The 69,484-nt window shown below is 38.0% G+C and overlaps 1 protein-coding gene across 1 annotated transcript; it reads left to right on the top strand.

Moving 5' to 3' along the window:
• The first annotated feature begins 9,658 nt into the window (after positions 1-9,658).
• On the top strand, positions 9,659-61,595 carry stim2b (stromal interaction molecule 2b). Its single transcript, XM_084403983.1, has 12 exons — positions 9,659-10,916; positions 37,895-38,025; positions 41,021-41,132; positions 48,713-48,824; positions 49,780-49,895; positions 51,482-51,659; positions 53,392-53,569; positions 54,504-54,665; positions 55,105-55,205; positions 55,317-55,555; positions 60,057-60,237; positions 60,913-61,595. Exons 1-12 carry the CDS (start codon positions 10,781-10,783, stop codon positions 61,442-61,444), a joined length of 2,178 nt encoding a protein of 725 aa, XP_084260109.1. The 5' UTR covers positions 9,659-10,780; the 3' UTR covers positions 61,445-61,595.
• Positions 61,596-69,484: the final 7,889 nt, after the last annotated feature.

Below are 69,484 nucleotides of genomic sequence, written 5' to 3'. Positions count from 1 at the left end.
CCTTTATTAATATTCTACAGCCCCTACTTCATTGTACTCAAGAAAACCGGTGGGTTATGGCCAATCCTGGACCTGCGCGTCTTGAACCGATCCCTTCACAGGCTTCCGTTCAAGATGTTGACAGCGAAACACATTGGTTTGCAGCGAACGACCTGAAGGATGCCTACTTTCATGTCTCCATTCTTCCTCGACACAGACCGTTTGGCTGATTCTAACTCACTCTTGAAACCAGGTTTGCGAAAACAGGGACCTGGTGCTCCGGCACCTCGTCCGTCTGGGCCTTTGGGTCAACTGGGAAAAGAACAAACAAGAGAGGATCTCTTTTCTCCGTATGGAAATCAACTCGGTCGCCATGTGCGTGCAGCTTATGAGCGAGTGAGCGCGCGCAGTCACTGCTAACTTGCCTGAGACAGTTCGAGGGCAAGAGTGTGGTTCCACCGAAGTTATTTCAGAGGCTCCTGGGGCATGTGGCGTCCGCAGCAGGAGCTACGCCGCTCGGACTGCTTCATATGAGGCCGCTTCAGCACTGGCTTCGCGATCGAGTCCCGAGGTGGGCATGGCAACCAGGCACGCTCCGAGTACCAGTTACTCCGGCCTGCCGTCAGACCTTCACCCCGTGGATGAACCTCAGCTTTCTACGGGGCGGAGTGCCCTTAAAACGGGTTTCCAGGCATGTTGTTGTGTCAACAGATGCCTCCACCATGGGCTGAGGTGCCATGTGCAATGGACATGCTGTCGCGGGCTCCTGGACATGACCCTAGTGCCTTTGGCATGTCAATTGCCTCGAGTTGCTGGTGGTACGTTTGGCTCTGCACCGCTTCCATGCGTTGCTCAAGGACCAACATGTACTAGTCTGCTCAGACAATACCGCGACAGTAGCGTACATCAACCGACAAGGTGGTCTGCGTTCCAGCCGTATGTCGCAACTCGTCCGCCACCTCCTCCTATGGAGTCAGAAGGATCTGAGGTCGCTTCGAGCCATTCACATGCCGGGAGAGCTGAACCATGCAGCCAACGAGCTCTCACGGTTTCAGCCACTTCAGACGGTTCAGCTGATTTGGGAACAGTTCGGCGACGCACAGGTAGATCTGTTTGCCTCCCAAGACTCTTCCCATTGCAGCCTGTTTTATTCCCAGACCGAGGGGACCCTCGGCACGGATGCACTGGCGCACAGCTGGCCGCGGGGCCTCCGCAAGTATGCGTTTCCCCCAGAGATCCCCACAGCTCCTGTGCAAGATCAGGGAGGATGAGAAGCAGGTCCTTTTGGTCCTCATTGGCCCAACCGGACTTGGTTCTCCGAACTCGTGCTCCTCGCGACAGCACCTCCCTGGCCAATTCCTCTGAGGAAGGACCTCCTTTCTCAGAGACAGGGCACCCGCTGGCACCCACGTCCTGATCTATGGAACCTGCATGTGTGGGTCCTGGACGGGACGCGGCAGGTTTGAGTACCCTACCACCTCTGGTGGTGGCTACCATCACTTCCGCTAGAGCCTTGTCCACGAGACACACCTATTCGTTGAAGTGGAACCTCTTCATCACCTGGTGCTCTTCTCGCCGAGAAGACCCCAGAAAATTCATGATCAGTGTCGTGCTTTCCTTCCTGCAAGATGGATTGGAGCAAAGGCTGTCTCCCTCCACCCTCAAAAAGTATGTTGCCACTATCGCCGCACATCACGATGCAGTTGAAGGTAAGTCTTTGGGGAAGCATGACCTGGTCGTCAGGTTCCTTAGAGGAGTGAGGAGACTAAATCCTCCTCACTCTCCTCTTGGGACCTCTCAGTGGTGCTATCTGCCCTGCAGAGAGCTCCATTTGAGCCATTGCGGTCAGTGGAGCTTAAGTTCCTGTCCATGAAGACATCAGAGATCAGGTGGTGAACCTGCGAGCGCTGCCCTCGGAGGAGGCAGACCCAGCCTTGGTACTGCTCTGTCCAGTACGCGCCCTCTGTGCTTACGTAGACAGAAAGCAGTGTTTCAGGACCTCAGACCAGCTCTTTGTCTGTTATGGTGGGAAGCTGAAAGGAAAGGCTCTCTCCAAGCAAAGGTTGTCTCACTGGATAGTGGACGCCATTGTCTTGGCTTACCAGACGCAGGGCCGACCATGCCCCCTTGGCGTGAAAGCACACTCCACCTGTAACGCATGGCGCCTTGCTGACAGACATTTGCAGAGCTGCAGGCTGGACGACACCCAACACATTCACGAGTTTCTATAATCTCAGAGTGGAGCCAGTGTCCTCCTATGTACTCGCCCCCAGTGGCCGGTAATAGGACCCACTCGGTGTCATCGCTTGCTGCGCAATTCCACCCCACGGACTGGATACGTGCGCTATTTCACTCAGATGAGTTCTTCCTTCCAAGATCCTGAGTTCCTCCTCCACTGATGATGCCATCCCTGGAGTGCTGCCCGGTTGCTCAGCCCTTGTGATTGGCTAGGTGTTCCATGTGCATGGTTCCCCCGTTGGGTGACCCCCACATGTGTATTTCCACGGTAAGTCTCCTTCGAGCTCGTGTTTTCCCTCTCTCTTGAGGTTGAAACATTCCACCCCATGGGCTGGATACCTCTGAGACCCCGTATGCAGGTCATATGCATATTTTAAGTCCTCCCTACGGGTAGGCATTGTGTTACATGTTCCTCCTGGGATATGTTACCCAGTGTACCTTGGTATTCTTGCGTTAAGCCTCACGAAAGGGAGCTCTGTCTTGCACAGGGCACTGGAAGACAGCCGATGTGGCGTGATTATACTGGGACCCCCAATTTCGTCAGTCACTGAAGTAACTCGTAGTGACCGTACGAAAGGGAACGTCTCGGTTACGTATGTAACACTCGTTCCCTGAGTAGGGAATGGAAACGTCCTCTGCCACAACCGCTGTACCACTGGATTAGCCTGTAGTTCTGTCTCGGCTCCTCAGCGAGGAAACATAATGCGAGATTGCCAGCCCTCCTCCTTTTAAACCCACGCGGTAGGGCGGAGTCACGGCATGCAGATTCCGCAGACCCAAGGCATTTTCATGCCATTGGCTCATTTTCTAAAACTCGAAGGTGATAGGCTTCTAAGCGAAACCCCAATTTCGTCAGTCACTGATGTAACGTCTCCGTTCCCTACTCAGGGAACGAGGGTTACATGCGTAACCGAGATGTGTTGAAAAGTCACAAAAAAAAAATGCATCCTTATGACAGAAGAAAAAGCATATAAAAAAAATACTGGATTTTTGCCCATAATATGCTATTTTAAAGGTTCCTCGTTTTGTTTCGGAGGTCTCCTACAATAAGTATTGATGCATCCAAGGTAAAAAAAAACACTTAAACGTGTTCTCATAATATACATTGCACATCACCACATTTCTCACAGTCTTAAAATGGTTTGTTTGTATTCAGTCTCTCTAAACCACCTCCTCTGCTCTGATTGGTCAGCTGACCTGTCAGATGTGATTGGTCCACAGCGATCGTCGGAAATGAAACACTCATTACCATATCTGAATTTGAGCTCCAGAGGCTTCCTCAGCTTTTGTATACACAGTGGTTTTATAATGTTTGTCGTACAGTATCAGTTCGAGCCCGAGTCCTTTGGAAGTGAAGTGGATTCTCAGCACAGAAAACAGCATCTTCTCGACATGGCGACAACACAAACCAAACTCTTCTAGACCTCAGCTACAACTACAGTGTTTAAAGGCCGGTCAAAGTAGACGTTGTTTGCAGGCTGCCAATGAAAAACAGGCTGGCATTATGCAAATTTGCTACAAACCTACATGGTTTGTGCAAGAAGTGAGACTGGAATTACTGACGACTTGTTTCGGCAGTTAAGAATCTATCCCTTTTTTTTGGAAACACCTTTATTAATCGTGCACTTTGATATTTTTTTAACTTTGAAGACCTTTTACATTCACAAACAGCTATACAGACTGCATGAAAGCAAGGTAACATTTGAAAAAAGCATAATATGGGCACTTTACTTTAGAAAAAAGTTGACATCAGCAATACAATGGTAAAATCATGTGTTTATTTTGTAAAAGCTGTACAGTGAACTCAGCTCCATGAATGTCAGCATCATGCATGACTCTACAAGCTGACCCCAGCTAAGCAAACTCCGGCGAATCTCTGACATCTGCTCCATCTATCCGCCTGCCCCTCTCATTCCCTCTGCGCCTCGTATCAAATTATGCCACTCGTCCAGTTTCTGCCCTGGTTTTCGCTCCCCATTGCCTCACGCTGGTCTCGGTACATCTGCCACCTGTTTACACAGCTTCCCACGCCCTGTCCCATTATTCCCAGACTTTCAGTGCACCCCTAGCGGTCCCTCAGTGAGTCACCACAGCATTGCTTCTCGCTGAAACATTTCTTGTAGACAGGCACTATCACATTTCCACTGCGGGCACCTTTATATATTTAGACCCATGTAATAACTGCCCTCCTATCCTACTAATACAGTTGAAACCTTTATGCAGGAAGTTAAAGGAGCTCTTGTTGAGAGAATTCATTTTATATGTGTTCATTTGCAGTCCAACATGTCATCAATAAAAAGACAAATTCATTATTTATGTCAAATGAAGACTTTAATATATTAGTACAATGATAAATTATATGAAAGTATTTGACTTTGTTTTGCAAGCACAATGTGTGATATTTACCATACAGCTACACTCATTCATGTTTTGTTAGTGTTTAGTTAAGTCTTGGTCCAGTGGTATCAAACTTTATACTGACAACTGCCTGGATGCATGAAGGTCAACTAATTGCTTCCTTTACAATAAATCTGTTTGTTTGTCTTTTGTTTTGTTCCTCTTTCTTTGTCTTTTACAACATGAATTCATATGAAAGACATTCTTGGATTCATTCCTACAAATATTTGTGCATTGTTGATTTGGTTCATGCTGCTAATTGGCTGGGTTGTCATTTGTTTCATCCTTCCAGCAGATACTGCTTGTCTTGACATAACATTTTTTACAATTGATTCGGTTTAGGCCATGTCCACACTCCACACTAATACGTTTTAGTTTGGAAACGCATCTTTTTCTCTCCGTTTTGGCCTTCCGTCCACACTGAGACACCGTTTTTAGCAACGAAAACAAAGCTTTTTGAAAAACGTGGGTACATTTGAAAACGCTATTTTCGCAGTGTGTGGACTGTGAAAACGGGGGTATTTAAAACGATGATGTAAGTTTAGTCATATTGAACCCATAGATATTCATGTTTACACAGGTATTTGTGCCTGTTATGTGCTATTCACTTTCACACAGTTGCTAAAATATGTTACTTTGCACACTCTTCATATCACAGTCCTGCAAAGATGACAGAAAATTTACTCACATTTGCTGTCCTGCGGCAAAACATGAGAGCATTTGCGTTTTCTTTTAGACCAAACATATAATGGTGACTGAGTGCGACTTGGACGCATCAGTTAATGGTGAGATATTTTGCTAAATAAAATGACTGTCAAATGAAACAGGAAAAATTTGATGAGGGGTTTACGCATGTGCTGTAAGATGAATTTAGCATTTTCTGACATTTCAGTGTGGATAAGAAACTTTTGGAAACCGTTAGTGTGGTCAGAGAGCGTTTTGAAACGAAAACAAGCTTTAGATTGATGGATGGCAGACATGTACCAGCATGCCATCATTATGGACTAATACTAATACTAATACTTGAAACATCATTTTATGTTGATTTTATTATGCCACTCTTTTTTTTTTTGTGCAAAAAAAAAAAACCTTCCAGATCTGTTCAATTGTGAGGCAATCTCCTGTGCATGGCCTACTTCAGGTAACTCCAGTTAACTCGCAGACATCTCACCCTGCAAAAATTTAATTCAGGGAGGTAACAATAGCCTAATTCATGTGACGAAACAAAAGGGAAGGGTCTCAATGAAATCCGAATGCAAGTGATCACAGGAGACACATTTGAAATGCATGATGATACCAGGTGTAAACGACAGGGTTTAGCCAACAGATGGGCCTGACAGGCAGGTCCGCCAAATATCATGATATGGCCCCCTAGTTATTGTGCAAATATTATATTTATTAAAGAATAAAATAAATAAAATGTGTTTTTGTATAATGCTTGAGTTTGATTGACATCTTTGTAAGGCAATTAGGTGTTATCCAGGCTGTACGTCTCAGGCATTTTGCGCCTGTTCGTGTGTTATAATTCAGTTATAATTTGCAGTTGTGTGTTAGAAAATGTTAGAAAAACAGCAGTGATGTTTAAACAAAATTCTATAAAAAAAAATACTTTTACAAATTTGCATTGACGTGGAAGAGAATCCGTCCTTCAGCCCGCAGGTAACAGCAACACTTTTCAATTCCAAGTCCAGGAGTCTTCGGCTCATTGTGTAACAGGTAAGCCATTTTGTTTTGAAAATCAGATCTTTTTTTGTATGTGGATGGGTTGTAGCCAGGGAAAATTTACCAGCCATAAATATTTTTTACCAGCCATGAAAAATAGATTAATCCTAATTAAAGTTACAAAGTTATTCAGAGAAGTGAGTGGTTATTATGTCTTTTGTTATTTGATTAACATTAAAAACACAGACAGCATCAGGAATATTAGGCTGCTGTCACTTTAAGACCTGCACGGATCCAATATACGAATACACATTTCTCAACTGTTTATGTTCACTTAAAGGGATACTCCACTTAGGCAGCGCCTAAAAATAGTCCCCAGCTCGGTAACTTCTTCCAACGTGACCGGGACTAAGTTTGTCTAACCTATTAGACCTATTTTCAGGCGCTGCGTCATATCACTACGCCTGCTGCACCCATGGTACGGCCGCACAGTTCCTTGATTATTACGCCGGAATGAGAGTAGTTCCTAGCCATATAGGCTTAGAAAATCGCAACTTTTCATTTTCCGTCGATCTTAGTACACGGTTTAACTACAGAAGAGTCAAGTTTTAAATAGGAAAAATATTGAAACTCTTTGGTCATTTTGAAAGAAATGCTACTGGACTCGTCTGAATCAATGATCTATGCTAAGCTATGCTAAAAGTGGTACCGTCAGACCCGGAGTTCGGCTGAATGGATTCTAAAACGGTAAAACTCATCTGTTTAACTCTGGGGGAGTTGTAAAATGAGCATATTTCCGAAAAAAGTGGAGTATCCCTTTAAGCTATAACAGACCATGTTTACGAGGATACTTGCCAAAATGGGCCTTTTGACATAATTTTGTTTATGTTTGTTAAAGTGCAAGAATATAGTGTTCGTGTGCTGTTTAAGACGTGGCTTTCTGGGCGAACGCTTCAGTAACGAGTAACTAATTGAGTTCCCTTTCCCCTTTTTTTCAAGGCTTAAGCCACGTATCCACCGAAATTACCCGGAACAATTTGTCCCAGGAACTTTTTTCCCCCCAGGACCTGTTGCTAGCCGCGTTTCCACCGCGGTCTAAAGTACCGTGAAGATTAGGCAAATTAGTCCGGTGACGTAGGACTGTGCGCAACTTTACAGTTCCCACTGGATTTCATCCTCTGAATTTAAGCTTAATAAAGCCTAAACCTCGTCGTTGGTCCATCGGGTGAATTTTTTAAACTTCATTGTTGATTCGAAAAGCAGACGACTGTTACTGCATGCACCGCAACAGATGGTGGTTGAATAAAATGTGTGGAGTCAACCAATCAAAATGCGGCATGAACTCAACCAATCAGCATGTTCAGCGCCCAAGTCCCACCCCTGAAAGTTCCTGAACTTTGAAAAAGTACTAACCTACTAGAGCAGGGACTTTCGGAGGGGGAAATATTTACCCGGAACTTCATAAAAAAAAATAAAAAAAAACATTTCCCTTTAAAACCTCACTTATCGTGCTTATGCTACTCTGAATAATGCCTGAACTTCGTATTTTTGAGCACTTCTTGCGTTGTTGTTGTTTTTTGCCTCTTCATGATGACTCGCTTAATTTAGTCCTAATTTATAAGTCGCTTTGGATAAAAGCGTCTGCTAAATGACTAAATGTAACCTTCCTTTAGACCCTGGTTCCTGCGGTGTAAACACACAGAGTACCAGCCCAAAGTTCCTAGTTCCTGGGGAAAGTTCTTGCGGTGGAAAAGCGGCTTTATACTTTCGTGATGATGCAGCTCTGGCGCATCAAATGTCCTGAACGTCTTTCAAGTTCTTTCACATTCATGTTCTTACAAAACTGCATTGTTAGAATTCATAAAAATATTACTGGCCAACTGCCGATTGACACGGATTCATATGCTCACCAACACCGATATTACCTCGCATTTGGCTCTTGGCGAGTGTTAATTTTAGGCCCTGGTTGTAGCTATTCTAGGTGCTGTTGTTTGTCGATGTGTCACCGACAGGGGTGGGTGTTGTGAGGTTTTGCGCTCGTGCACGGCTGCCTATGACGGCTGCACGCGAAAAACTCACAACACCCACCCTGTCGGTGATTGGTTGGAACACTATTTATTTTGGTTTTGAGTGGTGGTGAAACCAACTGTTTTAGTGTGCAGATCTCAGAGCCTAGGCTACCTACAGAGACGCGTTTTTTTGACGGCATGCTTATGGGGCGGGTAGCTAGCGGATCGTTAGGAAAGATTAGATGAATCATTTATGTTTGGGCCTGAAATCGCTGATACAACCTTTAATTCACAATTAAGTTCACATCTGTTCAATTATGAATGCAAAACACAGATGTGAACTTAATCAATTCATGATCACATTCATCTAATCTTTCCTAACGATCCGCTAGCTACCCGCCCAATAAGCATGCCGTCAAAAAAACGCGTCTCTGTAGGCAGCCTAGGCTCTGAGATCTGCACACAAAAACAGTTGGTTTCACCACCACTCACGAGATTCTGAGAGATTCTTTCTACACAGCTTTCTTCTAACTTTATAGTTAAGAGTGTGTAATCTGCAACAGTATTTATTGCTTGAGCCAGTCATAAATACATTTTAGTTATGTTGACATTGCATGCTTTTTCCCTACGCACTTACAAGCGTGTTTGTGACGAAGACGTGGTAGTTTTACTGTACTGTGTTCTACTACGGTTTATTTCAATAAAAAGAAAAAATATATATTGAAATGACCTGAATATTAAATCTGTTAGTTTGCTTTTGGCTATAATGAAGGACCCTACATGAAAGTGCCAGCTCACTTTGGCCCAGGCATAATTGCTCATTATGCGGCTCAACTGTAATGCGTCTTGGCTGACCACTTGTGATCGGATCACTGAAAACACATCTCAGGGCTTTTCTCTCGTTCGCTCTCTCGCCATCAGGGAGCAGCTATCAATATGTGGGAGACTCCCGGAACTTCTGGGAGAGGTAGTGTATAGCTATGTTTACTTTGCTTATTTACATGTACTTCTATGTAAAGTGTGTAAAAGTGCTAGCCTATATTTAAACTATTAACAGCTGCATGCTGGTCATGTGATGTCAACATGGCGGTGCTCATATTGAGGTGGCCTGCTTTATGTAGAAAACATGAAAACATTGTCTGGGGCAATACTTCATTTAAATCATAAAGCAAACCACCACCTTTGATACTGAGTCGTATGCACACAATTTTATGTAGAATACGACTTCTTGTATCTGAATCATATTCCAGATGAGCATTAACCCTCAAAACAAGAAAACACAGCCTATTATCTGGCTGCCTGCTTTCAACCGCGGTCTGCCTTCAAAGCTCACGTCTCACTCTCGCTGTCAGCCAATCGGATCGTGCCATGTTGGGACCGATGAACCAATCGCAGCCCACAGCGAGGAGGAAAACTTGTCTCGGATGATGATTCTCAGGGTGTAAATTGTTGCGTGTCGCGATGGGAGAAATAAAAGTGGGAAGTGATGAACAATAGAGCGGGCTGTTTCCGGGAGGCGCCAGAATTCCCGAACAACTTTCGTGCTCTTTGCATACCGATAGTCTGCCAAGCACACAGCTCATTGTTGCCGCACACAGCCCGTTCAGTTCACACCAGCTGCAGGCTTTGTGTCAAATGAGAGTTTTAGGCGAGATCGCCGAAGAGGGAGAATCAAACAGCCGGCGTCCTGTTGTCAAATGATTTGCATACGGACTTCCGCCCCCTGAATTTAGTTTCTGCATCAACTAACGTTAGCAAAGGCAGAGTGGGCAGACCTGAGCCCTCATTTCAGGCGCAGTCTTGCGGACTTGACATTTAAACTCGGTTTAATATTGGACATGAACGGCACACGCGTGTATTTCGGATGGTCCCGATGGATTTGGATTAAACGGAACACTGGGATCTGACACTTGCATTCCGAGAAGCGTTTACTATGCTGGATATCTGCCGGCTCTTGTGGATGTACCGTGACTGTTTGCGGTTACTTCCCGTGTAGAATTGGGATCTCGCATTGGACTCAGTTGGGTATTTTGTAGCAGGGAAAAGCTCCTTGGGGCGATGATTTAAAACAGGGGATTCCACGTCAGTTTTGCACTCATCTGTTTGGATCCTAAAGTGGGATACAGCCAGATCCTCCAACCCAGTCCGGTGTATCTGATGTCGGAATGCTCTGATGTCTATTTCAATGTGTCATATTAGAAGAGTTGACCATCTCTTTTGGATGGAGTTTAACCTCACGATCTTCTTTTGACGTCTTGGACAGTGTGGATGCATTTTTAGATCGTTTTTAGGTTGGATTACTTGTTTTTTGCCTACATTTTTACAGGTTGGATCTCGTTTATTTCGGGTATTTAAACTCGCTGCTTTCTGTGTAACTACTGTTGAAATCACACGTTTCATTCTTGTGATTCGTTTTGACGATCCACTGGGTGAAAATACTGTGTGATCTCTTGTTTAATTCATTTATTGTTCGTTGAAAGCTTTTTTTGCACACCATGACTTTCTTGTCCGGGGCAGCGGTTCTGTTGCTGCGTGGACTCGTCATCTCTGCGGTATTGGGCTTAGAGAGTTCATACACGAGTGAACTGTCGAACCGAGTCACTCCAGATCCAGCAGCGGTTGCTCCTACAGGTAAGACCTCTGCATCCTAACAAACCACAAATCTGATCAACCTGCGCTATTCTATACACCATAGACGCATATGCTCGATTGTCACTGCTATTTTGATGAGTGTTAAAGGGAATGTTGACATTGTCAGGGCACCATGGGTCCTGATGTGGGCATGGTCTCCTTATCCTCTCATCGCTTCTGGATGATTCTAGAGAATCGTATCCTTCCTGTATGTGTGACTGTTTACGAAAATGATGAAGGTCAGGACAACATCCACATGGAATTCCTGCTGTTCCACCAATAAACGCTTGGCATGAGAGAGCAGGAGGGAATCCCACAGTCACCAGGCAGCACCTTCATGAAGAGAAACCTCGAGATGGGGTTTTCCATGGCCACTGGCTGATATAATGCATTTTCAAAATTGACATTTATTTTACACAATATTCAGTAAGCAATTTAAACAGTATACATTCAATGACAAGCCATTTTAACATGTATTGCTTTATTTAGTATCTATTTTTACGTTAGGCTACTAGTATTTTTATTTTTTTAATAACTAATCCAATAGTGACTAGTATCTTTTTCAATAGTAACTTCCATTAAACTAGCACTTATTCTCATAGTGACTAGTGTCTATCCAGCCAGTCAGTCACTAGTACTTTTGCTACTAGTCTTTATTGTCTGTCACTATCCCAATAGTGACAGATAACTATTCCATTATGGCTAATTCCTAAAAGTAACTTAAATAGGTTCTAGTATACATTATAGTAACTAGCCCAAGACTCAGAAATATCATGGCCACAGAAAAATCAACTTCTAATATTTATATTGGACTATTATAATATTTCTAGTTGATTATTGTAGGTTTAAAAAGGTTTTTGTCAAAACTGAAGGGTCAGTTCACCCATTCATTGTCTAATGACACATTCTGAAACATCCAAATATTGTCAGATTAACTGATGCCCCTGATATACTGGATGTTTATCACAATTGTATACAAGGTTGTCACCATGGGTGGGACAACTGTGAATGTTGTCCTGGGCCCTGTAATGAGGGTTACCCAATAAGGTCTTCTGTGGTATAGCCTAGTTTTTAGGAGACGGGGCCCCACTAGAAAAAAAAAAAAACATAGCTTTGGCCTCTGTGAATTTAGTGAAGACTGTATATAATCTCTTCAAATGGGCATTTGATCTACAGAAAGAGATATTCTAGGTCACTCATGTATCCATCTTTTAGGTCAGACAAATAAAGAAGAAGAAGAAGAAAAAAAGCTAAACTGAGTTTTTTTTTTTTTTTTTTTTTACCATACTGACATTTAGCATAAACAAACATGACTGTTTCAGTCAGTCAATCAGCCTATTCTGGTTCATAACACCACAGCTGTTTTCCCAATATTAGTCATGCCTTTAATGACAGTGAATCGTTTCTGACGAGCAGAAGTCTGGTCAGAGCGCTTGCTGAGGACACAGGGTGAGATGACAGATTGCTGTCTGTACAGAGCTATGAACTGCTCATATGATGAATGCAATCCAGATCTGTGGTCATACAGGAATGTAGACTTAATTAGATGGGTAAATAACCTGCATGCGAATGGTAATTGAGTCATCAGAAATTAAATCCCTTGGACAAATTATTTCAGCTGGTGCCATAGTTTAGTGCACTCTAATGGATACTTGTAATTTATTGATTAAGGACAACAAGTGCACTACTGTTCCCAGCTGCAAAAACCTCCTTGAAATCAGGAAACCCTTAGTTATAATTGTAAGTGCAATGACACTTGGGGTTTTCTTGACTCAGGTAGGGGATTGATGGCGCATTTACAACATATTGAGCATTAACATACTGTCAATGGTGGACTTTGCCCCTGGGTTTTGTTGCCAAGAAGTCACATTTCAACATAAAGCATGTATTATTACAGTATTAACTGAAAGTCATATAACATTAAAAACCCAACAAGCTTACACAAGTGCTTCTTGCACTTTTCACAACACTTTCAAAGTAAAAAACTAAAATCACGTTTAGTTTTATCCGAAACAGTTGGATGTGAATCTGGCAATATTTCATTAAGTTGGTTGTGACAGCTGCTGTGGCGAGTGGCGTTAAAAGGTGAATATACTCTGTTGTGTTAGAAAATAGCATATTGTCTACATTAAACCCTATAGTTATTATTATTTATTATTATTATTAACCATGAATATGCTAATTAGCCCCGCCCCCACTCAATTACGCCAGCTCACAGGGCCGTAAACACTGCACAGTGGTATCGCTCTTTACAATGTCGGACACATAACGGTAATTAATATGATTAGCCTTTTGCTTGACTGTTATCAAACAGCTAATAACGTGTTGCTAATGTCAAACAAACCATGTTCCCGTTCGCCATTTCAGTCTACCTTCTAACAATCATCAGAAACGCTTTGAACAACTCAGAACATCGTAATATACATCATACACCCGCTATATTGCTAAATCTACCCGATTTTTCATATCAGCAAAAAAATATACCGGGATAACCTGGCATCTCTCGAGACCTCCCTGTTTGCTGTTAATTATATGCTAAAGCCCGCCAGCACGTTGACGTGATTGGTTACAGGGTAGTTTGTGACGTTGAAACACCAGCGACGGTGTTGATTAATGAATTTGTTTTAAATTGGTTTGTCTTAAACCACATTAAACATATAAACAACATTAAAAACTTGATTTTCACCACAGGGGGACTTAATATCAGTATGTAGTGGCTGTGTTGGCATGCATACTTGTGAATTGTATGCCCCGACAGGGGTGGGTGTTGTGAGGTTTTCACGTGCAGCCGTCATAGGCAGCCGTGCACGAGCGCAAAACCTCACAACACCCACCCCTGTCGGTGATTGGTTGGAACACTATTTATTTTGGTTTTGAGTGGTGGTGAAACCAACTGTTTTTGTGTGCAGATCTCAGAGCCTAGGCTACCTACAGAGACGTGTTTTTTTGACGGCATGCTTATGGGGCGGGTAGCTAGCGTATCGTTAGGAAAGATTAGATGAATGTGATCATTTATGTTTGGGCCTGAAATCACTGATACAACCTTTAAATGAACGCCGTCAAACCTGAGCAGTACATGACACATACAGGGATACATGCAGTCCTGCTGGTCCGGCAGATAAAATTAGTGAGTGACAAATTTAAGTGCTTGTCTTGATACATATTTACCCAAGCTGCTTTTTTGTGTACTCAACGTCTTCACTATATCAATAAGGGTGCAGTCGTCATGAGATACAACCATGAGGAATATTAGGACTTCTTGGAGTTCTGTTGCTTAGTAGAACACAGATGAGCTGTCAGATACCCTTAAAAAAAAAGAAAAAAGAAATCTACAGTAAAAACTGGCAGCTGTGGTTTCCAGAACTTCACTGTAAAATACAATTATGATGCTACAAGCTTTATGTGAGGCATTTTGATTACTGTTTTACTGTTCCTAACTGTGTATATAAACTATAATGTCAATATACCATCCTATTAGAGCTATTCAAATCTGTTTGATACTGTAACGTGCTGATAATGACGCAGGTGGAGTATGAATGGCCACGTGATGACTTATAGGTCATCAAAATTGCCCTTTAACAGTATATGTCAAGCAAAGACAACAGCACCATGGTAACACACATGATACTAGAATGCACAGCATTAGCATAACATATTTTGATAACAAAAATAAGAAGAAATATAACTAAATAAAATATAAACAAATTTGATGGTCTGTCCAGGCAATTCTGGGAATGCCACATTATAAGGTGATTAATGTATTTTACATACACCTTTGCCTTATGTGTTGCCTATTAAAAATATAATATTTCTCTGTATTGTTGCGATTTATACATTCCAAATATTGTTTACAATATTTCTGTAAAATTACATCTATTGGCTATGTATTAAAATATATAATTTGTACTGTATATGATATGGTAACTTACAGTTAATCTATAAACATGTTTTTATGTTGAATTCATGGAGGACTATTTAAATTTTTTATTACTAATGTTTAACATTGTATGTAAAGTTATTTTAGAATGTCAGTGTAGGCCTAGCCTATATGATTTCAGTTTAAAATGCTAAATGAGAATTTGAGCTGTTGGTATGCATGCACATGTGTAGACGTGTGACGATTCCTCTGGCGGCGTTGTGCTTATGTGCTTATGTGCGTGTGTGCTGGGAGTTTGTCTTTGGCCTCTTTGTGTGTCAAACGGCTCCTCTGGTGTTGACCCAACGACCCACTTCCCATCCGGACTGTGGTCATCTGCTGCTTTACAAGCTAGAATAAGCGAGAAAAAGATAGGCTACTGTTACATATTTCACCACAGAATTAAAGAAAGAGCACATACGTGATTATGAGTAGACTCTGCTTGTGTCTGTGTGAGTGGCATGTGTTAAGCTACTTGTTCAGTGAAGGTCTCCCAATTGTAAGCACAGTAATGAAGGAATTTCCTGTCTCACAGATGACTATCATGAAATGAGCTCTGAGTGAAAGGTCGATTGTTTTTGTGTATCTTTCAGATCATTTGAATACGCTTCGTTGTAGAGGCTTAGATGCATTTGTTTATCAGTGTCGTTTTGGTGGCCGTTAGGGTTGCGCGATATGCTCCATTTTCATATCGTCCTATCGTCAGCCTGTGAGATCGGCGATACACGATATTATCGTGAGGGGGCGGGGCTTACTTATTTGATTATTAACTTGCTTATTTACTCATCAATTTGCTTGTTTTATTACTTCGTTTTAAATGAGAATCTTTTTCTATTTTGCTAGCAAAGGTGGAGTGTTTATTAATAGGCTAAATCAGGTTATTTCCTGGTATAGTGAGGTAAAAAAAAAAAGATCCTAATCATTCTTGTATCTGACCATTCTTGTATATTTCAACATGTCAGCGGGAAATTTACGGACACACATTATCCTCTCATGCCGTTACAGATGCAGCATTTTGACTGTAGGCTGCTTCTGCACGAGATCATGAAAACACGTTTGAATTTATTGGGTCAAGAAAGAGTCGGAGTCTGCGATATGTCCTCCTCTGTCTGGATGCACTTCAATAAGCCCAAATAACGCGGGTTTTAAATGCCGGGAGAAATCAGAGGCAAAAATCTAAAAGTCGATCGGTAACGTAGCCTACTTAGGCTACTTATGACTTGACTCTGATAAAGGAAAATGGGTTAATTCGTTTACATGACCACATGCATTGTCAGTTTATTCAGCATAATCGAGTTAATAACGTGCATGTAAACGCGCTCATTCCCTGAAAACGAAAGCAGAAACGGACTGCGCTTTCACTGCATTAACGGCGCGTTCTCTCAGAGACGACGGTGGATATAACCAGTGTTGTAATGTAACGGAGTACAAATACTTCGTTACTGTACTTAAGTAGAAATTTCACGTATCTGTACTTTACTTCGTTATTTAAATTTATGTCAACTTTCACTTTTACTCCACTACATTTCCTAGATAAAATGTATTCTTTTACTCCGCTATATTTCCACTAAGCATCTTCGTTACTCGTTACTACAAAATAAAATCAGAAGAAATGTGTGCGACAATAAGGGAGGTTTGGCGAATCACTGCTCCTAGATTGCAGTACGCACGCTCCGCACGGCGCGCGCTCTATTTCAGCGTAATGCTTGTTTGTTGCCATGCCAAAGGAGGAGGAAGCACAACTGAAACCGCCATGGAAGCATGAGCACCTGCTGGAGGACCTGGAGCACGTTTAACCAGAGCTGCCAACTCTCACGCATTCACCGTGAGACACACATTTACCTCAGGAAAGGCATTTAATAAACATAGGCAAGAAAAAAAAATAGCTATAGAGAGTATTTTGCTAAATATGTGTTCTATATTACATATTTATTATATTTTTACTTATATCATTAAAGTTTTTTTATTATAATAATAAAAAACGCATTATATTTAATTATTTTTAACCTTAAATAATAGCCTACTACCAGCTGATAGGGCTCTCTGTATGTTTACAGCATTAGGTTAGTTTTTTTTTTTTTTTGAGAAAAATTAACGCCTATCTTGTGTAGCCTACCTAATATTTATACAAATGAGTCAAAATTAAATAAAATCACAATTGAATTGAAATAATAAAAAAGCGTAGCTTACCAGAAATTGTACCATGTAAACATTGTAACATGTCACTAAACCTAATAAAATTCAGTTTAATTACAAAAATGTTAGTGACAATCACAATACACTTATTGTGATGCAATTTTTTTTACAGCTAAAGGTACATGCAGTGGGAAATAAACGATAACACAAGTAGCCTACAGTACAGGCTACACAGTCCCTCCAGTTTTTCGCGTTTCCGTGATCACTGAATTCAACGCATAATCCCAAAAAAAATAAAAAAAAACTTTTACTTTTACTTCAATTACTTAAGTACATTAAATATCAGAAAATTACTTTTGATACTTAAGTACAGTATATATCAGATACTTTAAGACTTTTACTTAAGTAATATTCTAAAAGGTAACTTTCACTTCTACCAAAGTCTTTTTCTAGTACGATACTTGTACTTTTACTCAAGTATTGCTTTCTAGTACTTTATACAACACTGGATATAACGGTAGGCTACAGCATCTTAATTTACTGGCTTAATATTTCTCTTGTGGACTTACATTATTGACAGTGAAAAAAAATAGAAGAATATATTTCTTGTTAAACAAGTTTGAAGTTGCTTGTGATTTTCACAGGCAGAGTTCCACAGATGCTTCGTGTAACCTACTAAAGACTTTATTAGGCCTAGGCGGCCTATATAATTTTATTGATATTATTATTATAATTAATATTTTGTAATTGTACTGTTTTTAGTGTTTTTACTGTCATTAAATATTTTGTTGATGTGCTATGGAAACAAAATACTGACGAACAACGATGCCGCGTCTTCATCTTGGCTCTGTATAAGAATGATGCGTCTGTTAAGCACTCTTGGCAATTTGTGAATGGATCACCTTGCAATTAAATTTCGTTGTGGGATGTAGTTTTTTTTAGTCTGTTTTAAAAATATTTTCTTTGAGGAGTCCTCATACGCGCGCGTCGGTGACGTCGCATGTGTGGTTATGTGATGTCGCAAGTGTGGTTATGTGGTGATGTCGTTATGAATTTAGGCAAGGCAAATATAATTGTAACTATACTAGCTTCATAATAATAATAATAATAATAATAATAATAATAATTTAATACATTAATAGGAAAACGAGCCAATTATCGTATTGATATCGTCAAAGGCATCTGCCATCGGCGATATCTCTGTCTATCGTCGATACACGATACTATCGTCTATCGGCACAACCCTAGTGGCCGTCCCATATTATGATTGTCCTACATGATGAGAGGAGGAACTGGTTACTTTAGGCCATGCTAGGATATTTCAGTTGAAACTGACCATTCTAAAATGCGTTGTACAATCCATTACTCACAGTTCCTTTAGTGACTTCAGGTAATTCGTAGTAACCTTAAACTGTACAACTTTCACCATCCTAGTTGGGATAAAGTTTGTCTGTTGGAACAGCAATTAGTTTTTTTCCAAACAAGGTCATTTTGATCTTGTCCATTAATAATGCAGTCACTCACTGGCTGTCTGGATTATCCAGGTCATCCCTGGCAAACTTGTAATGACTGTTGTTGATGTGCTTTTTATCTGTTGTTTAATCAGGGTACTAATCAGTCCATAAACCAGTGTCATTAAAGTTATAGTTCACCATAAAATGAAGATTCTGACATAATTTACTCCCCCTTAGGACCACTGATAAGGTGGGACAACTGAACTGTTTGTCCCGGGTGGAAAATTAGTAACCAAACCGTTTTGGTGACCATTGACTTTCATTCTGCGCACATAAAAACACTTAGACATTTCTTAAAGTATCTACTGTTGTGTTCCATACAGGTTTGGAATGGCATGAGGGTGAGTAAATGATAGAATTTAACTGTTTGTGTGAGAGCTATCCCTTTAAGGGTACTCCCAATGAATGCAGTTAATTTTTCATTCATTCCGTATTTACATTTCCACACCTTGCCCTTTTAGATTCCTTTCAGACAGACAATATATTCACATACTTTCTCTCTGAGACAATAGATTCACATACTTTCTCTCTGATACACTATATATGAGGGTAACAGTCAAAATAATTTCCCTCACCTTACTTTACCTCTTAAAAATGCTAATTTAAAAAAACTGTCTGGATCAAAAACTTGTCACCAGCAATTTTTGGACATAAGATAAAATTTCCCACAATATACACAGATGGATCTAAATCTGGATATCTAGTGGCAACAGCTTTTGCAACAAATCAACTACAAATACGCATCCCTGACCAAAGTTCAGTTTTCACTGCAGAGGCAAATGCTCTATTATTGCCATTGAAGTCCATTGAGATTTCTTTGCAAAATGATTTTTAATAATAATTTATTCAAAATCATATCTTGAAGCATTGCGATCTATAAAAACTGATCACCAAACAGCGGTGAAGATTTTAATCAATTTGTCATCTCTTGAATCAAAGATTTTTAATATTATTTTCTCCTGGCGACTCGGGAATCTCTGGAAATGAGCAAGCAGACCGTGCTGCCAAATAAGCATTATCTACAGAACCAGTAAAATGCACTATACCTTTCACAGATCTGAGACCAACATTGAATGCATACACCAAAAATAAATGGCAATTGGAATGGGATCAGTGCTTAATAAACAACAAACTACATTAAATCTTGATTTAAAAAAAAGAAAAAAGAATCCATTTTAATAATCGCTGGGATCAAGTCATTTACACATGATGTCGGATAGTAAACTCGAGACTCACAAATAATTTTTTATTATCAGGAGAAAATTCACCAAAGTGTTCATCTTGTCAGAATACACTGTCCATTCAACATATTTTGACTTTAATACTTCTGTAATATTCTGTTGATACCGTTGAAAAGGTTTTTAACCAAGTAAAAAAAAATATGGCATTAAATTATTTTTAACATTTTATTTATTTTTATTTGGCTCTCGCCATGAACGAAAAATAAATAAATAAATTAAAATGCTAAATCAGACAAGGATTTTTTTTTTCATAACTTATTATTTTAAAAGGGGTGATTGATTGTGATTTCACTTTTCTAAAGTTAGTGTGTAATGTTGCTGTTTGAGCATAAACAACGTCTGCAAAGTTACGATGCTCAAAGTTCAAAGCAAAGGAGATATTTGCTTTTAAAGAAATATTTTTGGGACTGTAAGGACTACAACAAACGGCTGGTAGGGACTACAGGACATTCCTCCCGGGTTAGTGACATCACCAACCCTACAATTTACATAAACCCCACCCCCGGAGCACGATTCATAGATGATCAAGACAGAATATGCTAATCAGTGACCAGAAGATAACTACACATAAGCTACATAAATTCATCAACTAACCATTCAGAAATGTTGTCTACATGTTGTCACTTGAGTCTCTCCATCTTTGTCTTTACTTCGGTTTGAACATAAAAGGCTACAAGTTTTTGAAATTTTAAGTGCATGTCTGTGTGAGGTAATCTAATAGCTTGTTTCCACTGAGCGGTACGGTACGGTACAGTATGGTACGGTACGCAATTATTTCCGTTTCCACTGTCAAAAGTTGTGAATGGTACCAAAATGCTGAACCGTACCGTACCACGTTTTAGGTACCCTTCCGTTGGGGTACCTAGCACAGTGGTACAGTACTAAAGGGTGGAGCTAGACTCACTGCAGAACGTTGATTGGTTGATAGAGTATCGTCACTTGCACGTGCTACAAGTGGAATGACAACATGAGAAGCACCATTTTTTAAATATGCAGTTGAAATATAATACGGTACTACTGTTTTTGTGTCACGAAATGTAGTTTTAAGAGTTTTTCAGGCGAGAATGTAGTTGTTTAAAGCTCAAATCTGTGGTTTATTTATAAAGATTTATGAAAATTTGATCCAGGCGATCACCGGGCGCTCTACGCTCATGTACCCCACCTGGAACAGCCTGTCCTCGGCTAGTCATTCTGACGTTTGCCGCTGACGTCTCAGTAGTGGTTAAACATGAGATATAATTCGTCTTGTCTATATCTAACGGGCGATATTTGGTCTCGTGAATCTATAATTTGTTCCCTGGCCAATCGTTTTAGCTGAGGGCTGAGTGAAGTTTCATAACTTTATATTAAGCTATTTAACTTTACCGTTGTAAGGTTACACTAGAGCGCTGACTTTGTATGTTTGACTGAATTGTTTGGTTTATTTCTTATTGTTTTGCTTCTTGTACCTTTTACTTATACTTTTATAATGGCTGATATTGATAAAACTGAAATTTAACAAAAAGAGACTGGGTTGAGTTTTGTCATTTTTAATTTTATTACAGTGAAGAATGAAGATGATCACTGTAATGTTGTTTACTGCAACATCTGTTGTTTAGTACAAATGCACATTGCCTGGACCAAATTAAAATGTTTAATATTTTTATATTATATTTAAACGAAAAGAGGTAGGGTTGTGTTTTATATTTCGTTTTGTTATAAATAGGCTAACGTTATACATGCAGTGAATATAATCAATACGCGTTGCCTTAACCACATTTGTGTGGATTTCTTTAAATGAAAACGAAAAGAGGCAGTGTGGTATTTTATAACATATTTCGTTTTATTGTTGCCTAAAATATACATACAGACTGAGATAACCGGAGTAACAGAGCGAGCTGAGTGACGCAGAATTACCGGACTCGCGTCCTCGGGAGTCATTCTCCTGAGTCGGACTTGGCAAGTCCGAACTTTGCGTACTTGCTATTGAGAAACGCCTAATGTCGGCGCTTGGCTTCTTGTGACAAACACGCCGAGAAGCAAGAACAAGATCTGCTGCATGTCATCCAATGTTGTTTATGTTGCTTTCTTCTTCGCGCGAAAATGACGTTGATCGCTTCTTTCCGGCATAGGCTACACCACTACTACTGTTGGCAGTGGAAACGCTAGCTGTACCGTACCGTACCGCTCAGTGGAAACGAGCCATAAGCTGCTAAGAACGAGCTGTTTTAGCTCCGCCCCCTGTGCCGGGAGCAGCAGCTCATTTGCATTTAAAAGGACAGACACAAAAACGGTGCATTTTTGCTCATTTTACATCTTGTGAAAAGGGCATTATACCACCCCTTTAAGAGACTGAAAACAGTTCTCACATTTACCACATTTAGCAGTCGCAGTTCCTCATACAACCGCCCAAGAGGACATTTGACTGACATGTGATGCAACCAATCATAGTTCGTTTTGTTCTGCGTCATGCTTGGGAGGGTGAAAATGTAATAACAGACCTGCGTGCATCTAATAAATTATTTATTCAAGAACGTTTTGCAAATGGAGCTGCAAACTTCACATACTTTTGAAATGCAGGGTTTAGTTGATCCTTGTAAGTGCTCATTGTCACAGTAAACGCGACGGCTTTCTTCTTCCATGAGGGGATTTGGCGTCACGGCGGCTTTGTTTCCAGGCGGGCCGTTAAAGAACGCAACTCGCAGATCTCCCGGAAATCCTGTAGAATTTAGCCAATTAGATGAAGACTTTGTAACTTCTGAAGTGTTTCCAATTTTGTGTTCCATATGCATCAGACGTTCGGCCAACGGTCTGTAAAAGCATGGCGTCTGAGGCTGACACTATCATACAACTAACATAAATCTCTCAGGAGGTCCTTGGAAATCGACTGTTGTTGAATGTTTGTTGAGTTGGCAGATGAAATCCCCTTAGTGATATTCCTGTGAACGTGGCCGTTCTCACATTAAATGCCTTTGTGTATTTAGACTGTTTAGCTTCTCAACAAACAAATTGCCTCTCTGAGGGACACTCTGTCCTGGAAGCATGAGTCTGGGAATTGTAATTTAATGTAGTCTTAAAAATGTGTCAGATGATCTTTGTTTTGTGTCTTTCTCTCTAGACAAGAGGTATTATCATTACATAAGTCTGAAGTAGGAAGTAAGCAATGATGTGAAAGCAGCCTTTCACATGCTGGCTGTGTCACGTCAGCCATTCAATTGTAGACACAGACTTGTAATGCAACATTCTTGTCTTTTGTCTTTTAGTGGGATTGACATCAATGTAATACCAAAAGTTATAGGCTTACAAGTGTACTCTTGTCTCTTGCCTGGAGAACAGCAACAGAATGAATGCTTAGATGGTGTCAGTCTGTGTGTACTAGGCTACATGTTATATAATGTTTATCATTCTCTAAATAGTGTTATCTGCACAAAAACTGCATCTAAAGGGCATCATAAGCATTTGTGTCCATCGCAAAGTAGTAGTCTCTCAGTAATAGCAGCAGCACCGCTGTTGTGTTGCAACACTGTTGTCCCTTTACATTTCCATTCATTTGTCTGTTAATCTCTTTATCTGGTCTTATTAAAAGGAACTCTGTGCCAGAGCAGTTGTTTTCCATAGACATTGTCTCAAAACAAACAGAGCTATTAAGGCTCTGGAAGCAGCATCAGAGCACCTTCAATATGCAGGGCTGAGGTGGATCAGAGCTGGTATGTTATAGTTCTGTTTTTTTGCAACATTTTATGCCCCCCCCAAACCCTGATTGCCTTCCCAATGCTGAAACAAATACTAACCCCTTACCCTAACCTACAACCTAACCTATCATACCTGTCAACCCTCCTGTTTTTCCCGGGATTCTCCCACTGGGAAAAAATCCCACTGGGCGCAAACCAGTTAAGCAGAAATCCCGCCCTGCAGCTAATTTCATTGGTTAAGGTTACTTAACCCCGGTTACTTAAAGGTCCGCTGAAGTAGTTTGGAAAAAAAAAAATCGAGAACAGCAGCATCCAGAGGATGGACGGATATGAGAGAGATGGCATTGGAGACTATGTAATGTATTATGTATGTAATACAGAGATTATGTATTTATTTATGTTATGCGCAATTAATGTGTATTTAGCCCCCACAACCCTTCACCCCACCCCACCCCCCCTTTAGATCTCCCGTATTTTGGTATCCAAATGTTGACAGGTATGTAACCTATAGTGTTGTGGGGTAACTAACACATACCGTGAGTTACGTAATCAGACGTAATCACACGTAAAAGTAACACTAAATTTACAACAAAATATATGGGTTACTTTTAAATAAGTAACACAAGTTACTTGGTTTTCCCATTTATTGACTGACACCTCTTCTCTCCCAATGTTGAGAGAAATTGGGAGTAAGGTACAGAGGTTGTGTGCGCTGTGTAAACATGATGGTTATTGTAGTCTTAGACTAAATGTAAGCATGCATTTACTCATCTCACTTGCACAAAAACAGATTCAGTATTCCTCAACATGAATAAAAACTGAAATGTTATCTCAGAATGTTACACAAACCAGCAATAATTACATTTTAAATTACATGAATATTTATTTATTTATGAACATTTATTAGAGGATCAACCCCATGAGATGAAACATTACTTTATGCATTTAATCTCACTTTATTAACCAATGTCTATTATCCAATTAAACCATTCTAATAAGGATTTGCAGCGCGTTTCTGTATTTGGTTGCATTGTGAGTATTTGCAGAGCATGTTGTCAAACTGATGAAGATGTTTTCTTAATTTGCTGGTGTTTTGTTCAGTTGCAGCATGTTAAACTCTTGGCCTCCATAATTTAGGCTATGTATTAGGTTGATCGAACTTGATTAAAACAATATTTAAACTCCATAACCTTAGACCTAATGCTTATTTCACAAATTCTTGAACCAGCAAATCACAAAGAGCATTCTTGGATGAGCGAGCGGCGTTGAATGGACTGAGCAAGCAGAGGCGAATCTTCAGAAAGGCGCTCTCCGCTCGGGAGGAAATATTTCCGCTCCACTCACATGCTCTCGTTGGTGATAGCAGCGATTTCCGATTTCTAGTTGTGTACGGGTTTAGCGGTCGGTCTTCTTTTTTTGGGTTCCGCTGAAGAAAGAAATCCATACAGGTTTGAAATAACATGAGGCTGCTATTATATATTCACATTTTTCAAGTTTAATATTATCAAATGACAACTGATCGCTGTCCAAACTTGGGTGCTAGAACTAGACGTCATAACCTAGACTGCCCTGACAGTTTTTTTTAAGGGCCTGATCATGCTTTCCGATTAAATCTAGTGGAACACATTCACACACGTCTGCTCAGATGGAACACTAGATGCCATCAATTCCTTTGGTTACTCTGTAACAGTTTGAGAATATCCTGCATGTCTGATATCTACCGTCATCACAACAGTATGACAGACACTATTTCTCTTGGGGAAAATAATTCAATTCCTGAGGGTTTACATTAGAACTCACAGTCACAAACACATACTTCTATGAAGTATGTGCTCCAGGCTAACACTGATTCAATTGAAAATAAGGTTTTTATGCGGGTACTCTATAATATTCTTGTCCATAAGTATAACAGTGTAAGTCTATTTAATTTGTTCTGTTATATTGTCTATCAGGCAGTATACGATATTCGTAAGCCTGATCAAGAAACATAGTAACATTCCTACTAAACGAACTGCACTAGAGGTGTAATTTAAGCTGCAAGATAAGTTGTCTAAGTTTAATACTTAGAGTAAGGGGTCTGTTTAAATAATAATTCAAATCAGCAATGGTAATATTTTCGTTTGCAAACATGAATAATAAAATCTCCAGATCTTCAGTCTGTTAGGATCCTTGTGAATAAAGCAGTTAAGATCCACATACTGTAATTGCACATATTCTCATGTGTCATGATGAGACCCCAGACACTGTTGTGCTTATCTAAGGCCAGAGTGGCCTCTTTTACGAATAAAATGGCAAGAGTAATGTTTTAATTTAACTGAAACTATTCTCTGAAGCCTTGCATCGTCCAACTGGTATCTCAGATCATGCAGAAAATCGTCCCCAATGGGAATGTAGGTCACTGTATTGAGCTGGACTGTGCAGCTTGTTTTGTGCCATTCTCAGAGGAACTGAAGGAGTTCTTTGTGATACGCTGCATGTGGCTGTGAGGTTTTCTTGTCATTTCTAGCCTGGTCTGACTAGCTGCTTTTACAATGTGATGGGTGCATTTCAGGATACTGGTGTAAATACACTCTAGTGAAATGACTCAAAAAATTAAAAACGTACAGGTGGTAAGAAAAATAAACACAATGCATACTTCCTCCTGTCTGAAGTATGTTTATTTATGTTTATTTGGCTCAATGCCTAGCCATCTCTTTATGGATTTTGTTTGCACTTTCTCATTGATTCTACTATGTCTCAGTCAGAGTTTCTACAGTATAATGCAAACATACTGAACAAATGAATGACTTACAGGTTTGGGCAAAACTCAAAGTTTAAAATTTGACAACTTGGCGGTTCATGAGATTCCACACAGTAATCATAGTTTTTCGGGGAAACAAGTACTTGAGGAAAGAGGTGTGAAAAGATGTAAATCTTATGGTTTTTTTTTTTTATAATTACAGTATTTTTGTGCTTTAGTACAGTCAAAATACTTACGTACAGCACCTTTAACTTGTGTGTAATACCTGAATGTTATATGTAGCCTATATCGCAATTCATATTGAAAAAATAAATATCCTTTGAATATCCTTTTATTTTAATTCCACTTTAAAATTCTAATTCTAATTTCGCATCCTGTTTGATAACTCAATTCAAATTCATGAATGGATTTGCAGTTTCAGTAGAATTCTCAGTTCATTTTTGAATGGCTTGTAACCCTGATGATTTGGGGTTGTGATATATTTAGAACAATATAACACAGGTATCACATCGTGGAGCCCTCAGCTGTGACATCCGCTGGCATGATGCTAAAAAGGGAATGACATGAAGGTGCTAAGACCCACTACAGAGGATGATAAAGACACTTTATAGTCCACCTGTGGTCCCTAGTTTATATGCCCATGATCTCTTTACACACACACACACACACACACACACTCGTTTACACACTCTCACATTCACACAGAATGCATGCTGTCCATAAAAGCAGATATTTTCTTATATAGTTTCAGTGAGCTGCTTGATGTAATTTCTCCTTTTGTAAAGCTCATGTTACATTAGTCTCTGTTCATTCTTTTCTGTATTTATAGCTGCCGGCATCAGAATCTCTCAAATGTCCACTGTCACTGTCATTTTGCGAGTGAAACAGAACTGTTCAAACATCTGTATCAGGTTTATTTACATTGGTTGCTTTATTAATAATATAAGTGTCAGGCATCACAAAAAGCCAAGAGAGAGTATAGTTGTGTGTATTCATTGGAAGACTGGATGGAAAACTGGCCACTGCTCACGTCTATCACAACAGAATGCCATGGTGTTAGACTTTCAAGGTGCATGAGAGACATTTTACACAGTTACACTGAGAAAAAAAAAAAAAATGGTGTTGGAATAATTTTCACTATTTTGCTAGTAGATTTTATAAACAGTTACAAAAAAATGGCAAACAGAGCATTGAATGAAATACAATTTTGAATTAGAAAGACTGAATTAATATGTTCTTGTATAATCTTTGGTTTATTTACTTATAATAAATAAACTTTAGTTTTTTACAGTGCATGCCTATGCTTTTATGTCCAAAACTGCTGACTTATTTATTTGTTTTTTTAGAAACATGTTTTCATATATGTATTATTAAAGCTTGAAGTGGTGCTGGTAACATTTGAGATGAAGGGATGTTTCGGATGAAAGGAATAGGTGCAGCCTCTCATTTCAGGGACTTTCCTTTTTCTTCAGGGTCATAGAGAGTGAGAGTGAGAGAGAGAGAGACTGTTGCTCTGTGGGTCTTACTGTACATCTCGTCTCTGCAAACAAGACCAACACAGAAAGATACAGAATGCTTACAAAGGGTGTGTTCTAAAAAAAAAAAAAAAAACCTGTCACTTCTCCGTCACTAAACAAACAACCTGCTCATTAACCATAGAAAGCAATCGAGAAAAATGTATGTCACATTGGCACGCTCTCAGTTCCTTTATCTCTAACTTCAGTGACTGGCTCTCAACACTTACAGTATGTGACAGAGACATCACTTTCTTTTTTATCAGACCCAGTATTCCTCAAAATGTTTTCTTATGCTTTTACCGTGAGTATTTCAGGAGTGGCACTAGTGTAATATCAGCTGATAATACACAATATTTTCTTCTCTCACAGCTTTTCAGCAAGTATCGCCACCATACAGTTTTTTTTTATTTCTATTTGAAATAAATGCTGCTCTTTTGAACCTTGTATTCATCAGAGCATCTTGAAAAAGTGGATCACCGTTTCCACAAAAATAAGCATCAAAACTGTAAATGTTGATAATAATAAATGTTTCTTGAGCACCAAATTATCTTATCAGAATGATTTCTGAAGGATCATGTGACACTGAAGACTGTAATGTAATGATCGCTGAAAATTCAGCTTTGCCATCACATTTAAAAATAATATATTCAAATAGAAAACAATTATTTCACAATTTATCTGTTTTTACTTTACTGTACAGCATTGGTGAACATAAGAGACTTTAAAATGTTTCAATGTTTAATGCTTCAAAAGCATTTTACAGACTTTTAAACGGTAGTGTATAGACACACATACATATATTCAACTATATATTTTTAAAGCAGTGGTCAGTGGGAAACGCTAAATCAAGCCACCTTTTATTGAGATTTTACTCTCCACTGTGGGTAAAGTGGGCTGAAGTGCTAGATGAGTCAGCGTATGCTTTGAGGTTAGTGGTAATCCAGCTCTGCACCCCCCCCCCCCCCCCCTCCCCCTCCCCAAAACAGGTGCGTTCTCATGGGCCGCTTATCCGGCTTCACAAACCGCTAGAGTTACACATTCTGTATCTGTGTTGCCATGTGCTGCACTTCCGCTATAACTCTGTTCGGCTAATTGATTGTGGATAGACTGAAGGCTTAATTATTCCACTGGTGCCTAAGATGTGGTCAGAGGTTAAATCCATCATGCTCTGATGTCATCTCTTTGGACAGTGAGCGAGGTGTGTGCTGTCATAATGATGAAATACTGTGTTATAGTGGAGTTTTGTCATCAAATTAAATCTACCATTATGCTCAAATGCACTATCATGCTGGATGCCGCATATTACATCCATATAAGATATAGACACTATACTGCAGGTCACACAGAGATTCCGGAAAACGCACATTTGTCCTGGGATCGTTTAATTTTGGTTAATTCACACTACCAGTGATTTTCTGGAATCTGTGCATGCGTTCACACACATCCCGCAAAGATCCCGTGAAGACACGTGACATCAGGATGTGACTTGTAATGTACGTGTCGTGTCGCAAACGTTAGTGTTGAGGTAAAACAGCGGAAGAGTTTGCATTGCTTTGAACAACATGGCAGCTGATCCGGCATTAGATGCTGATGTGCAAACTTTCATCCTTAATTCCTTTGTCCCTTGAAGTACACAAACTTTCTTCGTTGTTAATGTGCAACGTGAACGCTGACCTGCATTTAAAAACCCTGGTCAAAGAGTCGCACGAGTACTACGTCATTGTGACAATACATGCATCATCACTACGGCACACCCCTTACGGCATTGGTCCTTCCTTTTGTTCACACAGGGTGCATTCTGGGACTGGTCCCAGCAATGTTACTAGGTCCCCATCCCGGGATCAATCCCGGGGTGTGTGTACATTCACACAGAAGACACTCTAGCATATCTATGGTAATTTTCTGGGATCAACAAAGGGGAAAAGGGAGAAAGGGTGTGAAAGGGGAGTTAGTTCACAAGTTCACACTTGGCATGTTTGGTTCGATTTAAACGAACTCTGGTGCGATTGCTCTGTTAGTGCAGGTCATTTGAATAAGCGTGAATGCTGCCATCCGTGCACTGGTGCGCACCGAACAAGAGGACTGAGGCCGCTGAAAATATGGGTATCGGTCCGCTTCCAAATGAACTCTGGTGCGGTTCAAATGAAATATGAACACAACACTGACCAAAGACATGTAAGCGAACCAAAAATGGGTCATAATGTCACAAGATGTGACCCTAAAAGGACATAATGCTGAAGCATACCTGTTTTTTCTCATTATAGTCACGATGTTGCCCATCACAGTTTGGTATAGGCATCAGAACCACGTCTCCTTGCAGCACATCTTCATATGTGTGTGTGACAGAGGGATTCCTGCTGCTGTTTTGACTCCTTCATAAGCTCTTCACGAGTTCTCAGCTGGTCAAAATAGCATCATATGTAGGCTACGCACATACAACGAGCGCATTTATCCCAGCACACAGCATTGTTTTGGATGTTCCGTCGCAAAATATACATAATAAAAAGCCGACCAATCAGGTTGTGGACGTATCCCTATGCCTTTAAGTTCAGTGTTGAAATACCAGTGTGAACGCTAAGCGTTTTTTTTTTTTTTCAGACCAAACGTACCAAGCCAACCGAACTACAGGTGTGAACACACCCTTAATCTGCAGTCTGCCACATTCACATTGAAATGTAATGTTTCAGCTACTTGTGATGCTATTGCACCATCTGTACCCTCTCAATCTCATGAAATTTTATGTCGACTTGCCATCAGACCGCTATTGAAGTCATTGAATAAGTGGCAGAATTTCTTCAACAATTGGACAAATTAAGCCCAGATGCTCTTGTGGGAAAATTGACAAGAAATTCCTGGACTTAAGCCTTTTGTAAAGCTAAAATAGAAATCAAAAAGGAGTGAAACTGTAGGCAGATTTTGTACGGTCTGATTGTGTTTATAGCTCATATTGTACCATAGGTGACGTATTTCCCTGTATAACTGCTGAAGTCATATTTGTGTTGGTGGCATTTTAGAGAATCTGTAGGAGAGTTTGCAGGAAGTGGTTCCAAACAAACAGGAAGTCACAGTTCTCAAACAGGAACTCGAGAGGGTAGCCTACTCACAATATTCATGATGTTACTGAAATCAACAATGATTATGCTATTTCGAGAAAAGTCAGACTAATAGAGAACTGTTTGACTAGAGCTGTTTCTTAGGTCAACATAAATGCAAATATCACCATAACCAAATGCTTTTAGTGTATACAAATGTTAACCAGGCATGTGTTTTTATATTTAGACAACTATTCAAAGTATGTTTTGTATCTACAGTATTACTTGATTGCCCCCATTTTTTAGTATAAGACCACCGGGCAGTATATTTAGGCCTGGTTTCACAGACAGGGCTTAGATTAAGCCTGGAGTAGGCCTTAGTTTAATTAGGACATTTAAGTAGCTTTTACAAACGTGCCTTAAAAAAAAATGGTGTGCATTTTGAGACAAAACAATGGGACTGACAAGATATGTCAGTGCAAGTTGCTTTCCGTTTCGACAGCTCAAACATGCCTTTTAGTCTGGGACTAGGTTTAAGCCTAGACATTACTGTCCTGACTTTACAGGTTTCCTCTTACACCTAAACCAGCGGCTCACACATCTGTAACATACTTTACCAAACACTCATCAGGTCATGTGACTTCATTTTGTCCACCTGAATGCAGTATTTTAAACTCATACAGAACTCAACAGTAAGAATAGGGTAAATACGTTTTTATGTCTTTTTTTTAGAGACTGAATATTATTGTTGCAGATTGTATTTATTTAAATGTCACTACATTAGTATTATGTTGCTAGCCAACATACTGTAGATGGAAAAACTTGAGATAATCTTGAAATCATCAGTTAGAGTGGGTTGAAAATTAATGAACAACCAGCAATGTTTTGCATCATTTCCAGTTGTTACTGTAACACAGTACTTTTTTATTACTTTATTCATGTAAAGAAAGCATTTCTGGTGCATAACAAAATTCATTACTAAAAGTAAAATATAGCCTATAATATTTAGTGGTGGGGCAAACAAAAACCTTTAAAAATCTAGCAATGGTCTACAGGTCTTAGTCGACTTGCTATGACCCCTTTGACTTTTTGACTGTCAGTTCAGACTTCTGCATTTGCCATTAGGTCATGAAGGTACGTGGGTGGACCCCCTCCCCTCTGACTGACTGATCTTAAAAGAGAAGTTCCCTCAGGCAGTTCATCACTGGATGTCCTGTCTTTATGTTTAAGTCCTGTGTGACTAATATCTCTACACATCATCTGCAAACACAAACGGATGATGTGTGGTTCTTCTTCCTCTCATGAATGTGCACTTCTCTCTTTCCTCTTAATGCAAACACTGATCTTCACTCTTCAGTGTTGCTTATACAATCACAGATAAGTATCTGCTCTAATTAAAACGGTCTCTCTGCTTTGGTGGTTAGTCACTCAGGTCTTCGGGTTTCACCTTCAATCCGCACATTCCCACTGTAATGGCGCACAAGCTCTGTCTCCTTTTCTGGAAGTCTGAACTCCTGGATTGTGAGCCTTGTCAGATTTTGAGGGGTGAAAAAAAATATTTTAACACACTTATGCAATGTCATAAGCAGAGGATTATAGGTGCCCCGTCCGTGGAGGAATAATATGCCTTTGTATGGAGGTTCAGAAAGACAGGAGCAAAGGGGATTTAATAGATTTGGTGAATGTAGTTTTCACACCCATGTATAGAAAAGTGTCCTTCTGTTTTTATACTGGTATTGTGATTTTGGTGATCTTGCTATTTTAAAACGGAAGCTTGGAAATGCAGAAAAATAAAATGAGGTCAAGATCTGTGTGTATAACAGGGAATTTTGTCTTTTTTTGTTGTGCAGTTTAAGATTTGCCTCCATCTAATCATCAACGATGGATAAAACCAATTCCATGCCCTACATTTTTTTTTAAATAATACATTTCATTCCACATTACAATATGGAAGAAAATATCAGTAATCTTTTCTGTAATCAGAACTTTAATATTGCAATGTATATTTATATTGCAATAATACATTGCACTGTATTAATGTAATTTTTTTAGTTTGTTTAATTCATTTTGTTTAAATATGTTATCTTGTGCGGTCAATGTGGATTGCTGAATTTGGTTATGTAACTTTTACAGTAAATATAAAGTAATGAAACTGCAAAAGCAACACGATTGTTTTACCTAGTATGTCGGCATGTTGTGATATTAGAAGCATGAGAAAACAATGGAGATCCAAAACTAACAGAGATCCCTGATCCAGAACTGTTTAGGCTACTATTCCCGTTCCATGACAGCATCTCGGAGCAGAGTTTTCTGGGAAAGACACATGAGACATTCCTGTTTCTCTCAGAGTTTTTCTCTCTTTCTTTGAGGTAATGTTAGCAGCAAGGTGATATATACTGAAAGACGCATTTCATTGCATTTCTTGTTTGACTGGACTTCTCACCCTCTCAGCTTACGGTCTCTAGAGAGGCCCAGTGTGTGTGTTGGACAGAAAGAGATTGTCTCACTTTCTGTCAGCCTGTCAGCTTCCTTTCAGATTCCACATTCAGAAACTCATATCACATTTAATTCTACGCACATTGTTTCTATCCCGACATACTTCCTCTGAAAGCCGATGGAAGTGAGAAGCTATGTTTCAGCAGTGTGCCTGCTTCTGTTCAAGCGAGACATCCAACAGTAATCCGAGTGTCCCAAGCACATATCAGATCTCTCACAGTATGCATTTACTTTACACGTTGCTTTCTCTCTTGCAATTCTGTAATTACCAGTTAGATTAAAAGGGCAGCATAACTTGGTTGTGTGATTGCGTTCTGAACTGAACGCAAATTTATTTTACATTTAGCCCTATCATTATCTAGAGAGATGCATACACAGTCTGAAAAAAATATGCAAACATTTTACCTTTAGGGCAGGGCTGGGCAACTCTGGCCCTTGAGAACCATTTAGTTCCAACCCTGATCAAACTCATCTACCTGTCGTTTTTTAGTAATCCTGAAGAACTTGATTAGCTTGTTCAGGTGTGTTTGATTAGGGTCGCAGCAAAACTCTGCAGGAAAATGGATCTTGAGGGCCAGAGTGGTCCTGCCCTGCTTTAGGGTACAGATTGTCACGGCGGTAGTACACTTAGAGAGACACATTTGTCCTAGCCTGGCTAACGTTAGACCTAGTCTCATTGAGACGTGGTCTGGGAACCACATGTTCATTTTCTCGTATTTGAGGCGTGGTTTACGAATTGCCCAGAGCCGTTTATTGGGCGCTACGAATGTCTATCAAATGCGCCTGTACGTAGCTCATAGCCAATCGTTTCAATTATACCAGATGACGTATGTAGAGTGACAGAAATTCGACGCTGAAGAAGATGTTCTAAACTTGTGTTCTAAACTACTAAGAACACTATCTAAGGCTGCATCGAAAGGTAACTTCGCGTCTGCTGCCATGTTGGATCCATAGATATAAACAAACTGCTTCGGTGTGTCGCATAGACGTCGTCATCGTCTTGCTGCTCCCTCCCCGTTCTCTGATTGGTCCCCTCGCTGAGGCGAAAGTCTGGTCCATGGAATCCAGGCTGCCTAGCAGCGTGAATAAAATCGCGCTGCGCGCAAGGCAGCATGGGAAAAACCCAGGCTACATTTGTCCCTTATCTTCCTCTAAAGGTGCATATTAGTACCTTTGAGTAGTAATGTACTACTATGTTAAAGGTTACTACTATGAAGGCCCGGATAAACTTTACAACAATATTCTTTAAGAGTAATGCACCAGTGACAAGCTGTTGTACCTAGGGCTGGGTGTTGAGTTCGATACTGTTTGAGACCGAATTGCCTCGAAAAAGTTGCTCCGTCTTCAACTATAAGGAGAATTGGAGCTTGTCACAAATGAACCAAAACTCAGCGTATAGGCTACTTGCCACACAGACATGAGAAATAGGCATATAGAGAGCTTGAAATGTCTAACTTTTAAATGAACCAATTCGACTGAGACTGCCAAAACACTAGTTTATTAATAAACAATTTTAATGTGTCCTTGCTTTTTTGCCCCGACACATTCATAATCATTAGGCTCCTTTTGCCAGTGCTTTGCGGCAAGCTTTATGCGTGCGCTTGAGCGCAAGGCATACATTAAGCGTCTGCTAAATGACTAAATGTAAATGTATATATTCCGCCCCCCCATGTGAGTCTTTGAGTCTGTTAAAAAAAGTCAACAAACTGAAAAAATTAAACCAAAGTTTTTTTTTTTTAGGTAATATGTAATGTAATCATGTCAAAACGGATTTCATAAAATTGGTATCGAAAAAAGTATCGTTCAGGAAACTGTATCGAAGTCAAGGTATCGTATCGATATCGATTTTTTTTTAAACTATACTCAGCCTTAGTTGTAGCCTTAGGTACAAATTTCTGTTAATTTTGAGTGTGTAAGCAGCATGAAAATTATTTATTTATTTAATAAAATATTTTAGAATGTATTATTTTATTAAATAGTAAAAACATCTATATATTATTTTTAAATAAAGTGAAATGAAATGTACTTATTCATTTTCATTCTAGTGACCTATTTTTAAAGTCTTGCGACCTATCCAAGGGACCCAGAATTTGAAATCTGTACACTGCATTATAAATTTCTATATATATTATGATATATATGTATAGACATTTGTCGCTCTTGATTGGGTATTTATATACTAACTTTTTTGTGTGTAATTTTTCATTTGAAAAATGATTTCATTCACCATTAAAAATAGACTGAAGAATAATTGATCAGACGGGGATCTGCGGCATGTCATTCGTAGCTTAAGCAAAAAGTGGCTTTTGAAGATTTTTTTGAGGACTCTAGTTTCTCTTGCCTTTATATCATGGAAAGAAAGTTTTAGAAAGTGGCGGTTTATCTTTTATCTGTAACTTGTGCCTCCTGCCTCTGTCATTTCAAAGGTTTGTGTATGTGTATTTCTCATGGAGGCCCGTACTGTTCTTTGTCATTTAGATAAACCACTTCCTGACAACTGGAAACAAAAATCTATTTATAGCTTTGCGTGTCCTAATTCCACTCATTTTGTTCTTCAGAACTATTTTTGCTACATGGTTTTATTTATTCTCCCCCTCACCGTGTCACTTCCTGCCACATCCTGTACGTATTAGGTGAGGTTTGTTAGTAAGTTCAGCGATGTCACTTGAATGAAAAGTGACCTGCACATCATCAGCAGTCTTTTTTGTTTTCTTTGCTAATCTAAACATGTTGTTAAAAACTTTTAATGATACGTACAGTGGACTCCAAAAGTAGGACACTACTATTTGAAATGCTCCTATTTTGAATCCTTTTTTAATTGAATACAATTTGTCATTACACACGACCAACTTAACAATTTTTCTGAAAAGTAAACACATTTCAGAATGTTTAATGACAGCGGCACTCGAACTGCATTATAAAACAACTCCTCCAAAGAGCATATTGTGCTTGGAATGGAAGGAAGAATATGTCTGTACAAATACTCACCTATTCAATGTCACTAATTCACTCGACATACGAATATGTCTCATTCATTTACAGTATAACATAACAGTTTTCATTTTTCCACAATCTTTTTCATGTTTTAATCAAACAAAACCCCACATTTTCAAAGTCTGGACCCTGCTGTTTGACAAACAGTATTTGTAATTGTTAGACATTACTTGTTGTCACAGTGTTCCTGTGATGTCACCCATCAGCACAAGTGAGTTCTATGCAAAAAAACCACACATGGAAATGAGGGTGGACAGGGACATCTGGCACACAAATATGATTATGCAATCCGATGGGGGAACACATGCAAGGCATAATGCAAATACTAAGAGAAGACCTTTTTTTTTGTTTAATTTTGTTTAGCAGCATTTTGCATTTTGTTTTTTATTGAGGAGGGTTAAATTTGCTTCGTCACCTTACATATAAAGACGTTGTCAAGTCCTACTTAAGTGGGTTAAAAACACTTAACACTTAAGTCTTAAAATTGCATTTAATGTTGACTATAATACATTTCATGTAATTGTAAATAACATGCAATTAAAGGGATAGTTCACCCAAAAATGTTCACTCACACCCTCAAGTTGTTCCACACCTGTATGAATTTCTATCATCTGTTGAACACAAAAGAATATATTTTGAAGAATGTCTGTAACCAAAAAGTTGATGAACCCCATTGACTTCCATAGTATTTTTTTCCCAATACTATGGAAGGTCCATCAGATGTTTGGTTACCGACATTCTTCAAAATATCTTTTTGTCTAATGTAAGAAATAATCTTCATTTTTTGGGTGAAAACCTTTAAGAAAACATTAAATTCAGTTTGCACTTTAGTAATTTCCTTTAAGTATATTATTTCCGTAGTAAGTACTCTTTAAAAAAAATAAAAGTGTACTTCTTTTTCACAAGGGAATGAATGGCTCCCTAGTGTTCGAGAAAAACAAATTTGAGGACAAAATGTTTGTGTTCAATATTTTTTTTTAATGTTATCGTGAAAAGTGTTATTGACATTTTCACAAATTTACAAATGAATTTAAATTGAATTTCGGCCATTAAATATAACTTTGCTGTTATAGTGAATAGAATAAAGTCAGTTTTTTACAACAAATTTTTTAATACATTTAAATTGAATATAGGCCCATACAGTACACATAACCTTGATGCAATAGTTTGTAGAATAAAGATTCTTAATAATAATAAGTCCGTTTTTCAGATGATATTTTAATTATAGTAACAATATAAAACAAAATTCTGTTTAATCTGTCTGTCTCTTGGGAAATATACTTGGGCTTCTCAGTGATGTGTGCTGTTTCATCCAATCAGGGCTCTTTCCCAGTAATAGGTTGTTAAAACAGGATTGATTCGTCTTCTTTCACACATCTTCTCTTAATTAAGAGCCATGATGTGATCCAACCGAATACCAGCACCATTTGCCATATCAACAGTCTGCAACCTAATAAGCGTGTCAAGACCGGTGAAAGCACACCACTGTAAACAGAACCCTACAGATGCCCAGACATGCACATGCTCACACGTACAGACAGTTCGATAAAAACTTGTTGAGTAATATTATTATTTAGCAATCAACAGTAGAAAGTCTTGAAAATTGCCACGTCTGTCTGGGTGTGCAATAAACTTGGAATGAATTGTGTTGAAAAGCAAAGCAGAAGTTTAATGCTGAGTTTAATAATGTACAAAGGTTAATTGTGTATCTTTTCCTGCAGACCCATGCTTGACAGTCATCCCTCCGTGTATGAACGAAGCCGACCGCTTCAGTTTAGAGGCGCTTCGGCACATTCACAAGCAGCTAGACGACGACAACGATGGAGGAATTGAAGTGAATGAGAGTGTGGAGGTGAGCATATGTCATTTAGACCTGGGAAATTGTGTTGTGCCTGTCATTTAATACAATAATGCATTTGTTGGAGTGGGGAGGGGGCATGTTTCTATATGTGTGCATGCATTTTGTGAGGGGGTCGAGGGGGCTTAAAAACAGGTTAGTAAAGATTAAACCTACCAGGGACCTCAAAGGGCAAAGTTGACTTTGATTCTTGCCTGCAAGAAGAGACCATTGACATATGAGTACTTCTCCCATAGGGCTACTATATTACTATGTGTGTGTGTGTGTGTGTGTTGGTTTTCATGATGAAAAATCCTTGCATAATTTGCTTCATGAGATGTTAAAGCTTTATGTCACATGCATGTCTTCCTAAACGTGATCGAAACATGCAACACATTCTGTACCAGTTAAATATAATCTTGACTTTGACATGATTTATGTGACCATACATGCTAATTGCCATTTTGTTTCACAGAAACAGTGTGTTTAGATGGAAACAAATCTTTTCCAATAAAAGGAGTCCACAATCATGAATATTTATGTGGAATTATAAGACTTCATGGACGTTTTAATTTACCATGTTATCATGAGCTAACAATGAACATTTCACAGCATTTATTAATCTAAGGTAATGTTAATTTATGTATACTATTATTATTCGTTGTTAATGCATGTTTGTTCATAATACATTAAATGATTGAAACTGTAAATGTTAAAAATGTATTAGTAAGTTTAACATTTTACTTCAACATAGAATAATAAATGCTGATAAAGTATTGGTTGTTAATGTTAGCTATTAGCTAATGTTATTGAATTGAATATTAAACCTTTTTGAATAGTTCAAATATCCCCAGCCATTGTTAGAAGTTATGAGGTGTGTGTATGTGTGTGTGTGTGCTTCAGGCATACCTTACGTTACCCCATCAAGATGGCAATATCTGAAATCCTTGTCCTTGTGAGGACATTTTTTTGGTCCCCATGAGGAGAACAGCTTATAAAGTGATATTTGTTGAAAATGTAAAAATGCAGAAAGTGTTCTGTGATGGCTAGGTTTAGGGGATAGAATATACAGTTTGTACAGTATACAAATCATTATGTCTATGGAATAACAGACTCTACTCAAAAGTGTAAATCCCACAATGCACCTCTCAGTTTGATTTGTCTCATTGCCCTGCTGTAACCCTTGCACTACATGGACCTTCAGTTCAGTTCTTTTTTACATTTTATTGCAACTGGAAGTAAACATGACAGGTTATAAATTGCTATTTGTCTTTTAAAATAATAATAACCTCCTAATGCTTCACAAGAGGTAGTAAACTTGTGTCTTCTAGTTTTTTCACACTAAAATGTACAGACTTCACCAGTGACCCTCACCATTGCCTTCAGGTTTGCTCACGACCACAAGATTAAAAGTGAAAATATCATTTACTTTCCTGTTTTTTTTGTCTGTTCAGTGGTCTTTGATTATAAGTGATAATTTTTGTATATATATGTGAGGTAAGTGAGGACGTGACATGCGTTCTGAGTATTGTTTCTGGTCATGGCAGGTGCTTCTGGGCTCTAGAACTGTTTCAAGAAGAGGCCCAAGAATTTCTCCTTACAGCGACTGAAAGTTGGTGTCCTCTTTCAGGACACAGCAGATTCCTGTGTGTCTGTGTGTGTGTGTGTGTGTAAAAGAGAGAGAGTGAGTGTGTGTGAGAGAGAGAGTTGCTAAATAAGCCTACACGACTTTAAAGACGTCTTGGCTCTCGTTTGTTATGAGTATTTGAAGATAGCAACATAATTCATAAACAGAAAGGACAATCAAACCGCTGATTTGCATAACCCTTATGTTGTGTTCAGGTCATTTTGACCCGGAGAGGATTTTCTTTTTCCCAAAAATGTTGGTTAATGTTATCACTCGGACTAAAACTTTCTGACTTTGCTCACACAGGGTAGAACTACTTCCCAAAATTTTCACCTTGTTACACTTAATAAAAAAAAAGTAAAAAAAAAGCTAATGGCCTGGTTTCACAAATAGGGCTTAGATTAAGCCAGGATTAGGCCTGAGTTCAATTAGAACATTTTAAGTACCTTTTATAAACATGTCTTAGAAAGAAAGAAAAAAGAAAAAAAACATTACTGGTGTGCATCTTGAGACAAAACAATGGGACTTTGTGCAAGTTGCAGTGCAAGTTGCTTTCAGTTTCGACAGCTCAAACATACATTTGAGTCTGGGACTAGGTTTAAGCCTTGTATGTGAAACCAAGGGTATAAGTCTCTTGTTATGCTATAATATCACCAAATATTGGATTCAATCTTTTTGTCACAAAGAAATGAACTTTATTCTCATATCAATGAGGCTCAGATCAATCAGTTTCAAAAATAAATACAAAACCTGTCCTAATTAAAAGAAAACAAGTTGATATAAAGATTGAATCCAATATTAGGTGATAATATAGCATAACAAGAGATTCATAAGCAATTTTTTTGTAGGCTGGTCATTTTTGACCAGGAACACCAAAGATGTTGCAGTTTAAGGGATAAGGACATTTTCCATCATGTATGTGCAGCACACAAATAAGCAGAACCACAGAAAGGTACACAGTTTACACAGATCTGACCACAGAGAGCTTCACACTTATCTAGTTTGCTTTATTCTAATAGCTTTATTGTGCTATAAAACTCTGCTCCAGTTATGTATTCTTCTGGACATTAGCACTGCAAATGTTGGCTCATTATGATTAATCACTTGGATTTTTCCTTATTTGTAAGTCGCTTTGGTTAAAAGCATCTGAAAAGTGAATTATTGTCAATGGATATGAGATTCATGTGTTGTTTCTCTTGTGTCTTTTTTTTTTTGCATTGAAAATATTTGCATGATATTAAAATAATTTTTTTTGGAACCTTTAAAGCCTCCGATAGAGTCGCTTGCACCCTGAAGCCAAATAAAACATGATATGGCATGAACTAATTCAAAAGAAGTCATTTTCCTATGGTCTGAGCATGTTATCTTCTTGTTCTTCTGCAGTTTATAATAGAGGACATGAAGCAGCACCAGACCAATAAACACAGTAATCTTCACCGAGAGGACCAGCACATCACAGTGGAGGAGCTGTGGAAGAGCTGGAAACTATCAGAAGGTAAAAAGAGATGGACAGAGAAAACATGGGCTGGGTGGCGGATAAAGCTTTGAGTGACAGAAAAAAATTTGTCCAGTGGTAGAGATTTTAATTTACTGTTTATTCCATAATATCAGTGTGTGATAACAAAAACATGGAATAATTTGAAAATACAGAGCAAGTTGTGTCCCAAACTAATGAAGATGAGAAAGGACTTGTTTTAATGTAATAATGTCCCAACTTTGCCACATCAATATAGAATTCAGTTGATGTTAAAGTTGATAAAACAGAAATCAGTTTCATGCATTTTTTTAATTTATAGCAAAAACAACGGTAACACTTGAAAAATATTGAAAACTTTAATCTTAGTTAAAGATGTAGGTGATTCTCTGCGGAAAAATGTTTTGTAATGCTGGTTGAAAGTCTCCTCATATCCTCATAGCAATCACTCTGTTAAGCGGTCTAAATGTATTTTTATAAATATATGTCGTCTGTGGCAGTGCCGTCACAGGTGGGGTGCGAGGCCCTGTGCGAACTTGAAATGCGAGGCCCTGCTCTTTGATGTGGATGCTCAATTGCGCATGAATAACGGTCATACGGACGTAGCTGTTCTGGTTTTATTGCATGCATATTCTCGCTGCAATATGTTTTTATCAAGTAGAATAATACAGCATAATCATGCACATAGTCTCAGCTATGACTTTTTGCTATTTATTTCAGAGGGAAAAAAATCAACTGTGTAACGAGTGGCTTTACATCAAGTCAGCTCGAGAATTTTCATGTGAATATATCCGCCTACTTAACGCGTTTCTTAATGGTCCAGTGGTAGAAGTTTCGCCAAGCGTGTCAGAGGTTCTGGGTTCCAATCCGCACTTGTATAGGTTTTTTTTTCTCGTGTATATATATATATTTTTTCTCATCAAAACCGATTATGTTCATCAGTGGTTGTATATCAAGCAGGGACACATTTGTGTGCATTATGTTTTGTGATTTCACCAGAACGAATAGAGTATCCGCAACGGATTGAAGCGCGCGTCGAGTGAAGACAATGCAGTGTGTGCGCGAGCCACACGAGAAAACACTGTATCCGCGCCACTGATCGCAGCGGCAACGAGCACTTTGATCACTTGATTTAAAAAACACATTTCAGCGCTAGATCGTCTCTTATTTAAAAAACGAAATGAATGCTCTGCCAGTTAATTGGAGATGTTTTATTTCTTTGTAGAATTGTTACATTCGTGCGCGAGATTTTTTTTTTTAAGTAAAAACAAAAAAACAGCAGGATTGCGAGGCCCCCTAGTGGCGCGAGGCCCTGTGCGGTTGCACAGTTCGCACAGTCTATGCGACGGCTCTGGTCTGTGGAAGGCGCAGGACCATATAATGTTTGTTCAATCGTTATGTTCGGTCCGAGCGGTCCTATAGCATGTGTTCCCTGTCGGTCAATGTGTGCTTGCACACCACTGCGCAGGCTGCTCACGCAGACACAATAAGTCATCAGCGCGTTCACATACGCTGTGCAGACAGAGTGAGAATGGCAGGCAAGCAGTAACAACAACCAGACTCTCATCGTGGAACCCCTGGCATGGAACACTGACAAGTTTTGCTAGCTAAACAAACCGAAAACTTGCTGCATCTAATTCCGTTTTTAAGAATTTGTTTACGTTTGGTATTGTAGTGTTACTAACTGTACTATAAAGTTTTCTCACCGGTGAATGACACATGATATATTGCAGTAACCTTGTCTCGGGTCTTCTGGGCTGTGCGTGTTCATGCTTTCAGGAGGCGTGGCTTTGGACGGCGATTTGCAAGAAGGGTGGGACGTACACTTTTAGTGCTGTCAGGCTAAAGTTAGCATCTTCCCAGATGTCCTACTGCACCTTTAATGTTAATCTCAACATTTACTAATACATTTTTAGGATCAAAAGTTGTATTAATGTCAGGTTTATGTTCTGTTTGTGTTTTAGTTTGGTTTTGTTCTGTTCCTGTTTGCCTGTGTTTCCATTCTTAAGGTCCTTCGTATGCGTTTTCTTCGTATTCGTCATTCTGTGGCTCTGAATTGTCAAAACACCTCTCGAAATGCTTGCTACGGATACGAAAAACACAGAAAATCTAACCCAATCCGATTTTTTTTTATGATGGATGTGAATTTCGGTGGCAGTGTGTAAACGTGATTGACGTCGTATTTATTTTTTAACGTGCAAATATTTCGGAGGAGAATTTCAGACTCAGTGTTCAAGGACCTTTAGGCTACGTTCAGATGGTCAGTCGAAATTTGATTTTTGTGCATATCCAATTGAAATCTGATCAGATTTAGCGAGTGTGATTGGCCAAATATCACATTTAAAGGAGAACTCCGGTCAATTTTAACATTGAGCTCATTTTTTTGTACATTTGGAGTGCTGTCAGTACAGAGAACAACGACAAAAATCGGTGTTGCCTACAACGTGTTATCCTCGTTTTAAAATTTGCACCCTGTTGACTTCAATGGGGCAAGTTTTAAACCTGCTTTTAGCCTCTTAACATCCTTGATGTGTCATTACAAGTGCACAGGTCATGTGAGTGATTCCTTCTGAGTGAACGCGGGTGAATCTGACTGCAGTAGATGTGAAAGAAATATATAAAAAATGATGTTTATTCAGCCAGCGCACATACCTGTATTTACATCCTGTTTTCGGTCGAAGTCCACAGTAATCGATTGTCGAGTTCACGCGCATAGGTTTAGTTACCTATGATCACGCGCGTGAACTCGACAATCGATTACTGTATATATAATATTACTATATTCATATGTGGTTTGAAATCCTATTCAGATCGCATTTCTGGAAATCTGTTTCAGTCTGAACGCTCTGATCGTATTTCGATCGTATAAACCAATGCAGATATAAAATGAAAGAGCGGCATGGACACACAAATCGGATCTGAACAGTTGCAATACACAATGTGGACAGTCAATAATTTTAGATCAGATTCCAATCGGATACACAAATAATCGGATTTGGACTGACAGTGTGAACTTAGTTACTGATCATGCCCTAGTTTGTTTCCATAGTTACTTATTAATTTTCGCAGTTTCACCTGCATTTCATTTAGCTCCCTTTGCTTGCCCTGTGTATTTAAACCCGTTTTTTATACCATTTAAACACATTGCAAGCGTTCCGCCAGTAGTGTGCACTCGTGCAACGTAAGCAATGACGTACACCCAAGTGAACGAGTTGGAGGGAAGTCACAGAGGGAAGGGCATAAAAGAATGGACTTAAACGCAGCCTTGGTCGGTTCTCGTTAATGTATGGTGTCATTGTTCCCTGAATTTTTTTCTAGTGCTTGTGCTGAGTTTGTAGAGTTTAATAAAGACTGTTATTGTTATCTTCTACCACACAATATGTGACAATTAGTTAACAGTAGTTAATGCACTGTGAACTAACAAGAACATGAACATTTTTATTAACGAACATTAACAAAGGTTAATAAATGCTGTAAGAATATACTGCTCATTGTTAGTTCAGGTTAACTAATGTAGTTAAGTAACGTTAACAAATGAAACCTTATTTTAAAGTGTTACCAATATAACTATATTCACTACTGTTCAAACTTTTGTTTTTGAAAGTAGTCTCGTATGCTCATCAGGGCTGCATTTATATGATAAAACAGTATTAGTGTGAAATATTATTATTATCAGAATTCATAGGGATTCTATAACGAATAGAAAGAACAGCATTTATTTGAAATAGACATCTTTTGTAACATTATACATGTCTTTACTGTCACTTTTGAGTGTGTCCTTGCTAAATAAAAGTATTCATTTCTTTTGAACAGAAATACAACTTTTGAACGGTAGTGTGTACTGTTATTGTGATATAAAATTATTTTCATTTTGTCACACGCTCATATGTAGCGACTAGTATAAAATTAATTTAATTGGCCAGTTACGTGTTTGGTCTCAGGGTTTCCTAGTGGTGATGTCATGAGAGTCTGAATGGAGTGATGTCATTGAATTGACAAATCTTGCACATGCAGCTCTAAACAAAGATTGTGTGTTACCCATTAAGCCTCTAATACAGTGATGGCATCTTACAGCATCAGGCTCTGTTGAGGCTCGGAGATGTAATCTGAGACACTGCCCTGTTGTGTAGTCTGCTTTTCAGTTTGAGTATGAAATATGATAGTTTAGTCATTATATTAATTGGCAATGGATTTTGTTCACAACTAAGTAATTAACTATCATGAGTGGCCATCTCCCTGTACAACACCTGTGCAGGTTCACCCTGTTTTCTAGATGTCAACTACAAGTTGAGAAATCATACTGTACAGTTGGGTCCTAAAATCGTTTGCATTTGAGACAGTTATTTTCATTACATATTATACTGTCAACATAATTTGAGTGAGTATGTATATGATGAGTATGAAACAATGATATGTATTTGACTTTGTACTTGTCTCATGTGGGAACATGTAGATTGTGTTCAAAACTTTGCATGTTAGGTTTGATTAAAATAATTAACTCTGGTGCGGTTGCCAGCTGAACCCTGGGGCCGAATTCACGAAAATCCCCTTAAGAAAATTCTTAAGATAACCTCTAAGCAGTTCTGAAGAATGCAAATATTTTCTGAATAACATTTTAATGTTTTCCTTAAGAAGATAACCACAGTCTTTCGTGTTGCTTGATCGAAAGGTATTTGCTGGAGAGTCGGTGAATTAAAACCTCAAAGTCTGTCTTTTAGCGCTGCCTGTAGATTACTTAGATATCATAATAAGCGTGTACTCGTCACAACTAGCTTGATGGGAGTTAATCACGCCGTTTTTAATGCGCTGTGTCAAGTTTAAATAGTTATTTTAAAAGAGCCCATGTCTCAAGATTCAGCAGTCTTTCCCATTCATTTGCGCTCTGTCTTTCTTGTGCTCTCTCTTTAGAGTGAATTCGTCCTGTATCTATGCGCGCTGCCTCACTAGTTCTAGCTAGAGTAGTGATTTTCATGAGCGATCGGTGTCACTCATCCACATTCCTGGTAGTAATTTGTATTATATGTAGCTAGTGTTATGTTATAATGCTTAATATTTGAAACAACCCAATAAATTGGGGTTCTTACCTTTGGGGATTTAAAACAGGTTGGAGGTTATCCTTACTTTATGAAGTTATTTATGATGATTTTAAAAAACATTCTTTTTTGGAATATGAATGCTTCTTAAATTTGATCTTAAAATAATCTTTATCTTAAGAAAAAAGATAAGAACATTCTTAAGAAAAGTTTTAGAGAATACAAAATATTCTCATCTTTATTCTTAAGTTAGAAAATGAGAAGAAATTGGCAGTTAAGAAGAATTTTATTCTTAAAGGGGAACTTGGCAACTATTTCAACTTAATAAATCCATTTAGAAATCATTTGGATGGTTGAATAACCTGTTCTGGTGAGAATGGTGACTTTACCCGCACCCCCCAGCGTTCCCCGGCGGAAAACCAACCTTGCAACATGGGGACTAAAGTCCCAGTAAGTTGGAAATAGGAAGTCTCGTGAGAAGCGAGAAACACAAACTGCTTTACGGCAATTCAACATAAACACACACGCCATATGATACTGTGTATGATGTATTACCCACCTCGGTAGACATAGCTCCCACACGATAAAGTTGGCCGGCTCCCATAATAACAAATGCACATGAGCAGCGGTAGAAAGGGGGAGGAGGGTGCCGCAAGTGAGATTTTTTTCACAGCTGTAGGGGGAGCTCGTTGAAAAAACACGCAACAACAAAAGGGAAAATCAGCGAAGAAATGGCTAGAGTTGCCACGTTCCCCTTTAAGAATGTTTGTAAATCCGGCCCCTGTTGCGCACCAAACAAGCAGACAGAGAGCCACGGTTTCAGGTGGTCTCTGTCAGCTTCCAAACGAACTTTTGACTCGTCTGCACATTTCATAAGCTCTTTGCGAGTTCTCTGCTGGTAAAAATACCAACATGTACAACAGGCACATTTACACCCAGCACACAGCATTGCTTTGGATGTTTGGAAAGGTACGTCGTAAAATATAGGGTAAATTCAGGTTGATTGGGGCACTCTTTCCAAGTCATCTCTATGGCAAAAAGTGCCCCACTCACTCTGATTTCACCCTATGTCATAAAAGCTTTATTTTTTTTAAAAAGTGATAGTGTTTATGTTAAGTGAACCATGACAATAAATGTTAAAAAAAAAATATTTTCTGGTTCTGACCAAAAGAACCAAGAGAACTGAACTACATGGTGTTTCGTATATATATTGCCCTATGTCTTTTGCACAGTTTACTGACCAATTTATATAACACCCCCTGCCCTCGCACTTACCACAGTAAAAGCACCTGTTGGAGTTTACACTTGTCCATCACCACAATTGGCACCTCTGTTACTGTTCATCACCCCTTTAATGACAACAACACTTGAGCTGCATGAACTCACACAAGTTTGTGTCAAACCTGATGTTCAGGCTGCTGTTCTCCAGCATGATTTGTGATGATCCAATGCTTCAATGGAAGAACATCAGACCATCTGAACAAGGAGCCACAATTAAATTATTAGTGACCTATTGAAATATTTTTTTTCTTTATTCTTCATGACTTTTTAAAGTTTAAGTTTAAAGTCGCTGTGGACACATTTGAACACATCTATATGATGTTATTCACTGATGTTCATACAGTAGTTGCTAAAAGCGATGTCTGGCGGAGATATTTGTTTTTAATGACCCTACAAGTTTGATTAAACCATCAAAAACAAATATATATATATATATATATATATATATATATATATATATGTATGTATGTTAAATATGAGGGAAGAACAAAACACTAAACTTGGTTAAGGTATTTATCTGACAAAGTTATTTGGAAAAAAAGGCAAGCTACAGGTTTTATTTTACAATGAAAAAAAACAAAAAAAACATTGAAAAACAAATAGCTCACAGTGAAAAACATACATGGACTGTAGCATATTCTGTTATTAATATTTCGTTGGTTCTCTCTTTTCTTCATAATTTCATTGTGTGACAGCCTGGCCAAAAACGATTTCCACACAATTTGGCATGTTTCATTGCGTTATCACAAATCAAGCAATTGACCCCTTGCAGAACTACACAATATGCGTACTGTAACGCTGTTGTGGTCGTTGAAGGCACAAGATGAAGATGAGGGTTACTACAGTTTTTATTGAAACTAGCTCTGGCAGGACAGACACAACCACGTTCAACATAAACGAGAACCGACAAGGGACTGAACAGAACAGGGAGTATAAATACACAGGAGGAAATGAGGAAACTAACTAGACACAGGTGGAGAAAGGTAAACTAATCAGGGACTAACAAGAACAGGTGCAGATTAGACAGAACATAATTGTAACATGTACAAATACAAATATAATAATATTTGAATCAATTTTCCTAGGCCTGACATCTCTTTTCACTACTACAGTATTTAGACCAAAGGCCACAGATGAAACGGGTACTAAATATTGCGCTCATTAATCATTTTTTTCCTATTGAAGTTTTCTGTTCAAAACATGTTAAAAGATTACAAATTTGTTTTTGAAATGTGTTAAAATCTGCATTTTTGAAATGTGTCTTCTCACCTCTGTCTTTGCTCTTAGTGCACAACTGGACACTGGAGGATGCCGTTCAATGGCTGAAGGAGTCGGTGGAGCTTCCTCAGTATGAAACAAACTTCAGAGATTTTAAAGTAGATGGCAACACGATACCTCGGTAAACACGCATGCACTTTTGTGTTTCATTCATAGGCTCTCCAGTGACTGTTGTTTTTATACTGAGTTATAACAACCTTTCTACTCCTAAGCCTAACACAATTTTTTTTTCTTTTTCATTCATGCATTATTGAGTGTGATTTTTTAAGCTACACTTATTGTGACAGAACCTTATAGAGAGTTGAAACTAGTAGTAGTATCTTAACTTTCTCGCTAAAAGAGTAACACTTTACAATAAAGCTTCAGTTGTTCGCATTAGTTAACTACATTGGTTAACATGAACTAATACAGAAAAATACTTATCTTAATGTTAATCTCAACATTTACTAAAACAAAGGTTAACCTGTTAACATTAGATAATGCACTATCATGAACATGAACATTTTTATTAACTAACATTAAAGGGTAATACTAAATGTTGTCAAATATATTGCTCGTTGTTCATGCTAGTTAATGCATTATGCAAAAAAAAATAAACCTTATTGTAAAGTGTTACCACTAAAAGTAAAAAAAGAGCATATTAAGAATTTATTTTGTGTATTTTTTTATATGAATTTGTAGTAGTTATTCAATGCTGATACACCAATAAAAAAATTAAAAATAATCACCAAATGTGAGATTAACAGCAGCGCTTCCCCCTAGTGGTGATGACGTGTCAGTGCACAGACAGTGAAGACTTGCGTAAGTGTGGGGGGCAAAGAAAGGTTTATGGTGTTGAGTTTCCCCTTACGACCACTTCTCCATGACTCATGAAATGATGTCACAGCATTAGATCACCTTTCACCTGCAGTTATGCCCAGTATGAGTGTGGCAGCACATGTGATCTTTCAGTCATACAGTACTCACTTCTTAAAATTAATCCTTTGAGCTTGAACTTGCCATTCATACACACACATACAGTGACATAGGCTCACATTCTTACTCCTGACCTGCATTGTTTTTCCATTCTGTTACAGATTAGCGGCCAATGAACCGTCGTTTATGTCTATGCAGCTAAAGATATTAGACCAACGACATAAACAGAAATTAAATCTAAAAGCATTGGACGCAGTGCTTTTTGGACCTCCACTACGTAAGTGCACTGAGACATGTTTAATTGTTTATTTAAAAGGATAGTTCAGCCCAAAATTGATGTTGTTCCAAAACCATTTGGCTTTGCTTCCTTGGAAAACAAATAAGGTACTAGTCCTTTTTTCAATGCAGTTAAAATGTATGTACGTAGTTCATATGACTACACTATACTGTAAAATACATTTTTTTCAGGTACAATCAACTTGGATGTTTAGGTCATTTCAACTTAAATTACATTAAACTGACTTTAAAAAAGTAGTTGAATCTTGTATAACTTATGTAGAAAGTTGAAAATTGCTTAACTTATTTTGATGAGCTAAAGCAATGTAAAATATGTTGTTATAACTTATTGATCATATATTTTTTACAGTGAGGTTTGGGGTCAGTAGAGAAATTGATACTTTTATTTAGAAAGACTTTTATTTGGAGATAAATGAATACTTTTATTTATCAAGAATGCGTTAAATTGATCAAAAGTTGCAGACTTTTATATTGTAAAAAAATATTTCAAATAAATACTATTTCAAAAGTTCTCTTGAACATTCTATCCATACAGAAAGAGAAAATCCTTAAAAAATGTATCATGGTTTCCAAAAAATATGAAGCTGCACAATAATACACAAAGATAATGACAAGGAATGTTTCTTAAACACTAAATCAGCATATTTTATTGATTTTTGAAGGATCATGACACTGAAGAATAGTATGACTGCTGAAAATACGAGAATACATTTCTTTTAAAAATATATTTAAAATAAATATACATTTATTTTAAATTGTAATCATATTTCAAAAACATTAACAAAAATCAAACCAACCCCAAATTTTTTAATGGTAGTGTATGTGCTGAAATCTTCTGGGCTATTCTGCAGTCAAGCAGCTTTGTGCAAGGAACAGACCAAAATCGGTACATTCAAAAGTTAATGAGAGAAATAACAATGTGCAATTTATTGATGAATTGTTAATTTTTCTTTTTTGAGTCAATCTTTTCAATGAATCAGCTGATCCCGTTCTCAAAGCAGGTGGAAATTATATAAAATTCACTGTAAAAAGTGATCAGTTGATCAATTCCACATAACTTAATTTTTTTAATTACGCATGTAGTTTATTTACTTAATAATTTTAAGGTAACAGGTTTTAATTTAAGTCAACTGATCACTTTTTACAACCGTTTCAGTCATCTGGTTGCAGCAGTTAAAGGGATAATCTACCCAAAAATGAAAATTATGTCATAATTTTTGTCATTCTCATGTCCTTCCAAACCTGTTTGGATTTCTTTTTTTTCTGCTGAACACAAAAGAAGATATTTGGAAGAATGTTGATGACCAAACAGTTTTGGTTCGCATTGACTTACATTATATATGTTTTGTCTATACAATGGAAGTCAATGCAAACTACAACTGTTTAGTTACCAACTAAACAGGAGCGACATGAGAGTGAGTAAATTACGACATCATTTTCAGTTTTGGGTGGATTATAGCTTTAACAACTCACTCAAGTAATATAAAGTTTGGTTAGTGTCTTCTACAAAATTATTGTATAGAAGTATTTGTTTAAATACTTTATTTTCCTCCCTCCTTCCTCTAGGTCCACACCATCACTGGCTGAAGGACTTTATTTTGATGATTTCAATCATCATTGGTGTTGGGGGCTGCTGGTTTGCATACATACAGAACAAATCGTCTAAAGTTCACATCTCCCAGATGATGAAAGATTTGGAGAGTCTACAGCATGCTGAACTGAGCCTGACAGAACTACAGAGCCGGTGAGCAAAAACAGACAGTGAAAGAGAGACTGTGCCTGTCTGAATAAAACCATGGGATATTCTGCCTTATTCTTTCATCTGTATAACATCATATTTCATTTCTTGTTATGAGAAGGCTCATTAAGCTCTTTTATTCCTCTATTCCTCAAGGGAATAGTTCATCCTAAAAAGGAAATGCTATCATCAATTTACTCACCATCATGTCATTCCAGATCCACATGAGTTTCTTCTGTAGAACACAAAAGGAGAGACTAGCTTTAATATGGCAAAAAGCACTATAAAAGTTGTCCATTCAACTCACATAAATCTTCTGAAGCCATACTATAGCTGTATGTAAAGAACAAACTGAATTTAGCTGTCTGTATGCACACACACTACACACTAAGATAATAGAGATTATGCAGCTAACTAACGTAATGCATTCACTTAAGCAGAAACAATGAGAATGATTACATGTTGTTATCATAATGATTACAATATAGGGGAAATTTCAAATTTGTTAGAATGTTGATTCAGAGTTGACGTCATCTGAAGTCCTCGCAAGGTTTGGGTCATCTGAACTCTTCATAAGAGGCTGGATCCAAACTGGTGTAATCTCTAGTTGGAAACAGAAGAGCACATGAAGAATAATTAGCGTAGCTGCTGTTCATAACATTTCAAGCAAAAAGATAATCATGTGCATTTGATCATAATATAACTGGAGTGCAATCTTATTGAAACCATAATGCGAATGCTCGGCTGAAGGTGTGTCTTTAATCTAGATTTAAACTGGGAAATTGTGTCTGAGCCCCGAACATTATCAGGAAGGCTATTCAAGAGTTTAGGAGCCAAATGTGAAAACTCTCTCCCTCCTTTAGTGGACTTTGCTATCCTAGGCATCACCAAAAGTCCAGAGTTTTGCGACTCTTTAAAGAACATGATTGATAATAGCATGATTAAAAAATTGGTTCAATTGAATTCAAATTGTATTCTAAGAGTACAGATATTTGGTCCAATAAGTAATATCTCTGTCTTATCTGGTCATCCAGTATTTTATATTTTTAACACATTCTGTCAACTTAGATAATTTAGACATTTCATCTGGTCTTGATGAAATGTATAACTGAGTATCATATAGCAATGGAAACTCCAAGTTTTCTAATAATATTACTAAGGGGCTGCATGTATAATTAAAATAGCAGAGGGCCTAAAACAGGTCCTTGCGGCACTCCATACTATACTGGCGTTAACTTAGATAATTCCCTGTTTAAATAAAATGGTAACGGTCAGACAGGTAGGATCTAAACAACCCTAATGCCTGTCCCTGAATACCAGTGTAATTTTGTAATCGATCTAAGATACTACATATGGAGTCTGTAGTCGCAATACGTCATGTTTGATGTCACACTGTCAATGATGTTGCCATTACATTCATAATGTTATAAGACATCTATAGTTAAACTTACACAAAGCTATCATATGACTTGGAATATAGTACACAAGTCATGTGAACTCTATTTATGATACTATTATGAAGCTTTACAGCCTATATCCACATTCACTTTCATTATATGGAAAAGAGTGGATAGGAGACTGTTTCTTTTATTTTCCACAGAAGAAAGAAGCCAACGTTTTGGAACAACATGAGAGTGAATAAATGATGACAGAATATAATAATTATCATTAATAATATATTTAAATTCTAACACACCAGATTTCAGATGTGACTTGAATTGCTCTGTGGTTTCATCAGGTTGGAAAAGGCTCAGGAGGAGAACCGGACAGTGGCGGTGGAGAAGCAGAACCTGGAGCAGAAGATGCGCGATGAGATCAACGGAGCAAAGAGAGAAGCTAGCAGACTGCGAGAGCTGCGAGAGGGGGCTGAATGTGAACTCAGCAGACTCAAGTACGCAGAGGAGGAACTAGTGCAGGTAGGAACCAATATAAATCACACAAAGTCTTTCATATATGTGAGTTGGTCTTTAGTGTGATAAGCCAGACTTTATTCATATTGTAGTTTATTCTGGCTAAGAACTTCCCACCTACACAGTAAAAAGCCTGATTTTTTTACAACCACTGTTAATTTTTTTTTTTACAAGATGCATATACAATCAAATTTTAATTTAAACTTTATTGGCATGATTGGTGTGATTTTGTATACATGGCCGTATACAGTATACATACGCTACCGTTCAGATGTTTTGGATCGGTACGTTTTTTTAAAATGTTTTTGAAACACAGAGACTACATTTAGTTGATTTAAATTACAGTAAATTGTGAAATATTATTACAAGTTTGTATTTGAATATATTTTAAAATGTAATTTATTCCTGTGATGGCAAAACTACATTTTCATGCGCCATTACTCCAGTCTTCAGTGTCAGGTGAATTCTTTGATGAATAGAATGTTCAAAAGAAAAGCTTTTATTAGAAATACTAATCTTTTTAACAATTTAAAAGTCATTACTGCATTTTTTGTATTAAATCAATGCTTCCTGGCTAAATAAAAGTATTAATTAAAAAAAAAAAATATATATATATATATATATATTCTTAAGGGCCCCAAACTTTTGAATGGTATTTTAAGAAGCAGGTAAATCTGAAATGAATGCTACCACAATAACTAACCAATAATAGACCATTTTATGTGTGTCAGAATTTCTGTCTGTCTAAAAGTAATACAGTACATATGAGCTATAAATATATTTTTCAAGCTATTAAAATTGCCTTATAAAATGTAACTTTGTCTATTGCCTTAAAACAGCCCTCTTCTTTAAATACACCACTAGATCGTTCCACAATACAAGTAATATATTCCAAATTCCACTTGTAATATATGTTTGAGTGTTTGTTGGGTTTTTCCAGGTGCGAATGGCGCTGAAGAGAGCAGAGAAGGAGATGCAGTCAGATTGGTCGGTGCCTGAAGCCCTGCAGATGTGGCTACAGCTCACACATGAGGTGGAAGTGCAGTACTACAACATTAAAAAACAGAATGCTGAGCAGCAGCTCATGGTCGCAAAGGACGAGGTGAGTGATTTATGTTGTCACTTCCTGTTAGGACAGGAAATGTTTGTTTTAAAGTTGCTGACCAAACAATTATAGGTTCTTTGAGTTTATAAAAGATTTACGTTGTACTTCAACCCTTATACATTACAAGTGAAGTTTACTTTTCAGTTTTAAACTACCTAAACAAATATCTTTCTCTCTCAGCGAGAGAGAAACTTCTCCCCTTTAATTTAGATTTTAATGATGTGGTTTAATTACCTTTTAACTACATGGCTTGTTTTTCCGTTTGTTATTTGCTTCTGGAATGAGTCATCAGCAGTTAAACTAAAGCAATTAGCAGCCGCTGCAGCAGGAGAGAAGAGCTTGAGTTCAGTACAACCAACAACTGGTGCATTTCCATGCAGTATCTTTGTATTTTCATCACTTGTGTGTTTCTATGTTCATGTTGTGTGAATTTCAGGCAGAAAAGATCAAGAAGAAGAGGAACTCTGTGTTTGGTACCCTCCATGTTGCACACAGCTCATCGCTGGATGAAGTAGACCACAAAATACTTGAGGCTAAGTAAGCACACTTATAAGCAATAGACATGCAGTCACTTTACCAACCACCCACACAAAAAGCTAATGGTTTCTCGCATTACATGAAAGCTTATCAGTGTTTTTTGCTTTTTAGAAAATCTCTATCAGAGGTCACAGCGTGTTTGCGGGAACGTCTCCACCGCTGGCACCAAATAGAGAAATTATGTTGCTTTCCATTAGTTAATAACTCTGGGCTGCCCAGCCTCACCGCCTCCCTGTACGCTGACCACAGCTGGGTGGTCATGCCGCGGATGTCGGTGCCACCCTACCCAATCGCTGGCGGGGTGGACGATCTTGACGAGGACACACCACCAATCATTCCACAGTTCACCTGTAAGTTTCTCTCTTCAGGATCAAGACTGTGAGAAATGTTATGAAAATGTGACTTTACACACACACACATATATGGGCCATTCAACAGAATTGGTTCAAAGTCAGAGTTGGAAACGTCTTAAAAAAAAAATAAAAAAATTTGTTTCTATGCAAATTGTATAATATCCATGGTACACATTTCTAGTAATTGTGCAGTTAATTATCATATTGTATTTTCAGAAAGTTTTGGAATATTTTTCCTCTCCCCAAATTTGTCACTACCGAAACACAATAATAAATAATTTTATAAGAAGGCTTATATTGACCTGTTCATATTTTGTTTACATCTACCTTGTAAATATATTTTTTACTATTTAAAAAAAAAAAGTTTTCACAGGTAAATCAATAACAATTACAATTTTAACAATATATCAAGTGTAATTTAAAAGATTTGTTGTATTTTCAATAAAATCTTTCTTTGTAAAAGTCATTAAGTTAATCATACTGATTTCAAAGTTAAGGATTCATTAGTTTGAATATACATTGAACCAAACACTATAATAACATCTTAGTTGATAATTCAGTATACTTTATTTTAGACAAAACGTCCCATGTTTCGGTCGTGGTGGCACATTTTCGGTAGTGACAGTAATCATATCACATTACGGAATTTTAACTCAAATACTAAAACACTACTAAAACATACTAAGATACTAATGATTTGCATAACATGTTTCGGTAGTGACTGTTTCGGTAATGACAATTTTAGATACTTTTGAGCCTAGTTCAAAGATGATAACCAGCACGTGGTTACCTAGCACAGTTCTGAACAGTTGTACGCACATACAAACAAAATTTTATGGAATAACACCCAAAAAAGTTTGCTTAATTGCAGAAAAAAGGTGTTCGGTAGTGACGTTCCTTAAAGTTACTCACAGATTTTCAGACTTTTGAACACATTTCCCTCAAAATGATGTGCAAGATATCTACAATGAAAGAGAGGCTATAAGAGAGAGGGACACAGGAATATTTCCTGATCAAAAATGTAGGGCTGTGGTTAAAATCTCAGCCAATGGACTAAAACACACACTGTTTCGGTAGGGACAGAAAAATGCGGGACACATTTTTTTTAACATAAAGTTTCATGATTTAAAAATAAAAAATAAAATGTTTTTTTTAAATTTATTTTAACTTTATTTTTAAAAACAACAATAAAAAAAAAAAAAAACTTTATGAACATTTATGAATATAAACCTTACTTATATTTTACATATTATTGTGTATTCAATAGATAATAGAAGGATCTTAGTAAACATTTAACATTTGAATACTTAAATGCTTTTTCAATTTTTGGTTGTGGGACAGCAGTTTGCACCAATTCTGTAGAATGGCCTATTGAATTCAATGGTTTTATATCAGGACATATAAAAAAAAACATCTGGTCCTTGGCAGGTCTTAAAATTAGGTAAATACAACCTCAGATGAACAACAACACATGACATATTACACCATGTAATTATTTATTTAACAAAAACTAGGCCAAAATGGAAAAGCCATGGGTGACAAACTATGTACACCCTTACAGCTTCCATAGGAATGAAAAGGGTAAATAGCAGTCAGGCACTGCTAATCAAATGTCTTTGACTAACTGATCATCAGCAAGTGCGATCACCTCTATAAAAGCTGAAGTTTTGGCAGTTTGCTGGTCTGGAGCATTTAGGCGTGTGTTAACACAATGCCAAGGAGGAAAGACATCAGCGATGATCTTAGAGAAGCAATTGTTGCTGCCATCAATCTGAGGAGGGTTATACGGCCAATTCCAAACCATTTTAAAGTCCATCATTCTACAGTGAGGAAGATCTTCCAAGGAGTGGACGTCCCAGCAAATTTACCCCAAGGTCAGACTGTGCAAAGCTCAGAGAAATCGCAAAACACCCAAGAAATACACCTCAGACTCTACAGGCCTAAGTTAACATGTTAAATGTTAAAGGTCATGGCAATACAATTAGAAAAAGAAAAAGTATGGCATGTTTGGAAGGGTTGCCAGGAGAAAGCCTCTTCTCTCTAAAAAGAACTTGGTTGCACGGCTTAGGTTTGCAAAGTTACAACTGTAATGATTTCTACTCAATTCACCAATGACTTGATGACCAATGATTTTTTATCACGTGTCGCTTAAGGTGTGGTTAACACTCCCAATTCCCAAAAGAGTTGTTCAATAATTTAGAATTAATGTAAATTAGAGAGAGTTGGTCAGATGATTTATCTGAAGGATTTGATCATCAACACAATGAAGACACAGTTGTAATTAATTTAATGAAATGTATTAATAGTATATGCAAGAGTAAATACCACAATGATTAATAATGCTAATAATGAATATGCACTGCTATAGGATAATAAACTAATAACCAAAAGGGAAAGTACTGAATTAAACAATAAAACAAACAAATGATGTAAACACAGAATGGATAAATACAATGTTGCTGAACTGAATGTAGCGATGGAAGAGAATTGTATGGGAATGCTTCTTATGAGAAATCACCTAGATGGCTCTGACAAAATGGTGATAAATAAATGCTTATTTACATTTACATTTAGTCATTTAGCAGACGCTTTTGTCCAAAGCGACAAATTAGGACTAAATTAAGCGAGTCATCGTGAAGAGGCAAGAAACAATGCAAGAAGTGCTCAAAATACGAAGTTCAGGCATTGGTCAGAGTAGCATAAGCCCGATAAGCGAGGATTTAAAGGAAAAAGGAGATAATATATATATATATTTTTTTTTTTTTACGAGGTTAAGTGCTCACGGAAGAGATGGGTTTTCAGCTGTCTTTTGAATGTTGTCAGGGATTCTGCATTCCGGATGAGGGTGGGGAGAGCGTTCCACCAGCATGGAACTGTGAATGAGAATGTTCTGGAAAGTGATTTTGTGGCTTTCTGTGATGGAACCACAAGACTTATTTATCATTAAACAAATTTATCTTAGCTTATTTATCATTAAACAAATAATATACCGATTATTTGTAACAAACTGACCCCAGGTAATTGTTATCTAAGCAAGTTAGAAAAACATATGCTGCAGGTATAAACTAATGCCAAGGTTTCTAGAAAGAGGTTTGATAAGTTTATATTTGCGTTCCACACAGTCGGGTTCTCCGTCCGGCAGTAGAGACGTCTTCCACTGGTGATGCGTGCAGTGGGAAGGGCGCAGAGTTGCAATCCAGTAGTCATTGCCACGCTGGGCTGGAGGATGCTGAACTTCGGATGGTGGACTGGGCTGCTGGGTCTGTTGAATATTCACAGGGTCTTTTGCAGACTGGCTGCATCACTGAGGAGCTGTGTGGGACAGGCAGTGTCTGCTGAAGCAGTGGTCCTTTGGGGACTAGGCTGCACTGCTGGAAGAGCTAATCTAGCAAATCTACAACAAAATGGCTGAAGAAGAAAATAATCAAGGTGTTGGTGGCCCAGTCAAAGTCCAGACCTCAACCTTACTGAAATGTTGTGGCAGGACCTTTAGAGAGCTGTGCACAAGCAAATGCCCGCAAACCTCAATGAACTGAAGCAATGTTGTAAAGAAGAGCGGTCCTAAATTCCTCCAGATTAATGCCAGAGACTGATACTGTCATACAGAAAACGATTTCTTCAACTTATTGCTGCTATAAGTGGCTCTACAAGCAATTGAATTAAAGGCTGTACTTAGTTTGTCACTGATGGATTTTCCATTTTGGTTTTATTTTTGTTAAATAAATAATGACATCGTGTAATATGTCATGTGTTGTTGTTCATCTGAAGTTGTATTTACCTACTTTTAAGACCTGTTAACGACCAGATTATTTTTATTATGTTCTGATACGTAAAATTATACAATTCTAAAGGGTGTTCTTTATTTTTCACATGACTTTTATAATTATTTATTTATTTATTTTTGTGAAACTGTGGTACAGTTTTTTCAGGATTTGTGGGTAAATAGAAAGTTAAAAAACAACAGCATCTTGTATCAGCCAGAATTGTAGTTTTGGGGCATCCCTAATACAATGTTTTGAAAGATCCACAATCAACAGCTTTTCACACTGCGATTAACCACGAGTTATGGACGTTCAAAAAACACTGCTTTCAACCCTGGTTAAAGGAACGTTTCACACTTGTAATTTAGAAGCGGGGGTTAGCACCGCTTTTTACCTGGGGTTATGAAACCCTGCTCCGGAGCAGGTACAGCTTTTGTACCCTGCATTGCAGTGCTAAACTTGTACAGTGTGAAACGATGTGGTGTTAGAATGTTAAAGCTAGATGCTTAGCAACAGAAAACCAATAGCGTACATAATTTTGCGTGCTTTGTACAGACAGTTAGTGTGTCAGTTTGCACACTACAGTTAGTGTGTCAGATTCTAGTGTGTTTGAAATGTTCTTTTATTATATTTGGATTGGTCTTTTCATTGGACAGTTCTTGTTCATTCATAATGTGCATTCTTTGTTATGATAAGCATACCATGAAAGACTGCTAATGATCTTTCTGTCCTCACAGCTGCTTTGATTCGACCTCCTCTGACCCGCAACAGCAGTGTTTGTCGTTCTCGCAGAAGTCTTTTGTCTCAGCCTTCGTCCCTCTCTGCTGACCCTGACCTGTTGTCCATGGCTTCGGCCCCCCTGGCCTACAGACCCGACGGAGACGATGATCACATCTTCTTCACTGTAGAAAGGAAGGGGTATGACATCTACAGCTTTTCTTTTTTTTTTCATCTTTTTTTTTTCATATCTTACTAGAATTTTATTTATATAAAAAGCTTTAAAAATTCTGTACGTTAATTTGTTAACTTACCTGTCTTTAAAAAAATCGCATTTACTGTATTTGTGAGTAATGTCTGTGAATGTACACTACCGGTCAAATATTTGTAATAATTATGTTTTTTTTTTATGTTTTGAAAGTCTCATATGCTCACCAACGCAGCATTTATTTAATAAAAAATACAGTTTATATTGTAATATTGTGAGATAGTATTACAGTATAAAATAACAGTTTTCTATTTGAATATATTTTAGAAAAGTTATTTATTCTTGTGATGGCAAAGCTGAATTTTCAGCAGCTATTTTTCCAGTCACACGATCCTTCAGAAATCATTCTAATATGCTCAGTTGGTCCTCAATTAGTCCTATTATTGGTGCTCAATTATTAATAATGGTTCTTATTATTATGAACGTTGAGTTTTTGCTACACAAATAACTATATTTGTACTATATTTTTGATCAAATAAATGGTGAGCATAAGAGACTTCTTTCAAAAACATAAAACAAATAAATCATTCCAAACTACTGACTGATAGTGTATCTTTTTTTAGATTATTATGATGCATTTTGTTATTTTTTATGTTTTTGTTACACAGGGACCTTCAGGACACATGCTCAGATTCAGACTCTCTCAGTTCCTCTTTGGGCAGGAAGCAGTTCTCTGGTCAAAGTACATATGTTACGGGCTCGGATACCCCACCACGTAAAATCTCTCGTGAGGAACTTCTTCTCCTGGCGCAAGAGGCCCAGGCTGCGGCCATGGAGACCTTACCTCCTTCCACATCCTCCCCTTCATCTCCTCTTGACTCCTCCTCAGGTCACAAGGGCTCTCCTGACCTTACCCACTATTCCGTCCTCCCAGAATCTCAAAGTTTAACCTTTCAACCTAGAACCAAAGCTGTGGCCTATAATGGCATTCTGGAAAAGTCATACAGCATGGGGCAGCTGCCCGCTGGTGGGACGCCTCCAGAGGGACATTACCCCTCGATTAGCTCACTCGACATAGAAAGCAAAGCTATCAAGGAGCCCAAGCAACTCCAAACCACCTCCTCCCAGGACTCTTGCGATAACGGAGAGAAAAAACGCTCCAAGATCAAGAGCTTGTTCAAGAAAAGCAAAAAGCTGTGAAGAACAGTAGAGAAGAGGATGACATGGAGAGAAAAAGAAGCCTTAAAACAAAATAAATGAGGGTGATGCTGTCAACCAGAAGCCAAAACATTTTTCAGTTTCTTTGTCCTTTTTTATTTTTATTTAAATGGAATGTAGCTCCATCTGGTTACAGTCCTGGGTTGGAAGCCTTTTTTATGGTGATTTCTTTTTTTAGTCTCACATGTATGCCTTTGAAGGCCAGAAAATGTCATAGCATTTTGCAGAACATGGCCTCTTCACTGTCTTCTGTTAAGGTTTTGTTTTCTATAAAGTGCACCCAAATTATGTCACTAGGAAGGGGTCAGGAAGCATACCAAAATCAAGAAGGGGGGGAGGGGATGTTGGACGATCAACATTGTACAAATCTCCTTGAAATTTGTCCTAAATGTATGGTGATCCACAAGTGAAAATTCAGTCATTATTGTCTTTCCATCATGCCCTTCCCAAGCTGTATGTTTTTTTGTTTGTTTTTATGTGGGACATCATGAACTGTGGTTGTATGGCAAGACCTATGTAACAATTCTTAAAAAATATATATATACAAATTTGCTGATCCACAGAGAAATTATTAGCTTTCAGGTTTGGGATGAACTGAGGGAGAGTAAACAATGACAGAATTTTCACGTTTGGTTGAACTATTTATTTTATGCTAAAATATAACATATTCCCCCAGTTTCACAGACAAGGCTTAAAGGAATAGTTCACCCAAAAATGAAAATTAACCCATGATTTACTCACCCTCAAGCCATTCTAGGTGTATATGACTAGGTGTGTATGTCTTCTTTCAGACAAACTCAATTTGAGTTATATATAAAAAAAATATATATCCTGGCTCTTTCAAGCTTTATAATGGTAGTAAATGGTGGTCTTGATTTTGAAGTCCAAAATAAGTGCATCCATCCATCATAAAAGTTATCCATACGACTCCAGGGGGTTAATAAAGACCTTCTGAATCAAAACGATGGGTTCTTGTAAGATAAATATTCATATTTTAAACATTATCAACTAAAATAACTAGCTTCTGGCAGACAGCCTACGCAAGTCGATATATACGGCAAAAGAGTAACCCCTGACGCGATGTGTGAAGTAGGATGTAGGAGTAGCTTAAAGGGTTAGTTCACCCAAAAATGAAAATTCTGTCAGTAATTACTCACCCTCATGTTGTTCCAACCCCGTAAGACCTTCGTTCATCTTCCGAACACAAATTAAGATATTTTTTATGAAATCTGAGAGCTGTCTCACTCCTCCATAGGCTTCTATGTTATTGAAAATTAGTAGTGTAACAGCGCAGCGCCTCTGTGTTGTACGTCAGCACGTAGGCTCACTATTGGCTGACGCTGGTCATGTGTGTGATGCGTGTGACGTACAACACAGAAGCGCTGCGCTGTTACACTACGTGAACTCACTCAAGAGGCCCACATAGAAGAAAATGAATAATTGAATAAAGTCGTTATTTTTGTCTTGTTTTTCGCACAAAAAGTATTCTCGTCGCTAGATAAACTTATGGTTGAGCCACTGTAGTCACTTGGACTATTTTAAACATTGTCTTTACTAACTTTTCTGGGACGGCAAGTTTCAATAACATAGAAGCCTATGGAGGAGTGAGACAGCTCTCAGATTTCATCAAAAATACCTTAATTTGTGTTCCGAAGATGAACGAAAGTCTTACGGGGTTGGAACAACATGAGGGTGAGTAATTACAGCCCGATCTCATCCCAAGGTGTCATATACTGACGCTTTTGACATTTCGTCTACATCCAACGCACATGGCACCCTTTAGCGTCAATATGAGACGCAGATAGATATGGGCCAGAAGACGCCTCCTAGCGGTCTAACCCTAACCCTGCCCCAGACCTAAACCTACCCATAACCGAACAAAGCTCTGTGCATGTCATATTGACGCTAAAGGGTGCCATGTGCGTTGGATGTAGACGAAATGTCAAAAGCGTCAGTATATGACGCCCTAGGATGAGAATGCGTTGGTGAACTAACCCTTTAAACTCAAACAAATAGAGCTGGGCAATAAACTCAAGCTCCTCTTGTCTTATATCAAAATCCTCTGACATTTCTCTTTAAAAATTCTTGTTTTAGACTTCTAATTCGTGCCTATTTTGCTCTATCCTCTGCTCTTCCACATTCTTCAGTGCATATGTGTCAGGTCAAGGGTTACTCTTTCGCCGTAAATCGATGCGTTCGGCCGTCTGTCGGAAGCTATTTATTTTAGTTCATAACGTTTTAAAAATGGATATTTTTCTTACACAAACGTATCGCTTCGCTTCAGAAGGCCTTTATTAACCCCCTGTGGCCGTGTGGAGCACTTTTATGATGGATGGACGCACTTTTTTGGACTTCAAAATCAGGACTGCCATTCACTGCCATCATAAAGCTTGAAGAGCCAGGATATTTTTTAATATAACTCTGATTGTGTTTGGCTGAAAGAAGAAAGTCATATACACCTAGGATGGCTTGAGGGTGAGTAAATCATGGGGTCATTTTCATTTTTGGGTGAGCTATCCCTTTAAGCCTAGTACCAGACTAAAATGCATGTTTGAGCTGTTTCAACTGAAAACAACTTGCACTGACACATCTTAAAATATGTCGGTGTCATTGTTTTGTCTCAAGATGCACACCAATAATGTTTTTTTCTAAGGCACATTTATAAAAGCTACTTAAATGTCCTAATTGAACCAAGGCCTAATCCTGGCTTAATCTAAATGCTGTCTGTGAAACCAGGCCTTGAATTCACAATACTTTTAATGACCGCTGGATGTTGCTTCAAATATCCCTGCCTTTGACATTTAGTTCATCGGTAAGGTTGAGGTTTTCCTATAGTGTGAAAACCGTCAAAAATCCTTTCCCCTCCTCTCAAGGGCCCAGGGTGGGCTTTCAGCTTTGTCATTTTTGTTTACTGCCACAGAGCTCCTGTACTTGACAATATTTTTTTAAGTAAAAAAAAACAAAAAAGAGGTAACACTTAACATAAAGCAGCATGTCAGACTGCCTATAATGAACACAATAGTTTAGTAAATTAATAAAAATTACTTTATGTTTTTAAAATGTATTAAATACTTAAGCACTATATTTTAATGATCATTACACTCTTCTGTTTTGATTTAAAACACAATTTTGCAATACAAGATTGATGCCAGCAAATTCATAGCAGTATAAAATTCACAGCTGACCTTTAGAAGTGTTCTGAAGACATTTTCAGGTGTGGCGTTTATAAGGCGTCTTGACTAACTGCTGTGTGGAAAGCGCTACTGAATTATCCTGCTAAAGGTTGTTGCACTATTGCTTTCCTTACCGGGAAAGAGTCGCTTTTGGCGGCATAAGAGTAAGTTATGTTAGTTAGATTAAGGAGAATATTTGTAAAGATGCATTAAAAAGCAGCAAATTGATATCAGAGCCAGAAAAAAATATCTATTTGATGGATTTGACGCCTCTTACCACATTTATTCTCTGAAATATTATAAATATGTTTATTAGGAATTATTAAATTGTAGACATTTGATTTCTTTTGGGTAGCTGAGGAAAGATTTTTTTTTCTGAGGACAATTGTATATGCAGATTTTGACCCAAAATCCCTCTCTCTTGGACTGAGTACCCTGTTTCAAGGGTGTTACCATCACTGTGATCATTACCTCTCTCCACTCATACAAATCATCCACAATGGGGCACTAAACTGATTATGTTTTGGCAAAAAAAAGAAGAAAAAACCCCCAGAAAAACTACTTTTTTTTTTATTGCAAGACCTTTGTCCAGTGCCAGAGAGGACAGCGTGACAGTGGTGCCTAAATTTGTTTGTCTCAGAACTCACTCATTCAGCATTGTATACGCTGATACATAGATGAAGGGAAAAAATGTTTTATGCATATACACGTGTGTTTGTGTGTATATATATTTATACAGTGACTGACATGGACACATGAATGTTGAGATGATTGAGCTGATCTGTTTTTTTTTGTTTTTTTTTTGTGTGAATATTTGTATACAGTAGAACAAATTAATAAAAAAAAATGAGGCAAAAGTCTCATCTGTGCAATCAATTAAAAATTGTCTGTGAGTTATTATTTTACTCTGACAGACGATTTTAGTCAGACCAAATTCTGTCGCTGTGTCCTAACCAAGCGTGATTGGCGTGATGCATCGCAATCAATCATAAAGGACCAATCAGAACAGTTGTCTCCACTTGCCGCTCTCTCATACTGGCAGTTGCCACGCGCTGAAGCAAGAAAAAACATTAAAACCAAGCCGTTAGGTGAAGCATCACAGAAGTCATGAAAAAACAAGGTATGTGTTAGTTCTGCAGGGTATCTGTTTTCCAGGCCATGTTGTGGATTAACCTAGTATAAGTATAACCTATAAGTATTTTACCTGCAGGTTTTTTTTTTTAAGCATGTTTTTTTGGCATCTGACTCATAGAAGCCAATGGCACATGTCACTATATATAGTATATATGGGTGATTCTCCAACTACAGGCACTTTTGTTGTCCCTGGCCTTTTTTTGTAAATAAATAAACAAACAAGTGCACAAATAAACTGTCATTATGATGTTCATGCTCCAACATCCTAGTAACCACCAAATCTAGCCCCTTTTTTCTTTTAAAAATGCTTTTGCATGGCTGTTTATTAGCAGATTTTGCAGTTTTATGTTTGTCCCCAACCCAGACTGGCCCTCTTTGAATGTTAGAAAATTATATTAAAGGATCGATTTTAAAATATTTTTTAACATGTTTGTCTTAAGGACAAATAAAATAATGTCATACCATAGAAATTCCATATGTATGTCATAATTTTAAACTATTTTTGGAATGAAATACGTCTGTCCCCAAGTTTTCCGTCATTTCCACCTCCCTCAACAAAATCCACTTTAATAGACCCACCTTAAATATTTTATTTACTTGGTAATCATGGAAATAACTGTGAAAAGGATGTATTAGTTGAAGATGAAACTTCAGGCACATGTGCTCTTCAGCACAAGAAAATAAATCAAGGTAAGTCAAGCTTTTATACTGAATATTTTTATTCAGCGTCATTTCCACATTGTCTGTAGTTCGGGTGAATTATGTACAACAAATATGAAAATAATGTATTTATGTTTATTACGAGTAAACAACATAATAAGTCCAAAAGTGGCTGAGCGTGACATGAGGGTGTGCTAATATTGCAGAAAAACTGCTAAAATGTCATTTCCACCTCCGTCATTTCCACCTCTGAGAAATTTGAGGCGTAGATTTGGACATGATATATGCTGTTTTTGTGCGTTATTGACATGTTCTCATGACATATTTGTGCTTTTGGACTGAAAACTTTATATATCACCATTCCAGTACACTCTAAATGTATTTTTATTTATCTATATTTATATGAATGTTTATATAATTTGCATATCATTTGTAATCATTATTTTTAAAACTATTAGGTATACTGTTCAACTCATATATGTTAAATAATAAAATACATGGTTAAAAATATTTTACACTGGCAATTTAAGTAAAAATAAACAGAAACAATCTTTCCACCATAAACCGTCATTTCCACCACTTTCCACCACTACAGTTTTTAAGAAAAAAAATAAGAATAACCAATGATGAGGATCTAAATGTATTTTAAAATAAGTAGTAGTTCATTACTCACAATATATGTGTGAGTGACTTATAATAAACATAGACCTGAGCAAAAATGAGATGCTGTAGGCAAAAATCCCATCTCATGGCAACTCGTGGCATTTTAGCAACTTTAAATGAAAATACATTAAGTTCATGAAGTATTAAGATTTATTTTGTTACATGATTAGGTAGACACTGATGTTGTTGACAGATACATAATCTTATATAACAGTTTTACAATATTATATTGTAATAAAATACATAATAGAAAAGTGGTGGAAATGACATGGCTCTTCAGAAAAACTGTTAAAAATAATAATAATCCATGGAATTCTAAAACTGCCCACTGTTATATTGTGTTAGAAGACAAATGAATGAAGCTAGGAAGATTGTTTTAAGAGTGTTTTAAGAGAGTGAATTTTACATAAACTCACAGTGCCAAAAGTGCTTCTAGTTGGAGAATCACCCATATATATATATATATATATATATATATATATATATATATATATATATATATATATATATATATATACTATATATAGTGTACGCATATATGCGTATTGGCACATCCGGTGGCACATCCGGTCTTCATTGGCATATGCCAGTGGATAGTGGCATGTGTCACTGACATTATTGGCATGTGCCAGTGGCGTATTGGCACATCCGGTGGCACATCCGGTCTTCATTGGCATATGCCAGTGGATAGTGGCATGTGTCACTGACATTATTGGCATGTGCCAGTGGTGGATAGTGGCATGTGTCACTGACATCGCGACACACTGACACTGACATGACACCTGACTGACACCGAGTCGCGGAACATCCGTGTTGCGACACCTCCAGTAGTGATTGACAGATTAATCGTAAACGTAATTGCGGAACAAAATCCTAAATAAATAGCCTAATTTTGTGATATTTAAAATATCAATTAAACGAATTAAAGTGCATTAATATTTTTTCAAACGTGTTATTTGTGTCACGTCTGTATTTGATTGGTATGTGCGTGCCACTGAATGTTTTGTAATACCAGTGCGACTTTATGTTGTTTATCTCGCAAAGTCACAAACTGCCCATTCTAGGAAAGACACGAAATAAATCTATCTTGGGTCACTACGAATAACGTATTAACAGTCGCGTCCGTTACTGTGTAAACCTTTATTTTTGCGTGATGCTGCACAGTCGCACGCCAGTAGGTGTCAGAATAAGCGAGTGTAACACAAGCCAGCGCAAGATTCTCATCTGTGGCTTTAATATTTCAAAAATAATTGTATCGAATTATGTACGTTGTAGGCTACACATTAACTTAACTTAAAAATCATATTTTTTGACAGCATAAAGCAAATTGTTATGCAAGTGGCATGACGCAATCCATTGGCACATCTCACGTTTTAGTGACACATGCCAATATCCACTGGTATGCCAGTTGGCCTGTGTCACTAAAACTGACATGTCTCTTTATGTTGTGGCACCTCCAGTAGTGACACCTGCAGCTGTCTGCCGGAGTATAATGTAGATTATGTAACATATGCACATAGGTAATTTATACAACAAAAAATTATTTTATTTATTGAATAATTCCATAAAATTATTTTTGAAATATTAAAGGTAGCCTACTGAGAAAGGTCCTGCGCGACCGAACGTTTGTTGAATTTTTAAAATGCACTGAGCACTTTTTTGCACTTGTATAAATAAAGAATATTGCTAGTAGCTCGGTATAGGCCTACTCCTTTTCAGATACATAGCCTAACAAACAAATGATTTTTAATTTTTTTTTTTTTTTTACACTTTTTGGAAGGACTTGAAACAGATGGGAATCTGATAGAATGGGCAGTTTGTGACTTTTTTGCGAGATAAACAACATAAAGTCGCACTGGTATTACAAAACATTCAGTGGCACGCACATACCAATCAAATACAGACGTGACACAAATAACATGTTTGAAAAAATATTAATGCACTTTAATTCGTCTAATCGATATTTTAAATATCACAAAATTAGGCTATTTATTTAGAATTTTGTGCCACAATTACGTTTACGATTAATCTGTCAATCACTACTGGAGGTGTCTCGCAACACGGATGTTCCGCGACTCGGTGTCAGTCAGGTGTCATGTCAGTGTCAGTGTGTCGCGATGTCAGTGACACATGCCACTATCCACCACTGGCACATGCCAATAATGTCAGTGACACATGCCACTATCCACTGGCATATGCCAGTGAAGACCGGATGTGCCACCGGATGTGCCAATACGCCACTGGCACATGCCAATAATGTCAGTGACACATGCCACTATCCACTGGCATATGCCAGTGAAGACCGGATGTGCCACCGGATGTGCCAATACGCCACTGGCACATGCCAATAATGTCAGTGACACATGCCACTATCCACTGGCATATGCCAGTG

This window comes from Rutilus rutilus (genome assembly GCF_951802725.1).
Source record: "Rutilus rutilus genome assembly, chromosome: 3".
Taxonomy (NCBI): Eukaryota; Metazoa; Chordata; class Actinopteri; order Cypriniformes; family Leuciscidae; genus Rutilus; species Rutilus rutilus.
Note: the sequence above shows the minus strand (reverse complement) of the source record. Positions and strands in the feature narration are given on the sequence as shown.

Bases quoted from the DNA above. Each gene is read 5' to 3' on its own strand.
- stim2b (XM_084403983.1), top strand. From the start codon at position 10,781: ATGACTTTCTTGTCCGGGGCAGCGGTTCTGTTGCTGCGTGGACTCGTC. The intron at 53,570-54,503 runs GTAGGAACCAAT...GGGTTTTTCCAG, and splicing joins CAGAGGAGGAACTAGTGCAG to GTGCGAATGGCGCTGAAGAG. The intron at 60,238-60,912 runs GTATGACATCTA...TTTGTTACACAG, and splicing joins TTCACTGTAGAAAGGAAGGG to GGACCTTCAGGACACATGCT.